The sequence below is a fragment of the Musa acuminata genome, chromosome BXJ2-11 (genome assembly GCF_036884655.1).
Source record: "Musa acuminata AAA Group cultivar baxijiao chromosome BXJ2-11, Cavendish_Baxijiao_AAA, whole genome shotgun sequence".
Classification (NCBI taxonomy): Eukaryota; Viridiplantae; Streptophyta; class Magnoliopsida; order Zingiberales; family Musaceae; genus Musa; species Musa acuminata.
This window is the reverse complement of record NC_088348.1, coordinates 10,388,058-10,460,146: the sequence shown is the minus strand read 5'-3', so window position 1 is coordinate 10,460,146 and position 72,089 is coordinate 10,388,058. Positions and strand designations below refer to the sequence as shown.

Below are 72,089 nucleotides of genomic sequence, written 5' to 3'. Positions count from 1 at the left end.
AGAACATTTACTAAGCTTCCCCTTTATGAAATCTACTATCATAGTCTTTATCACTAGTTTTCCAACTGAAATTAAATTCAGTCTAAAGTTAACCGCATGCCTCACATCCTTAAACACCAACTTATAGTCAAGGTTAGTCTTTATATGAATATCAATGACAATAATGTTTGTCGTGCCATAGTTGCCAATCTTGACAATACCAAAATTTTCAAACTTATAGGTAGCAAAAAACTCCCTCCATGGTGTAGCATGATAAGAAGCACTTGTGTCAATCACCCACTCAAGATCCTAACACACACAAGAAAAAATATTATCAAAAGGAGACAAAATCAAATAATCTTTGGACTCTATAAACTCTACTTCTTTTCCCTTTTTCTTAATCTTTTTATGTTACTTGTATTAGTTCTTGTAATGTTCTTTCTTACCACAGTTATAGTAAACAATATCTTTTCTTAATCTTGACTTGCTTTTACCCATGTGTGAATTGCTTCTTTCCTTGGACTTTGACCTTCCTCTGTTATTTGAGATAAGTGCCTGTGAATCATTCGGAGATGTTGTTAAATTTTTTCTTCTCAACTCCTCATTCAACAAACTGCTTGTTACTTGACTCATGGTGACAACACTATCTGGTGCAGAATTACTAAGGGAAATCACTAGTATCTCCCAACTCTCTAGTAATGAACTTAGAAGTAACAATCCTTGCAACTCAACATCAAAAGACATTTTCAAAGAGAATAACTAGTTAGTGATATTCTACATTTTATTCAAATGCTCAACAATAGAAGTACCCTCTTTGTATTTCAAGTTTACAAGTTTTCTAATCAAGAAAGCTTTGTTACTAGCTATTTTTCTTTCATAGAGACATTTCAACTTTTTTCAAAGAGAACATACAAAACTTTTAGTAGAAACATGGTGAAAGACACTATCATCGAGCCACTGTCGAATAAACCCAACTGTTTTTCGATCTAACCTTTTCCACTTATCATCTGTCATCATTGCGGGCTTTGCACTATCCCTCTGCAAAGGTCCATATAAATCTTTGCAATACAAGAGATATTTCATTCTTGGTTTTCATATCATCTAATTTTTTTCCATTCAAACTAATCTTGCAAGAAACACTATCGGCCTCCATGTTCAAACATAAAAATTAAATCACCAAAACTCTGCTCTGATACCAGTTGATGGGATATAAAGAAAAATAAATTATATATATATGAACAAATAGAAGCAGGTCGTAACATGTAGTGAAATTAAATTGAATCACAATAAAATAGAACATCATCAAGATTTACATAAAAACTCCTCTAATGTAAAGGGTAAAAATCATAGGGTAAATCAGAGATAATCCATTATAAGAATAATAAAAATATAAATCTCAGTCTTTTGCCCAAAACCCAAGCAACAATCTCAAGAGAATAATTGGAATATAAGGATTACGTCACTATGCACAATATCCCAATTCTCCTCAAGTAATCACAGCAAGAATCTACTATAGATCTGATCTAACCTAAGATCTTTGATCTATCATTTTCTTCTCTTTATGAATCACATTGTTGCTACAGTTTTCTCCCTGTATTTTCTTAGCCACTATACCCTTCTTATTAGATCTGGGGTTTGATTTGAAAAAGGGTACCCCTTATTAGATCTAGGATTTGAGTTGAAAAGGAAATGGGCTGTGAGCTGTTAAAGCTATTGAACTTGTGAGCTTGTCGGCCCAGAAGTATAGATAAAAACTCCAGATGAGACATCTGCAGAAGACTTGCTCCGCATCCTCTGATACCGGAACATGTTTTCTCTCTATTGTCGATCAAAGTCTTTGCTCTCCACCAACACACCAGCGTAGATCCTCTTGCAGTTGAGTTGCACAAATGATATATAACTTCAAGTGCTTCAGTTTAAGATGTTGTTATATATCTTAAACGAAATATAAAAACCTTATACTTTTTTTTTCCTTTTTGGAGTGGACTCAGTTTGGTTCATTAAAACTTTTATGTCATTGAACAACATTTATGCTTTTTTTTTTCTTTGAAAGAAATTATGTCTTCTTTAACTTTTATATTTTATATCCTACACTTCTTGAATTATCTTATTTTTCTAGGCTTCTTAATTAACACAATTTTAGATGGTAAAGATATTTATATGAAATGAATATGAAAATTATTAATCATATTTGTTTAAAATAGAAATAGATACTGATAAGAAATATAAAATTAGTTAACTATCATTCACCACATCAACACCGGCCAACACCCTTCTACCCATGTGGATAGAAGTCCAAATGGTAGCTTGGGTCAGTTGTTGAGCTGCCTCTCTTGTAGAATATTTGTAGGAATTCAAAAGACCAAAGAGCAGCTCGGGTTGGTTACGAACTACTTCCCATACAAAATATTCATAAGAATATTATTAAAAGTCTAAGGGGCAACTCTAATCGGTTACAAACTACATCCCCTATAAAATATTCATAAGAATATTCTTGAAAATCTAAGGGGCAACTCGGGTTAATTACAAATTATCATCCCTACAAAATCTTTATAAGATATTCCTTCTCCTCAAGGTGAATATAAAAACACACCCTTCACTCTAGATTGAAAAAAAGAAAAAAGGATCTCTATGTTGACTTAAGCATTAGAGGGATCAGTTCGGAAAGCCACCACGACCTTGGTCTTTGTGAAGGTAACTATTAAATCTCGAACTTTGATAATAAAATCAAATGATAAGTTTATAATCTAATATGCATTTTGAGTGATGTAGGACTAACTTCAATTAGAAAAAGCAAATCAATTAAAGCAGAATGAATCTGACGTTGGGCCGGAGGATCGATTAATGTATCAGCAAAAGGCTTTATGTCATAAGTTCGGGCATCAGGCCGAAGAATCGGATATTACACCAAGGAGATCGAAAGTTGCGAGAGTCAACATGCCGATTGGGTAATACACCGAAGGAGAGGATGATGCGCCGAAAGATCAGACAAAGCACCGGATGAACCATTGACATGCCGGATAACATAGGATTCATGCTTGTAATTGTGTGTCTAGATCAAGTTAGTTTAGGTCTAATTGAGTCGACATTGGGGTAAAACAATGTCAACTCAATTAAAGGCCAATTGGGCCTGAATCAAGACTGAATTGGGCATGTTGTTTGGCCCATTCATTGTCCTATAGCAGGGTCTAGTAGTGGTACCGCCTAAATACAGTCTTCAAGACTGTGTTAGGTGGTAGTACCGCCAGACTAGGTGGTGGTACCATCCAAACACAGTCTCCCAGACTGTGTGTCAAGTGGTGGTACCACCTAGTGTCAGTGTTGTAGGCGATAGTACAACCCAGCACAAGCGATGGTATCATCAAGACCTAGGAAACCCGAGATGAGATTTTTTTTTACTCAAATTTTAAAGCTATTGGGGGTCTATAAATACCCCAACTATTCCTGCATGGAGTAATAAGAAATTGAGTTGAAAAAGGAGGAAAGAATACTTGAGAAAAAGTTGGAAACTCTCTTAGGATTTAGAGTCTCTTCCTCTTAGAGTTAGAATTTTTCTAAAGGATGAGTGAGGTATAAAAGAGAGGTTGTAAATGTTCTTTTCTGAGCTAATCAAAAGGAGAAAGAGTGTAAAAGAGTAGTTGATCTTCGTCCATTGAAGGAAGATCGGTAGTAGAAGCTGGTGGCCTCGAGTGAAGAGGAATCGGGAGTGGATGTAGGTCACGATGACAGAACCACTATAAAATCTGGTTTGTATTTACTTTATACTTATCATTTATATTGCAAACTGATTACTTACTACTTTCACTATGCTTATTACGCTTTTGTACATGTTTTCAAGTTTGTTGAATCTCATATTTTGATAATGAAACCAATTGATAATTTTTATAATCTGATCTGTGTTTTGAGTGACGCAAGAAGCTTCGATGAGGGAGAGATAATTAAAAGCAGGAAGAATCATGTTGGGTCGGAGTGGAACATGTTAGAAGATTGGACGTTGAGCCAAAGGATCGGTCGACATATCGGTAGAAAACTTCGGGCCATGGGTTCGGGCATTGGGCCAAGAAAAGCAAAAATTATGCCAAGAAAATCAGAGTTGCAAAGGTCAATTGACCGATTGGGCAATAGGCCGCAAGAAAGGATGATGCGTTAAAGAATCGGACGAGACGTCGATGAACCAATGACATACCATATAACATTTGATTTAGCTTTATAATAATTGTCTAGATCGAAGTAGGTTTTAGGTGTAATTGTGTTGGAATTGGGGCAACTCAATTAGGGGCTAATTGGGCCCAAGTTTGGGCTATGTTGGGCCAAGTGAAAGGCCCATACAATGACCCAAACTGGTGGAATCATCGATGGCATAGTCTCCGAGACTGTGTCAGGTAATGGTATTACCAATCTGGGTAGGGGTATCGCCCAGACTCAATCTCTGAGAGACTGTCAAGTGGTGGTACTGCTCAGTGTCAGTGCTACAAGCGATGGTACCACCCAGCATAAGCGGTGTACCGTCAATACCCCAAAAACTAGGGATGAGACACTTTTAGGCTCTAAGTTTGAATGCACTTGAGGCCTATAAATACCCCTCTCATCCCTAATTAACAAATAGAGAGCAAAAAAACAGAAAACAATGTTGTAATCTTGTGAGAACTCCTCTAAAAGCTCTAAGTGTTACTGTAGTTTAAGAGAGGAGTAAGTGGGGTGTAAAGGTTCTCTCATGAATCTATCAAAAAAGAATCGGGTGTAAAAGGATAGTTGATCTTTGCCTATTGAAGGAAGATCGGTAGTGGAAGCCGGTGGCCTCGAGTGAAGAGGAATCAAGAGTGGATGTAGGTCACGATGACCGAACCCCTATAAAAATCTAGTTTGCATTTCTATTTTGCTCTTTACTTTAATTACAAACTGAATTATTATTTTCACTACCTTACAAATATGCTTTCAAGTTAACATCTTTCCGAAACGGTTTTTCATAGTACGAAGATTTTTGACTCGATGTAATTTATCTGCTGCACTAATTCACCCCCCCCCCCCCCTCCTTTTAGTGCTGACTCGATCCTAATAGTTGGTATTAGAGCTATATTTTTCTCATTTGGTTTAACAACTAAGAGAAATGACTCTTTTCGGCTTTCAAGGGGGTTACTCTATCATTCGTCCTCTTATGTTCAATGGGATGAACTACACATATTGAAAAACTCAAATGAGAGTTTTATTGCTTTTTTTTATTTAAATTTATAGAGTATTATTGAAAATGGCTTTCAAAAATCATCTAGACCAATAAACGAATGAATTGATCTAGAGAAGAGAATGTTTTCTTTAAATGTTAGAGCTATGAATGCTCTATTTTGCGCCTTAGATAAAAATGAATTCAATTGAGTTTCTATTTGCGAAATGACTTATGAATTTTGGCACACACTTCACACAAGAAGGCACTAATAGGGTTAAAGATTCGAAGATTAATCTTTTGATGCATGATTTTGAAATGTTTTGTATGAAGCCATGTGAAACTATTGTTGACATGTGCACCTGTTTTATGGATATCATCAATAGTTTAAAAGCTCTTGGCAATTATTTTTTGAATTTTGAATTTGTTAATAAAGTTTTATGATCACTTTCTAAAAATTAGGATTAAAAAATAATGACAATATAAGAATCAAAGAACTTGAATCATTTTCCACTCGAAGAACTTATTAAGTCTTTAATGATCTATGAAATGAGTTATATGACACATGATGAATACGAGAACTACATTCCAAAGAACAGGAAGGATTTGACACTTCAAACAATAGAATACCACTTGAGTGATGACTCAAGTGATGATGATGACGACCTTGAACTCCTCACAATAAAGCTTAAAAAATTCTTAAAATAAGAATAAAAGAATAAAAATGAACCTAAAAATAAGAAGCTACAAAAGAAGAAAACACTTAAGGTGGCTTGGGACAAATCATGTTTATCCGAAGATGAAGAATAAACCAATAAAGGCGAGGTGGCAAACTACGCCTTAACGGCTTTCGACGACGAGGTAACCAAAACCTCTTTGTTTTATTTTGAAATTACTTGATCTAGTTGTTTTTAAATTAGTTAGTAAAAAAATATTAAAAAAATAAAAAATATCATGGTTTTTTTTCTAGTGATTTAAAAAAAATTAGCATGAAAATTATATGTTAAACTCCTAGCACTAAGCATGAAAAGTTAGATTCATTTAAAAAAAAAACATTACAAACAAATTGATTTTGATTTTGATTGAAAATGCTTAATGTTTAATGAAATCATGTTTAATGATTTAATGATGTATGTTTTGATTTGGTGTAAAAACTTGGGCATGATTGTAAGAAATCAAACCACTTAAATCGAAACAACTAAAAAGAGAGAAAATGCATGTTTCTTGAAAAAATCTCTATCTTATCGAGTTTTCATCTTAGAGATCCTTAGTGATGAATCTATTTATATTTTGAATCTCTTGAATTATGAATGTGATTTTGATGATTATGAATTTGAATGAATTTTATCTATATCACGATATTGATTTCTCGGAATTGTTATTTGAATTTTTTTTAAAAATCAAGATCTTTGATCTCCTAAGAATTCTTTTCGTTATTTACTAAAAAAAATATTTGTCAAAGTGAATCATGTCTTTTGGTTTCCATGAATTGATTATAAAGTTTTATTATGAATTAAGATTTTTTCATAAATTGTCCTTCTATGATTCTTCTTGGTATTCACTACAAAGGGGTAATGCATTTAAATTAACCATGATATATCACTAGACTTCATGATGTTTATAATTTGAAGTTTATTATGTACAATTTCATTGTATTTATGATGTGTATATCTCATCACCCAATTAATTTTTCTTAATATTCTTCATGTGATGATATAAAATTATGCATGAAATACTCATGATATTATGTTGATACATATAATGAGAAGTTATGATCATTCGTGGTAGGATATAATATAATTTGATATTTTAATACCATCATGATTTAAAATATTTATGATTTGGAATGATACATGCAATACTATGATTTTCTAATGAAATGATGTAAAAGCCAACAATTATCATTTTATGAAATGATACCTTATGTCATTAAGAATGATACTTTATCTTTGTCATGATTTAGAAATTGATGTAAAGGGAAAAGAATTATAAAATTATATTCTTTCCTTCCTTTTGACAATGATAAAGGGGGGGGAAAAATTGCTAACTTATGCATCACAAAGAAAAGAAAAAATTTCTAGCTTACATGTTATAAATGATGTAAAATTTTGCTAGCTTATGCTTTGTAAAATAAGTAAAAATTGCTAGCTCGAACATTACAAAAGAAGCAAAAAAATTGCTAGCTTGGACTTCTCAAAAGAGAAGAAAGAACTCACTAGCTTGCATATTCTAAAGTGATGGGAAATTTACTAAATTCCTAAGCTTATATCTCTAGAATATTGATAGTTGCACTTCTCTTTTCTGTTGATGACAAAGGGAGAGAAGGTATGATGATGATCATGAATGGTATGATCATGCATGTAATGATAACTTTATATTTTGAAAATATACATGATGATTTGGTATTATGCAGGCAATACTTCAACTTATGATAATGATGCATGCAATGCAATGATATGCATATAATATATTGTAAATATTCATGATGAAATATTGCTTTGAATTAAAGTCAACTTGAATTTAAGGTTTTATCAATATGACATATTGATAGGGGGAGTTAAGATTAACTCCGTCATTATCAAAAAAGGGGAGATTATGTTTATGATCTGATCTATGTTTTGAGTGACGTAGAAAGCTTCGATGAGGAAAAGATAATTAAAAACAGGAAGAATCATGTTGAGCCAGAGTGGAACATGTCAAAAGATTGAACATCAAGCCGGAGGATCGGTCGACGTATCGGTAGAAGGCTTTGGGCCATGGGTACGAGCATCAGGCCAAGAAGAGTGGAAATTACATCAAGAAAATTGGAGTTGCGGAGGTCAACTAGCTGATTGGGTAATAGACCGTAAGAAAGGATGATATCGGGGGTTATGTAGAATGAGTGGGTGTAGAATAGATTTCGAAAGAAAACTAATGGCATAGTTTTTTCGGATAGAAAATGAACGAACTCATAAGAAAAGTCGACAGTACAATCGTATTTGCTAGAATGAGTTTTTCATACAGAAAAGGAGCGAACACATGAAGAAACGTCGACAGCACAATTGTATTTGCTGGAATGAGTTTTCTAAACAGAAAAGGAGCAAACTCACGAAGTAACTTTTCCATACAGAAAAGGAGCGAACACATGAAGAAACATCGACAGTATAATTATATTTATTAGAATGAGTTTTCCAAACAGAAAAGGAGCGAACTCACAAAACAACTTTGGGAAAAACAAAAAATAGCTCACTACCAAGTTTAAAATCACAAAGGGATACAGAAATATCACCACCCTAAGGATAATAAACAAGGATACAGAACTGAAAGTAAAAGACTCAGCTAGTAACTAACTTCTTTAATGCATTCCTTGGTAATGAAGAAAAGCACCTTGAGACAACTGTAACTTTGTGTAGGGAATATGCTCATGAGCTGTCATAATTGACTGTGCTAAGTTGAAAACTATGAGGCAACATTATAGGCTAAAAAAATATATCATATGATCAATAAGGTCCATATGAGCAGATTGTAGAAAATTAGACACTCTTATGTCAATCTCCCCGGGTTGAAAAAGACTTGCCCTCAAGTCCTTATTTGATTCGTCAACATGATTATGAAAAGGACTTAAATCAGCCACATTAAATGTTGGGGATACTCCATAATCTTCAAGTAGTTCGATCTTATAAGCATTTTTATCAATTATCTTAAGCACCTTAAATGGACCATTAGTCTTTGGTTTTAATTTTCCAAATTTTCTTAGTGGAAACCTCTAGATAAATCGAGACTAAATCACTTGCATTAAATGCCACATGTTTTCTATGTTTGTTGGCAGATTGCATGTACCTCTCATTTTGCTTCTCAATGGTTGCTTTAACACCTTCGTACAGCTTATTTATTTGCTTAGCTATTTCACCAACATCTCCACTAAATTGCTTTATTATAGAATAAGGGATTAAGTCCAAAGGACTAGTAGGACTAGCACTATAAACTATCTCAAAAAGACTCTTACCAATACTATGATGCATGGAACGATTGAAGGCAAACTCAATTTATAGAAGAATGAGATCCGATTGCTTAATGTTCTTGCTAACATAACTTCTAAGTAAGTTTCTCAAGCTTACCTTAGTTTGCCCATTGGTTTGTGGATGATGAGAGCTACTGAAATTCAAAGAAGTACCCAACTTCCTCTAAAGAGTTCTCCAAAAATGATTAAGAAATTTTAAATCTCGATCATACACCATAGTTCTTAGAATACTATGTAATTTAATAATCTCCTTAAAATATAAATCAACAATATGAGATACATCATTCGATTTATTACAGGGAACAAAGTGAGATATTTTTGAAAATCTGTCAACAACAACCATGAAAGAATCCTTGTTCCTTTGAGTTCTTGGAGTCCCAAAATGAAATCAAGACTCACATCTTACCATAGAGCATTTGGCACTAGCAATAGAGTGTACAAACCAGAATTTTGACTTCTTGTTTTTGCCAAATAACACACTCGGCTTTACTTCACATGTCTCTCCACATCTCTGAATATCTTAGGCTAATAGAAATTTGATTAAAGAAGATCTAGAGTCTTGTCCCTACCAAAATGTCCTCCCAAAACACTACCATGAGCTTCAGCTAGAATTACTTGTCTCAAATAATAAGATGGAACACACAAGACATTAGCTCGAAAAAGAAAATCATCTAGAAAATTATCGAAAGGAACCTAATTTACAATTCTGCCATATTGAGCCGAAATCTACATCATTCTCATATAGTCTTTGAACATCTCAAATCTAACCACTTTGACCTCCATTACTGATAATAAATAATTCTTTCTGCTCAATATAGCAACTACATTTTGAATACCAGATTTGTGCTTGATTATAAGTTATAAGATTGTAAGAACTCCACCCAAGTTGCATGCCTCTTGTTTAGCTTGTGCTGTTGATTAATAAAATTTAAAGCCTCATGATCATAATATAGAACAAATAGCTTTGCAAGAAGATACTAACTCCAATGAGATAAAGCTTGATAAATGACATAAAACTCATTATCATAAGTAGAATATTTCCTTCTTGTATCATTCAGCTTCTTACTAAAAAAGATAATAGGCTTTTCGTCTTGACTCAAAACAGTACCAATTCTTACATTAGAGGCGTCACATTCAACCTTGAACATATTGTCAAAATTTAGTAGAACTAAGATAGGAGCTTCAGTCACCTTTCTTTTTAAAAGCTCAAAAGCATCATTAGCCTCATTGGTCCATTTGAATTTATCATATTTCAAGCATTTGATGATTAGAGCGACAATAGAGTTGAAACCCTTAATGAATCTTTTGTAAAAGGAAGTTAAGCCATGGAAACTATTCACATCATGCAATGAAGCAGGTGTTGGCCAATTGAGAATAGCTTCTACCTTGATTTGATCCATCATGATTTTATTTTTTGAAATAACATACCCCAAAAACACCACACTATGAGTAAAAAAATCATACTTCTTCATATTAGCATAAAGCTTTTGCTATCTTAAAATAAAAAAGATTTCTTTAAAATGAGTCATATACTCTTCTTCAGTCTTGTTGTATACCAATATATCATCAAAGTAAACTATAACGAATATTCTAATACATGGCTTAAATATATGATTCATAAATCTCATGAAAGTACTAGGAGCATTAGATAGCCTAACTGGCATAACCAACCATTCATATAAGTCTTTCTAGTTTTAAATAATATTTTTCACTCATCTCTAGGCCCCAATTTATTTGGTGATAGCCACTCCTTAAATTAATTTTAGAGAAAAAAAAGCACCATATAATTTTATCAAGTAAATCATCTGACCTTGGAATGGAAAAATGATAATCCATTGTGATATTATTGATAGTGCGATTGTCCACACATATTCTCTAAGAACCATCCTTCTTAGGCATCAATAAGGCTGGAACAACACAATGACTCATGCTCTCACAAATTAATCCCTTTTTCACCAATTCATTAACTTATTTTTGAAGTTCTTCATGCTCCTTAGGACTCATTCTATATGCTGCCTTATTAGGTAGAATAGCCCCTGGAATAAGATCAATATGATGTTGGATGTCTCTCAAAGGTGGGAGGCCATGTGGAATCTCTTCTAGTATAACATCTTGAAATTCCTCTAGGATTGGTTTCATGATTGTCCATGTCTCCTTATGTCGTTCGTTCTCCTCTACTACTATTAGAGCCATAACATGACCACCCTTGTCTAATTCACCCTTACATTCACCATAGGACATGAAAGTACTAACTTTCTTCTTTGGTGCACTGATTTCAAAAGGTTGTAATAGAGCTAAAACAATCTTTTTTTCATTCACCTTAAAAAAATAAGTGTGTTTGTAACCATAATACAACACCCTTCTATCATAATGCTAAGATCTTCCCAATAGTAAATGACAAGCGTCCATAGGAGCAACATCACACCATACTTCATCTTTATAATACTTTCCTATAGAAAACAAAACTAAACATCTTTTAGTTACCTTGATGTCATTTCCTTTTTGCAACCAACATAATTGGTATAGATGTGGATGAGGGATTGTCTAACTTTAGCTTCGGCACCATCTCCAAAGATACCACATTCTTAAAGCTACCGTTATCGATGATCACCAAGCACACCTTGCCAAGAGAAGTGCACTAGGGGGGGTGGGGGGTGGTGTGAATTAGTATAGTGGTAAAATACGTCGGTTCCGATAACTTTTCGTATGGTAAAAGCCGATTTCAGAAACTTAACTTGAAACACGAAGTAAGAGCATATTAAAGGCAGTTTGCAGTTAATGTAAATTGCAAGAAGTAAATGCAAGCCAGATTTTTATAGTGGTTCGGTCGTCGTGACCTACATCCACTCCACAGATTCCTCTTCCGTCGAGGCCACCGGCATCCACTATCGATCTTACTTCAATAGGCGAAGACCAACCACCTTTTACACCCTTCTTTTCCTTTTCACAGGTTTAGGAGATAACCTTTACAAGCACACACACACTCCTCCTAAACAGAATTCTAGACTTAAACTGGAGGAGGAGATTTCTCAAGTGATTGTAATAGCATTTCTTCACTTTTAAACTCTTTGTGCTTCTGTGTATTAACCAGGGATGAGAGGGGTATTTATATGCCTCAAGTTGATTCAAACTTGAAGTCTAAAAATATCTCATCCCGGGTTTCCTGGGTTCGGGCGGTACCACCGCCATTGACACTGCACTAGGCAGTACCATTGCCTAGTCTGGCGGTACCATCACCTGGCACTAGGCCATTAGGCGGTACCATTGCCCAAACTAGCGATACCACCGCCTGGCACCTTGCCAGGGGCGATACTATCGCCTAAACTAGTGGTACCACCACCTGACATAGTCTCAAAGACTGTGCCATGACGGTGCCACTTCTTGGGTCACTATTTGGGCCTTTTATTGGGCCCAACACAGTCCTTACATGTGCCCAACTGGTCCCTAATTAGGTTGGCCCAAATCCAATCCCAATTACGTGCTAACTACGAATTCTAAGATATTTCCTAAGCTAAATAAGTCTGTAAGTCTAGTTTCTTCCGGTAAGCTTCCGGCGAACTTTTGACGATCTCTCGGCAATGTTCTAGCGGACTCCCGGCAAGCTCCTAAACTTCACGATGATCTTCTTGGTGAGTTTCAATAAGCTTCTTTGACAAGCTCTGAGACTTCTCGGCTGGTTCCTACAGAACTTTTGACGAACGTCCGAACTTTCGACAAACTCTCGAACTCCCAACAAAATCGCGTTCTTGACTCTGGGACTTTATTTTGCTTTATGCCTTGCTATCGTAGTTAATCCTGCACATGTAAAAACACACTTCGATCTAGACAATTATTACTAAGCTTGAATCATGTTGTCCGGCATGTCATTGGTCCATCGACGCTTCGTCTGATTCTTCTACGCATCGTCCTCTCTTGCGGCCTATTACCCAATCGGCCAATTGACTCTATAACTCCGATATCCTTGGCACAATATTCGCTCTTCTTGGCCCGATGCCCGAATCCATGGCCCAAAGCCTTCTATCGATACGTCGACCAATCCTTCAGCCCGATGTCCAATCTTTTGACATGTTTTCCTCCGACCCAACATGATTTTTCTTGCTTTAATTGTCTCTCCCTGATCGAAGCATCCTGTGTCACTCAAAACATAGATCAAATCATAAATACTATCAATTGGTTTCATCATCAAAATATGAGATTCAATAATCTCCTCCTTTTTTATGATGATAACCAATTGATGACGGAGTAAACCTTACCCTATCAATATGTCATATTGATAGAACTCTTAGATTTAAAAATTCAAGCAACATATTATCATAAACTTATGCATAACATCATACTTCTCCCCCTTTGTCATCAACAAAAAGGAGAAGTACAACTTTCAAATATTTGGACATACAAGTTTAAATTATTATATAATAAACATAATCTTCAGTTTTATCATCATGCAAGCTAGCAATAATTTTATAACATTTTAAAATATGCAAGCTAGCAATTTTGAGATGTTCAAGAAAGCAACTCTTGCTTCTTAAAATATATGTCTTTAAATTCTGCCTGATGTGCAAGTTAACATTTTTTGCTTCTTGAGATAGGCAAGGTAGCACTTCTTAGTGATGTTCAAGATACCAAGTTCTACATCATGCAAGCTAGTGAATCTTACAACATTTTAGAACATGCATAATTACCAAATCATCATAAATTTTAAAGATGTGCAAAATTATAAAATTTGCAAGTTTGCATTTGTGCATCTTGAGATTTGCAAGATAGCACTTCTTGCTTCTCTTTTGAGATGAGCAAGCTAGCAAGTTTGCTTCTTTTATAATGTGCAAGTTTCCAAATTTTACATCTTGAGCTAGCAATTTTTCTCCCCCTTTGTCATTGTCAAAATGAAGGGAAGAATACAATGTTGTAATTCTTTTCCCTTTATAATAATTTTCAAATCATGACAAAGGTAACAAATTCATTCTTATTTCAAAATGCCATAATTGAGATAAACCTTGAATTTAAATCAAAGCAATTTCAATCATCATATGCAATACATCACATACATTATCATAATAAAAAGCATGAGTATTACATGCATCATTCCAAATCATAAATATTTCATATCATGATGGTATCAATTTGTCAAATTATATCCTACTATGCATAATCATAACTTTTCTCCCTTTTATCATTGTAAACAAGAAAGAATAAGAGAAGAACATAATAGTGTAAAATATTTTAATCATTTCAAGGCATTCATATCATAAATACAAAGAAATCATGTCATCAAAGATAAGATCACTTAAATACCAAAAGACATGATTCATATAGTTAATCACTTCTTTAAATAAAATACCAAGAAGAATCATAGGAGAACGATTAATGAAAAATCTTGATTCATAATAAATCTTAATTTATAAATATCAAGGAATCAAGATCATGATTTAGATAAAAATTATTTAAATTTAAATTATCAAAATCATTTTCAAAGTCCAAGAGATTCGTAAAAATGATACAAATCGATTCATCAAAATCAATAAGATAGAGAAAAATAATTTTTAAGAAATTTTTTTTCTCTTTTTACTTGTTTCAATTCATATGATTTTATTTCATTTATGCCAAATAAAAACATGTATCATGTTTAAAACCGAAAGTGCAAGATTTATTACAACAAATATCAATAAGGCATAAATCACAAAAATCATCATGCATCATTTTTAAATCTCATGCATAGTATAAAACCACCGAGCATGGTACCAAAAATTTTAATATTTTCATTACATAATTACATCATTATGCATTATCAAAAATGATTTCATCAAACATAAAACATTTTCAATCAAGTTCATTTTGTTTGTTGTAGTCATGCATTTTTCTTTTTAGGTGAATCAAAATTTTCATGCTTAGTTTTCATATAAAAGCCATGCATCATTTTTAAAACCGAAAAAGCAACTTTCATTACGGTAAAAATCGATAATCCATAAATCACAAGAATCATCATGCATAATTTTGAAAGATAAACACGTTAAGCATTATTATCAAATCATTACTTCAAATCAAACATGATTTCATTAATCATAGAGCATCTTTAATCAAAATTATTTTATTTGTTTATCATAAAATATGTAATTTTCATGATTATTTTTAAAATAACTAGAAACGTAAGCATGATCCAATTTTATTTTTGTATTTTAATTAAACATGTAATTCTCAAGAAAAATAATTATTCTAAACTAAATTAAAAGTAACTCATGAAAAGTATCATGTAATTTCGAAATAAATTAAAGACATTTTGATTACCTCATCGTCGAATGCCATTAAGGCATAGTTTGCCACCTCGCCTTTGTTGGTTTGTATCTCGTCTTCAAAAGTACTCGTTTCGTCCTAAAGTTTTTTCTTCTTCTTCAATTTGTTTTTATTTTTTGATTCTTGCTTTAAGTACTTTTTAAGTTTTATTATGAGAAGTTCAAGTTCATCGTCACTTGAGTTTTCGCTCGAGTGGTCTTCAATTATTCTAAGTCCAAAATCCTTCCTGTTCTTTGAAAGGTGATTCTCAAGTTCTTCACATGCATTGCACGTCATTTCATAGGTTATCAAAGACCCTATAAGTTCTTCAATTGGTAAATAGTTCAAGTTTTTTTATTCTTAAACATCCATTACTTTTGAATCCTAAGTTTTAGAAAGTGAGCGTAAAACTTTATTCACAAGTTCAAGATTCGAAAAATATTTACCATGAGCTTTTAAACTATTGACGACATCCATAAATCGGGTGTACATGTCAATAATAGTTTTGCTCGGCTTTATTTGAAATAGCTCAAAATCATGCATTAAAAAATTAATCTTCGAATCTTTTACTCTATTCATGCCTTCATGTGTGATTTCAAGAGTGTGCCATATATCGAAAGCCGTTTCGCAAGTAGAAACCCGATTAAACTCAGTTTTATCTAAAGCGCAATATAAGGCATTCATAGCCTTTGCATTTAGAAAAAAAGTCTTCTTCTCCAAATCATTCCAATGGTTCATTGGAAGAGAAGACCTTCGAAATATGTTTTCGACCATATTCCATAAATTTAAATCAATAGAAAACAAGAAAACTCTCATTCGAGTTTTCCAATAAGTGTAGTCCGCCCTATTGAAAAATGGAGGATGAATGAAAGAAAGTCCCTCTTGAAAGCCGAAAAGAGTCATTTCTCTTGGGTGTTAAACCAAATGATAAATAACAAGGCTCTGATACCAATTCTTAGAAACAGAGTCGGCACTAAGAGGGAGGGGGGTGTGAATTAATGCAGCAGTAAAATACGTCGGTTTCGATAACTTTTTGTACGATAAAAGCTGATTATAGAAACTTAACTTGAAACACGAAGTAAGAGCGTGTTGAAGGCAGTTTACAGTTAATGTAAATTACAAGAAGTAAATGCAAACAAGATTTTTATAGTGGTTCGGTCGTCGTGACTATATCCACTCCACTAATTCCTCTTCCGTTGAGGCCACCGACATCCACTATCGGTCTTCCTTCAATAGGCAAAGACAAACCACCTTTTACACTCTTCTTCTTCTTTTCATAGATTTAGGAGATAATCTTTACAAGCACACACACTCCTCCTAAACAGAATTCTAGACTTAGACTAGAGGAGGGGATTTCTCAAGTGATTGCAATAGCATTTCTTCACTTTTAAACTCTATGTGCTTGTGTGTGTTAACCAGAGATAAGAGGGGTATTTATAGGCCTCAAGTTGATTCAAACTTGAAGCCTAAAAACATCTCATCCCGGTTTTCCTGGATTCGGGCGATATCACCGCTTGTACCGAGCGGTACCACCGCTTGTACCGAGCGGTACCACCGCTAGTGTCAGTCTGATACTAACACTGCACTAGGAGGTACCACCACCTAGCACTAGGCCATTGGATGGTACCATCGCCTGGCACCCTACCAAGGGCGGTACCACTGCCCAGACTAGCGGTACCACTGCCTAACATAGTCTCGAAGACTGTGCCATGACGGTGCCACTTCTTGGGTCATTGTTTGGGCCTTTCATTGGGCCCAACATAGTCCTTACATGGGCCCAACTGACTCCTAATTGGGTTGACCCAAATACAATTCCAATTAATGCTAACTACAAATTCTAAGACATTTCCTAAGCTAAACAAGTACGTAAGTCTAGTTTCTTCAGGCAAACTTCCGACGATCTCTCGGCAATGTTCCAGTAGACTCCCAGCAAGCTCCTAGACTTCACGACGATCTTCTTGGCGAGTTCCGACGAGCTTCTCTAGCAAGCTCCGAGACTTCTTGACTGGTTCCTGCAGAACTTCCGATGAATGTTCGGACTTCCGATGAACTCTCGAACTCCTAATAAAATCACGTTCTTGACTTCGGGACTTTATTTTGTTTTATGCCTTGCTATTGTAGTTAATCCTGCACATGTAAAAACACACTTTGATCTAGACAATGATTACTAAGCTTGAATCATGTTGTCCGGCATGTCACTAGTCCATCGACGCTTCATCCGATTCTTTGACGCATCATCTTCTCTTGCGGCCTATTGCCCAATCGGCCAGTTGACTCCGTAACTCCGATATCCTTGGCGCAATATCCACTCTTCTTGGCTCGATGCCCAAATCCATGGCCCGAAGCCTTCCGTCGATACATCGACCGATCCTCTGGCCTGACGTCCAATCTTCTGACATATTTTCCTCCGGCCCAACATGATTTTTCCTGCTTTAATTATCTCTCCCTGATCGAAGTATCCTATATCACACAAAACGTAGATCAAATCATAAGCACTATCAATTGGTTTCATCATCAAAATATGAGATTCAACACTTTCCGATATGGATTTCATTGAATGAAGTTTCAAAATCGACGCAAGTTTTACAAAAGCACTAATTCACCCTAAACGACTCGGTCCTAATAGTAACGAATTTGAAGAGGTTGTGCTTTACTCCAAACAACTCCTCGTAAACAAATTAGGACCATATTGTCCTGATGAAGGCATCAAGGATATTTTTTTCTAATATTATGACACTAAAAGGAGGGTCTGATATCATAAGAGCATCTGTAGGCTAACCCTATCTATGAACATGTGAGTGAGGCTCTACCTTTGACTCATAATACTTTCACTTAGAGAATGCAGTAGCCACCCTTTCCCTATATAGATATGTTCATCTCGTCGTGAGTACCAATGCAATACTACCATTTGCCCAACAACCCTAGACCCTCATCTCCGGGAGTGCTATATGTTAGGATCAATACAGCACTAAGAGGGGGCGGTGAATTAGTGCATTCATAAAAATTATGTCAAGTTGGAAATCTTCATATGATAAAACTATATCAAGGAGTATTTAACTTTGAAAACATTCGTAAGAGTGTGCAGTTAAAGTAATGAGGAAGTAAAGCAGTTTGCAATAAAGGTAAACAGCAAAATAGAAATGCAAACCGATTTATAGTGGTTCGATCGTCGTGACCTACGTCCACTCTCAATTCCTCTTCACTCGAGACCACCGGCTTCCACTATCGATCTTCTTTCCAATGGGCGAAGATCAACTACCCTTACACTCTTTCTCCTTTTCATAGGTTCAGGAGAGAACCTTTCACAAGTGTTCCATCATACACCTCTCTTAGGACTATCACTAAGCTCTTGGAGGAGGGATTCTATACTTAAAAGAGTTTTACAACCTTGGAATCATAGAATTTTTGCTCTCTTTTCATGTGTTTTCCAAGAAGGAATTTGTGCGGTATTTATAGACCTCAAATAACTTCAAAACTTAGAGTCAAAATTCAAATCCTCGAGTTTTCGGGGTACAAGTGGTACCACCGCCTACCGGTTTGACACTAGGTAGTACCATCGCCTGCTCTAGCGGTACCATCACTTGACATAGTCTTGCTTGCCCCCATTCAACCAGGAATTCAGGCCGCTAGGGTCTCCTTGGTGGCTAGGAAACCCTAGCTGCTAAGGGTGCCCCTTACAACTAGGAAACCTGGCTGTAGGGGCTGCCAATCCTATAGGTTGAGAGCATCTTTGTTGCTCTCAACCTTGCTAATTTTGGCCAGGTTGAGTGCAACAAGATATGCTCTTGGCCAAGGCTACAAGCAGCGTTCGACCAAATTGTAGGGCAGTAATAGTTACTACCCTTTCTCCCTTGTTCTATGATAATAATTTTGGTGATAAAATATTGATCTAAAACACCTTTTAGTAAGGAGAAGATGTGTAGTCCAGATCTCAAAACTATGATAAAAAATCATAGTAATCGTGCAAAAATAATTCTATGTGATTGAACACAATACACGTAGTTTCAATCTTTTGCACGAATACTTGGCTCTAATATTACTATTGGGAAATCTGAGGTGACATCACATATGCAGTGGAAGAACAAAAAATAAAATTCTAGATTTTCATAGAAAAATTAGTCTCTTATCGTCGTGCAAAGATTGGTGCACAAAAACCCACGAAACTGAAAAACTATGCATATAAGAAAATTATATTACTTAGAGAGATCGTATATCTCTGAATTCCTATAGATCTATGGGAGAGGATGAAGTAGGTCAACTGTCCTCCTCTCTAGTGGTGATCCACATGATAAGAGTTACGAAGATGCTCCTCAAATCACTACTCAAATCTCCTCGCTGCACGCACCATGCAATCTAGAAGGAGACCCTAGCCTAGACACAGTCTCCCAGACTATGTCAGGTGGTGATACCACCAAACTGGATGGTGGTACCACCCAGTGTCAGTGCTGCAGGCAGTAGTACCGCTTAGCACAAGCGGTGGTACTGCCAGGACCCGGGAAACCCGGGATGAGACTTTTTTTTGCTCCAATTTTAGAGCAATTTAGGGTCTATAAATACCCCAACTATTCCTACATGGAGATGCAAGAATTTGAGTAGAAAGGGGTTATTATTCTAAGTTAAAAAATTGCCGAGTGACCTCCTCCTCTTTAAGTTTCAGGCTTAGTCTAAGAGAGGTGTGAGGCTTGTAAGGGTTGTCTCCTAAACCCGTGAAAAGGAGAAAGGGTTGTAAGAGGATAGTTGGTCTTTGCTTATTGAAGAAAGACCGATAGTGGAAGCCAGTGGCCTCGAGTGAAGAGGAATCGAGAGTGGATGTAGGTCATAATGATTGAACCACTATAAAAATCTGGTTTGCATTTACTTTAAGCTTTTCGTTTTAATTACAAATTGATTTCTTACTTTTAATATACTTACGAACGTGTTTCAAGTTAACATCTTTCCAATATCGATTTTCATCAAATATATGAAGTTTCAAAACTGACATTTTTATTGTAAGCACTAATTCATCCCCCCTCCTAGTGTCGACTCGATCTTAACAGTTGGTATCAGAGTCACGTTTTTCTCATTTGGTTTAACACCTAAGAGAAATGACTTTTATTGAATTTCAAGAGGGTCACTCTATCATTCATCCTCCTCTATATTCAATGAGACAGACTACACATATTGGAAAACTAGGATGAGAGTTTTCTTGCTTTCTTTAAACTTTGATTTATGGAATATCGTTGAACTTGGTTTTCAAACCCTCTCTAAATCATCTATGAATGAATAGAATGACTTTGAGAAAAAATTATTTTCTTTAAATGTGAAAGCTATGAATACTTTATTTTACGCTTTGAATAAAAATAAGTTTAATCATATTTCGACTTGTGAAACTACACATGATATTTGACATACTCTTGAAATCACACACGAAGGCACTAGTAGAGTTAAAGATTCTAAGATAAATCTTTTGATATATGATTTTGAATTGTTTCACATGAAACTAAGCGAGACCATTGGAGACATGTACACCCGGCTTATGGATGTCATCAATAGTCTAAAAGCACTTGGTAAAAGTTTTTTGAATCGTGAACTTGTGAATAAAGTTTTACGTTCTCTTCCTAAAAATTGGGATCTTAAAGTAACTATATACAAGAAGCAAAAGACCATAATAACTTTTCTCTTGAAGAACTTATCGAGTCATTAATGAACCATCAAATGATGTACAAGGGACATGATGAACTTGATGAACATGAGAACAACCTTCCAAAGAACATGAAGGATTTAGCACTTAGAACAAAAGAAAACCACTCGAGAGAAAGCTCAAGTGATGATGGCATAAAACTCATCACAACTAAATTTATAAAATTTATAAAATATGAAACTAAGAATAAAAATAAACTTAAAGAGAAAAAGCTACCAAAGAATAAAAAAACACTCAATGTGACTTGGGATGAAACGAGTGCATCCGAAGACGAGGAGTAAACTGATGAAAACGAAGTTGTGAACTATACCTTGGTGGCTCTCGACGATGAGATAAATTACTCACCCAATGCTCCTTTACTTTATTTTGAAATTACTTAATACTTTTCATGAGTTATTTTTAATTTAGTTAGTAAAAAAAATTGTAAAAAAATCATGCTTCTCTTTCTAGTGATTTTGAAATAATAATAATTAAAATTTGAGCATGACAATTGCATGTTAACTCCTAGCACTAAGCATATAGAGTTAGATTCACATAAAAAGAAAATTATATTACTACAACAAATAAAATTATTTTGATTGAAAATGCCTTATGTTCAATGAAATCATGCTTGATGTTTTAATGATGTAATGATGTAATAAAAATGTTAAAAAGTTTGGTATCCTTAATGATTTTATATTATGCATGAGGATTTAAAGTAATGATGATTTGAAATCATATGTTTTGGAATTATGTGTTACACTTTTTGATCTTGATGATTTTTATAATAAATCTTGCACTTTCAGTTTTTAAAGATAATGTATGTTTTGTTTGGGATAAAAAAAGAAGGACATGCTTGTTTGAAATAAATCATATGAATTGAAACAACTAAAAAGGGAATGCACTTTGAAAATTTATCTATCTTATCAATTTTTCAATAAGAAAATGATAAATCTATTTATGTCATTTTGAATCTCTTGAAAGTGATTTTGATGATTTGACGATTTGAATTTGGATGAGTTTCATCTAATCATAATTTTTATCTTGATTTCTCCATATCTATAACTTGAGATTTATTCTATATGAATCGAGGTCTTTTATCCTCTATGTTTCCTTTTACTATCTACTATCCAAATAAATCATGATTGGTATCATTGCTATATTTCTTCTTATCATTTACTAAAGAGAAAAAATTTCGAAATAAATCATGATTTTTTAAAATTATAATTTTTTATGATTCATAATGAATTGAGATATATTATACATGAATCGAGATCCTTTATGTGTTCTCTCATGATTCTTTTTATTATAAAAATGTCTTTATCTATATCATGATCTTGAATTCTTGATATTCAATACTTAAGATTTTTTTTATGAATCAAGATCTTTGATCTCCTAAGGTTTCTTTTCGTTATTTACTAAAAGGGAGATTTGTCAAAATAAATCATATCTTTTAGTATTCATGACTTAATCTTTCATGATCTTTGATATTATATCTTTCATGACATGATTCTTTCGTATTTATGGCTTGTATGTCTTGTAATGATTGAGAAGTTTTGCACTATTGTATTCTTCCCTTCTTTTTGATAATACCAAAGAGGGAGAAAGTCTTGCTAATTGTAAAAAAAATAAAAATTGCTAACTTGCATATCGCAAAGAAAAGGAAAAGTTGCTAGCTTGCACATCATAAAGAGAAGCAAAAAGTTGCTATCTCAAGAGAAGCGAAAATTTGGTTAACTTCACATTCTCAAAAACTTGCTAGCCATTATACTTCAAAGAGAAGTAACACTTGCTAACTTATTAGCTTGCATGTTTTAAAATAATATAAAATTTGCTAGCATGCATGATGTAAAACTTGTTATAATTACTAGCTTATAATCTCTAAGAGAAGCAAAAGTGTTATCTTGCCCATCTCAAGAACTAAAGAATTGCTAAACTTGCACATCTTTAAAACTTGCTAGCTTGCATGTTCTAAAGTGATGAAAAACTTACTAAATTTTCTAGTTTACATATCACAAAAACTTGCAAGATGTACTTCTTTTTGCTAATGACAAAGGAAGAGAAAGAATTACTAGTATACACATCTCAAAAGAAAATTACTAGCTTGCATAGTGATGTTTCAAAAACTTGAGATTATGTTTATGATGTAATGATTTGAAATTATATCTCAAAAACTTATTTAAAATATTATGTTTTGGAATGATGCATGTAATGATGATTTTATATATGATGATTTGGTATTATGCATGCAATACTTCAACTTATGATAATGATGCATGCAATGATGAAATATTCATGATTAAATTTGTTTTAACTTGAATTCAAGATTCATCTCAATTATGCATATTGATAGGGGGAGTTTATGTTAAACTTCATCATCAATTGGTTGTCATCATAAAAAAGGGAGCGATTGTTGAATCTCATAATTTGATGACGAAACCAATTGATAGAATTTATAATATAATCTGTGTTTTGAGTGACGTAGGACTAACTTCGATCATAAAAGGTAAATCAATTAAAGTAAGAGGAATCAGAAGTTGGACTAGAGTAGAATATGTCAAGAGATTGGATGTCGGACTAGAGGATTGATCGATATATCAGCAAAAGGCTTCGTGCCATGAGTTCGGGCATCGGGCTGAAGGATCGAACATTGTACTAAAAAGATCGAAAGTTGCAGGAGTCAACATGTTGATTGGGCAATACACCGAAGGAGAGAACGATGCGCTGAAGGATCAGACTAAGTATCGGATGAACCAATGATATGTCGGACAACATAGGATTCATGCTTGTAATTATGTATCTAGATCATGTTAGTTTAGGTATAATCGAGTCAGTATTGGGGTGAAACAATACCAACTCAATTAGGGGCCAATTGGACCTGAATCAGAACTGAATTGGGCCTATTGTTTGGCTCATTCAGTGTCCTTTAGTAGGGTCTAGCGATGGTACCACCCGTAACCCTACACTATAAAAACCCTAGTTAGGGCTGGTGGTAAAATCGCCCCCAGCCTTCTCTACACTCCTCTAAACTGCTCTTCACCCCCTTTTCCTCTTATTCTTCCTCTAGAAACTCAAGAAAACCTATCACATCCCGAATTTATAAAAAGAATAATAAATCAGTAATTTATTATCCATAATTTACATAATAAACTTCCTCTTTTTCTTTTAATTCGTCTTTGAATTCAAATCATTGTTTTTACAGTAGAAAATATTCTTTTAGCTAGAAAATTGACATCTTCTTCACAAGGTCAAAGTCTCTTCCACCCAAGCTTCAAATCTATTACACAATAGTAGATTACTCTGAAAATAAATATAAAATAAAAACATATCAGCAACCACACATGCTGGTAGGAAACTCAAAAAAATCATAAAAATAATCTTCAATATTCATGAAATATAAATAAATATCAATAATTCAATATGAAAATATATCTATTCATCATAAAACTTATGCATCAGAAAAATGATGATAATTTCTTACATAATGAACAAAATCATGCATCAGCCACATGCAACACATACATAATAACAAAGGCGTATATCACCCAATGGTGCACTCTCCCAACAATGGATGGAGAGGCATATTCCACGGGATGGATTCCTCCCAACAGCGGATGGAGATAATCCATATCGCACTCCCAACAGCGGATGGAGTGGTATCCCTCACCCGCCCAAGTGGGGACACGTTCCTCCCAACAGCGGATGGAGGAACCGTCTAACCATCACGTCTAACGGCCTGCTAATCCCCGAAGGGAATCGCCATACCTGCCCTCGGCAGGGATACATAAACATCCATGATCATTCATTTACACTCATTCAATCACTCACGCATACATCAAGAAATCAATATGATTAAATATTATGAGAGACTATACTTGATGTAAATCTACTAGACTATATTCATTGGTGGCTTCGCACTATGATGGGCTCATAGCTACTTTCACAGGTTGCACTCCCAATGTGAACTACTAGTTTAGTCACATCTACTACATGATACTTATCATATCAATATCATAAACATAGAAAATCAATAATCATTTTCAAATGACATCTTCAGATAAAACCTTTAAATTCATCATATTATAAAAGCATTAAATATTAATATCTCAATAGTCCTCAATCAATCAAAACTCTAATTGGAATAGCTCAATTGACTTAAACCAAACTCAATTCGATTATGATCTAACGGAACCAATATTAAATCCTTATGGAACCGGTCTGGAATCACCCTAAACTAGTCAAATTAGATTTGATTGATCTCGATTAGGTCAAATAGGTTTGAACCAGTTAAGTTAGTTTGGAATCACCCTAAATCAGCTTTAACTGATCATACCTATTTGATTTCGTCAATTAATGAGCTCAAACCAATAGAAAAGGAGATTGGACTATGTCGTATGGTACTAACCCAAACCGAACCAATCCACCTGAGTCTTGGGCGGGTCAGATACATTGCATATACCTGTTCCAAATACTAGGTTGAGTTGAGGTACGACGGGCTATATAAAAGGAGCGACGATATGTCTAATATCAATCGCGTAGCTGGGCAGGCTTAACTTCATGGACTAGGCTAAGCCTCACTTATAAGTTGGACTGGGCCTTACCATTGAACTAGACCATGCTTGGCTCACGAATTGATCATAGACATATGAGTTGGGGTCGTATCTGACCACCTAGACTGAGTTGTACCTAGCCACATAAGCTGGCCCATGCTTAGCCACATGGTTGGGTCGTACCTTATCATATGAGTTGGGTTATATATGGCCACATGGACTGGATTGTATCTAGCCACATGAGCTGGTCCATGCCTAACCACATGGTTGGGTTGTACCTTACCGCATGGGCTGGGTCATACATGGCTATATGGATTAGATCGTACCTAGCCACATGGGTTGGGTCATGCCTGACCACATAGGCTAGGTTATACTTAGTCACATAAGCTAGGTTGTACATGATCACATGGTCTGAGTCGATTCGATCCGATAGATCAACTTGACTCAAGTCAGACCCCAATTAGACTCCTCTTATCAAATTAGATTTTTAATATTTAAAATTATTAAAGAATTACTCAAATACATTAATTAAATCTTTAAATTCATGATCTAAAATTTAAAACTAATTACATTACAGAAATTCACACATAATTCTTGAAACATAGATATAACTAATTAAATAAATTAGAACTATTATACTAAATAAGAATTTTAATAATTAAATCAATATTAAAATTCACTTAAGCTTAAAAGATCAATACAAATCAAATAATCAGTCTAACATCACAAATCAATTATTATTATTTAAAAACATAAAATTTTAAAATTAAAACATCATCATTCATTATAAAATTATAACAATCTCAATGTCAAGATTTTAAAACACAAATCAAAGCTAATTAAAAAGAAAGGATCCTACCTCTTTTCGATTAATCCTTCCTCGATATCATCTCCCCGGGAAGTCATCTCTTCAATTCTCCTATTGTTAGGCCTAGTAGAGAATGAGGGATGAATAGTCCCTTTATATAGGAGAAGATGAGATCTCCTCGAAAGGTAAGTAATAATTTAATTTTTATTTTTATATTTGCTTTCACATACAAAAAATAATAATATAATATTTATTTCTTATAGTTCACACACAAAAATGGAATGTAAACTATTTACTTCCTAAATATCAAATCACTCATTAGGAAATAAATCAATTAATAATTTAATTGATTAGTAGAATTCCTAACTTATTCATATGATTAAGGAAACCAAATTTAATCATTTCCTTAACTATACACAAATATAGAAGTTAATAATAAATCAATATATCATTTATAGTAATTAATTTATGTTAAGGGAGAAATTATCGGTGATTACAAAACCCCTCTCTTTTACAAAGCTAAGGATCAATCTCAACTCTTTTGGTAATCACAAGAAGCTTAACTACAAGGGTAACTCTTAAACCTTTCTCTAATTCTCAATTTATTGCTTGATCTTGCCTCTTATTATTGGTAATATATATAGTTCCTATGATACTTAGAATATCTTCAAGAGACAAAGGAAAGAGAAGATTAGATTAAACCTTTGATTCTATATTGTTTGACTCACATGAACATGATCTTAGATTCCCAAATTTTGAGTCCAGAAATGTGCATAAGAAAAAATTTGTAGATCTAGAAGAATTGAGTGATTTAGAAACAATTTAATGATTTACTAACTTAGATGTCCTTCTAATTCTTCAAGTTAGTGAACCTATCTATTCTAGACTTGTTCGAGTTTTATAATAACTTGCACATAGATAAATATGATAAGTTATCTACTTATCTTTTGGGACATCATATACCTATTATGAATAGCATAATTTATAATCTTATAGGAATTCCTAAAAAAAGAAAAGGTTGATATTTTAGAGGACAATGGGACACTGAATCAGTTGGGGTTACATATTCTGAAGCATCAAGTACTATCTTTAAAAATCTTAATCTGTCTATTGCTCCTAAAAGTTGTGAGCATATGCTACCATTCAACACAAAACTACTTCATCATATCATGATTAGTATTCTACTTCCTAAACAATACCATCATGATGAAGTTAGTTAAATGAAAATAGGTACAATGTATTGGATTATGATAGGATGTGATAACTGTTTTGGATATTTGATACATCAAAATATGATTGAGTTATTAATAAAAGACATGATGCTTCTATATAGTAGCTTGATTACTAGATTGATACATGCACATGACATAGTCATTCCACCAAATGAAGAAACTATGAAACTAGACAGATTCAACATTATCAATAGAAACTTATTAAGAAGATTAAGATGCATAGTAATGAACCATGTTTGGACTAGATTACATAAGAGAACTAATCCTCACCCACTTGAGTCAGAACTAGAAATACCTATACATAGGGGAGGTCAATCTCTTCCTACTAGTCCTTTTGAGGCAACACCTTTGATAGATCTAGCACCCTCCTCATCTATTGATTCCATAGCAACTCGACTGGATCGAATTGAACTTCGTCAGAATCAAATTTTAACTAAGATACAATACATTCATGCTAAGTTTGATACTTTATTTAGGCCTCTTAGATTACCACCACCCGAGTAGCTTATATATTCATCTTTTTTGTTGATAACAAAGGGAGAGAAGTTGATAGTTTCTTGATATGTTCCTTGTCTTGCACTCTTGATGTTGTAATGTACTTTTTAATGTTTTAAACTCTTTGATATTATAATGCACTTTTTGATGATATTATAATGATATACATATAATACTTTTGATATTATGTTGATGCAATGTATATAAAGTATGAAATGATGAACTTTGTAAAGAAAATGATTAAAATTATTTTGACTTAATTCTAAAGTTATCATTTTCTAAAATTTAAAGTTTCTTTCAATATAGCATATAGACAGAGAGAGTTTAGTTTAAACTACATCATCAATTGGTTATCATCATAAAAAAGGAAAGATTTTTTAATCCCAGATTTTGATAATGAAATCAATTGATGAGTTTACGATCTAATGTGCTATTTGAGAAAAGTGATGTAGGACTAACTTGGATCATGAAAAGGTAAAATAATTAAAGCAAAAAATCAAAAGCCGAAGTCAAAGATTGGGCATCGGGCTAAAAGATCGGACGTTGTGGGAATCAACATGCTGATAGATCAAACAATATGCCAAAGGTTTGGATGATGCATCAGAAGTTCGTCGGAAGTTTGATGGGAGTTCAAATGAACAAATGATGCGCCGGATAACTTAGCTTATTATTTTATAATTGTTTAAGTCTTAATGGTCATATTAGGTCTAAATTTGAGTTAGATTTAGGTGTAACCCTACTAACTCAATTAGAGGCCAATTGAGCTTGAATTAGGCTGAATTGGATTTGTTGTTTGGCCCATTCAATGACTTGGAGCCACGTCAAGCGGTGGCACTACTAGGGCTGGCAATGGAACTGCCTAAGGCTCGACTTCCTAGAACTTTCCTAGGCAGTGGTACCATCAACAATTAATATTATCAAGCGATGGTATTATCTTGCAAGCGATGGTACTACCAGAACTCAGTCTCCAAGGCTTTGTCAGGCGATCATACCACTCAAACTAGTGATAGTACTACTAGTTGTCAAGAGAGCAGGTTGTGGTACCGCCCAATACTGGCAGTTGTATCGCCAGTACCCTAGAAACCCAAGATGAGATTTTTTTGGCTTCATTTTTGAAGCCATTTGGGGCTTATAAATACCCCACATTTTCTTGCTTAATAGAGCACGAAAAATGTACAAAAGTCTTGAGATTCTGAGTTATAAAAGCCTTGAAAAAGTACTAGGTGTCCTCCTCTTCTTCCTTAAGATTTATGATCATTCTAAGAGAGGTGTTGACTTGTAAAGATTATCTCTTAAACCTATGAAAAGGAGAAAGAGTTGTAAGAGGGTAGTTGATCTTCACTTGTTGAAAGAAGATCGATAGTAGAAGCTGGTGGCCTCGATGGAGAAGGAATCAAGAGTGGATATAGGTCATAACAACCAAACCACTATAACTTCAGTGTGCTCTGTTCTTTTGTTGTTTACCTTCATTGTCTTTTTATTTAACTGTCTACTACTTTTGCATGCACTCTTATGAATATTTTCAAGTTTAAACGTATTTTCGTTAGGGGCCTTATCAAAGGTAATTTTTTAAAATCATCGAAAGTTTACAATAGCACTAATTCACCCCATCTCTTAGTACCATTCACGATCCTAACAATAATGCCATCATAGGTCAATCTACATCGAATAGAATGCAGACAATAGTATCGACCTACCACATAATGATAAAGTTCTCAACCATCATTAACATTGACGAATTAAGGAATAACCTGAGGGAGTCCCGATAGTGCTACCTTATAATGATCTCCTTTCCTAAGAAGGTCTAACCTAAGGTACCACCTATGGACCTTAGAGATTTTGCCAAGTACTTCTCACATCCGGAACCAATGAAACCATTGATTGAAATACCCTTAGACAAGGCTCACCCCGATCAAGTCGTTAAGATGGGCACAATATTACACAACTTATCAGCTTCTTTAAAAAGAACGCTGAGGTGTTCACATGGTAACTAAGGGATATGCTGGGAATCGATCCGAATGTGGTCCAACATCGTTTGAACATCTCTCCCGGAGCTCAACCAGTCAAGCAAAGGCCCCACAAATTTGCCCCCAAGCACCAGCATACTATTAGCAACAAAATTGATAAGTTATAAGGAGCATGGTTCATTATCAAGGTGTAATACCCATAGTAGCTTGCTAACATTGTACTTATCAAAAAGTCAAATGGAAACTGAAGGATGTGTGTTGGTTATATCAATTTCAATGAGGCATGTCCAAAGGATAATTATCCGCTCTCTCGGGTATAGATCAATTGGTCAATGCTACCTCCGGTTATGAGCTCTTCACCTTCATAGATGCACTTTCGAGATATAACTAGATAAGAATGATTCTAAATGATCGGGAATGCATATCATTCATTACCGATTGGAGCACATATTACTATCAAGTCATGTCACTTGGGCCGAAGAACACAGGGGCAATGTAGCAAAGGATGGTAAATAAAATCTTCAAGCACCAGATTGGGAGGAATGTCGAGAGATATATATACGACATAGTAGTCAAAAGTAGAATGATTAACTCACACTTGATAGACCTAGCTGAAACTTTCATATCATGGTCCCTTCCTATTGTCCTTGGGACAACATCGATTTATAATAGTTGGGATTGACTACTTCACAAATTGGGGAAGAGGTTGAACTTTCATGTCTGTTACAGAGAGGTAGGTCGAAAGATGAAAGATTGTCACATCCCATATTTATAAAAAAATAAATCATTATTTTATTATTCATAATTTACAAAACTCTTTTTATCTTTGAATTCAAAATCCCTATCTTTATAATACTAAATTTTTATAATTAAAAAAAGAATCACATCTTCTTTATAAGGTCATAAATGATGAAAAAATCTCTTCTACCCAAACCTCATATCTATTACAAAATCATAGGTTATTTTAAAAATAAATATAGGATAAAAATATATTAGTAACCACACATATTGATAAGAACCTTTGAAATATCATCAAAATAATCGTTAGTGCTCATGAAATATATATAAATATTCATAATTTAATATAACATGATAATATATTAGTTTATGTATAAAAATAATAATAATTCTTATGTTGTAAGCAAAATCATACATCAATCATATGTAATATATCTCAATGATATACATAACAATCAAATAAGATATACATCATACCTAATAATATACTCTTATAATAGCGGATAGAAATACATACTCTATGAGATGGATTCCTTTCAACGACTAATGAAGAGAACTTATATCATACTCTCAATAGTAAATAGAGCGGTATCCCTCACTCGCCCAAGTAGAGACACATTCCTCCTAAAAGCAAATAAAAGAATTATCTAACCGTCACATCTAATAGCTCGTTAATCCCCAAAGGGAATCATCCCATCTACCTTTAGTAGAGATACATAAACAATCATAATCATTCATTTAGGTCATGATAGAGTAATGCATAGATTGATACAATGGTAGCATTACTATGGAGGTGATTGCTTAAAGGCGATGAAGGCAACCCAATGGGGTGGAAGGTGATTAAGCGAGATATACGCCAGGGGTAAAGCAATAAAAATGACTAGGAAGGGATATTATATGGGAATAAAACAAAAGAAAAACATTTTGCAAGAAATAATGGAAACTTGAAACATTTTTAACAAATTTATCATATATATATATATATACATAAAATAGTGAATAAAAATTTTCAAGTTTTGATTATTTTTATATTCATGAAAATAAATCTAATTTTTTAATGTACAAGAATAATAGAATTTTTTTTTATTTATCTAGAGCTTAAACTCGAAACCAACCATACATCATATGATGATAAACGCTGAAGATTTTTGTTGAAGATTTTTTCCTCAACCTCTGTAGATCTATTAGTGAAAAATCAAAAAGTGTATTCAAAGTAATTCCTTTTGTAACTTAAATACCAAAATCTTAAAATATATTGTATTTATATAGCAACTAACCCTTAATTGTCAAGGGTTTTTTCTTCTTCAAGCAAAAACTTTTTTCGTGAGGCTTCAAGTAACTTATCCTCCAAACAACATATTTTTAATTAAAAATATTTATCAACCCCATTAATTTATTATAACATATGTGATATGAAGAATAAAACAGAACTTTTAGGCGGAAAAAAAAAAGGAAAAATCGCTTCAACTAAGTATGATTCTTAAGCTTGTGTATGCACAAAGAAGTGAGTTAAAATAATGTTAAATCATGGTAAAATGTGTTGTCGCTTGATGACTGTTATTATGTCTTATTTGTTTTCAACAATACTTGATCTATTGTGATGCGATTAAATATTGTAAAGTTACTGCCCCATGACACCATGTCTTATCTTTATTGAATTGGTTGTGTGCATGGCCATTACAGTTTTTTACAATCAAAACAATTGCATGGCTAAGCCTCCAACACTACACAAATTCAATCAAATCAGGAGTTAATTGCAGAAACTGCTTTGGTTTTTGTCTAGCAAAAAACTATGAATGATTCTTTTTAATGAGAAAGTGAGAACGCGCATGCTAGGAGGAATGCTATAAAACTAATACAAATATATAATTTTATGAGAAAGATCACCTCCATCTTTTTAATCCAAAGCTTGACAAAGAGGTTATAAGTTAAATATATTGTTTTTTTTTTATTTTCGACAACATATTAAAACTACGATTTCATCTTTTGGTTGCTTCACCAAAATGATGTCCGACCCGTTGTGATAAGAACAGTTGTTACTTGTGTTGACGATTCAAAGCCGCCACATTGGGCTACGTACGTATCAGCTCCCAGCACCACATCATTGGGGGTTATTCCCAACCACAGAAACCGTGCAATCTGTCCTATTCTGGCGGGTCCCAAAGAAATGTTCACACGCGTCGGTGAGCGAATTGTCGAAATCCACCAAAAGAATCCCGGTAACCGCAGCCATCACGGCCAATTCCTGTAATTCCCGCACCGTGAATTGGGAGTCTCCTGCTCGAGTAGAAGCAGGCGATCCGAGCACGGACGGCAGCGACTCATCGCGTCCGTTAAAATAGGCTTTCAGGATTTCCCAGCAGCCGTCGGGATCGAATCCAACGACCAATGTCGCTTCCTAATCCAATCGTCCCCTCTTCGCGCATCATGTGACAGCCTCCGTTGGAAACAGCCTACGAGGGACGTGAGGAGGAGATGGAGGAAGGGGAGGAGAAGGCCTTCCGATAATGGCGTCGCTCCGCAGTCCCTCGTTCCGATCGGAACCCTAATTTGATCTTCTTCCTGCTGTTCGATCCTTCTCGCTCCGGTTGAGTCCTTGCGAGGAGCTCCTTGGTTCTGGCTCTCGAGCCCATGCGACGCTGGATCTCCGCTACGCCCCTCCCGAGAGAGGAAATCCAAGTTCTCGGTTGGTGCCCCTGCCTCTATCGATCCGTCTTCGGCACGAATTCCCTCGATGGCGACCGAGACCCATAGCCTTACGACCAGAGGACTCCTCTGCCACGCCGCCGCCGGCGCTTCCGCTGGTACTCCCAAATCTTTAATTTCCCCATCTTATTATGCGAACATAAGTTTTTATTGGATTATTTGCTATGGTCATGGTGGAGTTTGGAATTTTCGGATAGGTGCCATTGCGGCTACTTTTGTTTGCCCATTGGATGTGATCAAGACCAGGTTGCAGGTCCATGGATTGCCAAAAATAGATAGCAATGGTGCTAAAGGTATGGATTTTAGCTGTTTGGATCATTTTGATTCCATTTTTGCTGACATATATTTTTCTGTATTTTTTTAGGTGCTCTTTTGGTTTTTGTACCTCATAGACATGCCTTCTTTATGGTGGATAATTTAGATGTCTCTGTTGTCAATTAATGCATATTCTGGAATGTGTTGACACGAGGATCTTAATATGCATTGAATAATTTGAAGTAATTTAAAAAATAAATCATCAATCTTGCGGTCTTTTGTATAAAAAAGCTTGAATAATTAAGCTGCCCAAGTTGTTCTCCGCATTAATTTTTTTAGTTCTTACTAAAAATTTTGTGATCTTATGGTCTATGTACACAGTATACAAATACATAGACTTCCCAATTGGTTCCCCATCTTGGTTTTTCTTTTTTAAATTAAGGTTTAAAAAAAATTTTGAAGAGTGAGCTTTATAACTTTGAGAAAGAAACCAAGATTTAGGTGACTCAAACTGCCACAATTAAGTATGCTCTCTTTGCTTCTAATCCTCTCTTTCGAGATACAATTTTTCAACACTCAAGTAGGCTCTATTTGTTTGTGTTCTGTTTGTGCAATTTTGCTTTGGAAGTATTCTACGATCTTGGCATCAAAAGTTCCTATAATAAAAGTCTCTAAGATTAATGGCTGCTAGTGTCAGAATGATACCAAAATGAATACGGGAAACAAGAGAAAAGGATGACAGAAGATCCAACTAAAAGGATGTGTACAATTAGAAAACAAGACAAAATAGAGAAAAAACTTTTACAATTAGAAAACAAGACAAAATATAGAAAGAATATAATAGAACAAAGGGGCTTGGTAAAGCATGAAGAAATGTGGGACATGGACAAATAGGGAGAAAATGCTTGGAAATAATGTTGTTGTCAATGGAATGAGAGGCAAATATGAAAGGGGAAAAGGCGAAAGTCGGTGTTTGAAAATTCTAAAGTGTAGAAATATATTTTAAAGAAATCCAATTCATAAGCGATGGATGGGACAACATTCCTAGATTAGACTTGCTATTTCACAGTTAATTCATATGATCAATGGCCTTTCCACTTATACATTGTTATTTTTCACCTCAAACTGCATACCACTTTTAAATGCTTTCCTTGGACAACATCTAAGCATTTCTACAATGTTTGTCAGACTTGAAATTTGTATATACTAAAATAATAATTTCAACACTCAGTTTTGGTATAAATCTATAAATAGATAGTTTGAGTGATGTAAAATGAAACTGTGTGCTGTACCTCTCTGGTTTGAAACTTAGACAATATATGTATCTAACTTTTGTCTGCAGCAGAAATGTCATAAGAAAAGCCTGAATAACATAACAGGGAATTTCTATTTAAGTCATGTCATAAATTTAATGCCATAAACTAACTTTCCTATTAAAATTATTCTCTCTTGATTCAAAGTCAATTTGTTACAGAACATTATGTATATTTGGCCTCAATTATGTGAATATTTTGTTAAATGGGTAATTGAGCCTTCAAAGTGATGCCAGAGCATAGATATTGGTGCTACATCAACTAGAGTGCTAAATCTCATGTATTTACATCATATGGTGATAATTGAAGTATACTATCTCTGCCGTTTGTAGTGGTTAGTCTGTTTTAGAATGTGATTCTTGGACATATGACTTGAATTAGAATCTGATAGCCTCTGTAGTTGGATGTGATTGAATCACTAAATATCATCTCTAGTGTGAATGTGCCTATCGCATCTCCAAATTTATAAAATGTAATAAATCATCATTTTATTATTATTATTATTCATAATTTACAAAATACACACACCCCACCCCCCCCCCCCCTCGTTTTTCTTCATCTTTGAATTTAAATCCTTGTCTTTACAATAGTAAATATTCTATTAACTAAAAAAAGGATCACATCTACTTGGTAGGGTCACAAGTCTCTTCCACCTAAACTTCATATCTATTACAAAGTTATAGATTACTCTGAAAATAAATATAAGGTAAAAACATATCAGCACCCACACATGCTAGTAGGAACCTCGGAAAAATCATGAAAATAATCTTTAATATTTATGAAACAAATGTCAATAATTTAATAAAAATAATAATATATCGATTCATCATAAAACTTACGCATAAAAAAAACGATGATAGTTTCTTATATAATAAATAAAATCATGCATTAGCCACGTGCAACACATACATAATAACTAGATAACAAAAGTATATATTACACTCGATGGTGTACTCTCCCAACAGTGGATGGAGAGGCAAACTCTACGGGATGAATTCCGCCTAACAACGGATAGAGATAATCCATATCGCACTCCCAACAGTGGATGAAGTAGTATTCATCACCCGCCTAAGTGGGGACACGTTCCTTCCAACAACGAATGAAGGAACCATCTAACTATCAGTCTATTGGCCCGCTAATTCTCGAAAGGAATCGTCATTCCTGCCCTTGGTAAGGATACATAAACATTCATGATCATTCATTTATATTCATCTATTCACTCACATATGCATTAAGAAATCAATATGATCAAATATTATGAAAGATCATGCTTGATGTATGATCTATTAGATAATCTTCATTGGTGGCTCCATATTATGATGGGCTCACAGCTCCTTTCATTGGTTGCACTTCCAATATGAACCACTAGCCGAGTCACATCGACTACATGGTAACAATCATATCAATATCATAAACTTAGGAAAAGTAAAAAATCAATAATTATTTTCAAATGACATATTTAGATAAAACCTTTAAGTTCATCAAATTATAAAGACATGAAACATCAATCTCTTAATAGTCTCAATCAGCTAAAACCCTAATTGGAATAGCTTAATTGACTTCAACCAAACTCAATTCGTTTATAACCTAATGGAATCGACCTCAAATTCTTATAGAATCGATCTGGAATCACCCTAGATTGGTCTAATTTAGATTTGATTGATTTTGATTAGGTCAAATAGGTTTAAACTAGTTAAGTTAGTATGGAATCATCTTAAACCGACTTTAACCGATCAAACCTGTCTGTTTTAGTCAATTAACGATCTTAAACCAATAAAGGAAGAGGAAATTGGACTGTCATATGGTGTTATCCCAAACCGAACCAACCCACTTGAGTCTTGGACGGGTCACATGCGCTGCATATATCTGTTCTAAGAAATAGGTTAAGTTGAGGTACAATGGCTACATAGAGGAGCGACGATGTGTCTAATGTCAATCGCTTAGCTAGACGAGCTTAACTTCATGGACTAGGCTAAGCCTCACTCATAAGTTGGGCTGAGCCTTACCACCAAATTGGGTCATACTTGGCTCGTGAGTTGGTTGTACCTAGACACATGAGTTGAGGTCATATCTGACCCACGTGAACTAGGTCGTACCTAGTGTTAGGAACGAGTCGGCACTAAGAGGGGGGGTTGAATTAGTGCAGCGGTAAAAACGTCAGCTTGAAAAATATTTCGTTTGATGAAAATCGATATCATAAAGATACTTAACTTGAAAGTATATGGAAGCGTAATGAATAAGTAAAGCAAATTGCAGTATGTAAATGGCAATAATAGAAATGCAAACCAGAGAAGAACACGTCAATTTTATAGTGGTTCGGTCGTCCGACCTACATCCACTCCCGATACCTCCTCCAATGAGTTCACCGGCTTCCACTATTGATCTTTCTTGAAGGGCAAAGATCAATCACCTCTTTACAGAACTTTCACAAGTGGCTCAATCTCCTTTTACAAACTTTTACACTTAGAAATGATGGAGGTGAACTCTCAACTTTTGCAAGCTATTTCACTCAAGGTATACAATACCGTATCGTACCGATGTTTCGAGGTTGGCTCGGTACGGTACGGTACGGTATCGTGTACCGCTCGGTACACCAGGGCGTACCGAGTGGTTTTAAATAGTTCTTCCTCTTACTGTAGCAGTGCTACAGTATAGCACTGTAGCATGTTTCGTCCGATAGCGGACGGTTCGCATACCGGTATGCCGTCGGATCGGTACGTATCGCTCGTACTGAGCGATACTATTCGAAACTATATACCATGATTCCACTATAGTATGGGATCAATTCTTATCACTGTTCTTTCTTTACCGGTTGAGAAGTAAGGGGTATTTATAGCCCTCAATTGGCTTTAAAATTGGAGCCAAAAAATATCTCATCCCGGATTTCCCGTGTCCTAGAGGTACCACCGCTTGTGCCGGGCAGTACCACCGCCTGCAGCACTGATATTGGGCGTGAACAATCACCCAAACTGGCGGTACTACCGCTTGGGAGACTATGTCTGGGCGGTATCACTGCCTGACACTGACACTGGGCGGTACCACTACCCAGACTGGTGGTACCATCGCTTGACAGTCTGACACAATCTCGGAGACTGTGCCATGACGGTGCCACCTGTTAGGTTACTGTTTGGGCCTTTCATTAGGCCCAACACAGTTTATACATGGGCCCAACTAGCCCCTAATTGGGTTGGCCTAATGCCAATCCCAATTATGTGCTAACTATAAAATTTAAGACATACACTAAGCAAATCCGGTCCGGTTAGTCTAGGTTTCTTCCGACGAGCTTCCAACGATCTTCCGACGAACTTCCGATAATCTCTCGACAATGTTCCAGCAGACTCCCGGCAAGCTCCTGGACTTCACGACGATCTTCTTGGCGAGTTCCGACGAGCTTCTTCGGCAAGCTCCTGGACTTCTCGGTCAATTCCGGTAGAACTTCCGACAAACGTCCAGACTTTCGACGAACTCTCGAACTCCCAACGAAATCTCGTTCTTGACTCTGGGACTTCATTTTGCTTTATTCCTTAATCGCTATCGTAGTTAATCCTGCACAAATAAAACCTAATTCGATCTAGACAATTATTACAAAGCTTGAATCATATTGTCCGGTATGTCTTTGGTCCCCAACGCTTCTTCCGATTCTTCGGCGCATCATTCTCTCTTACGGCCTATTGTCGAATCAATCAGTTGTCCTCCGCAACTCCGATTTCCTCGACATAATTTTCGCTCTTCTTGGCCCGATGCCCGAACTCATAGCCCGAAGCCTTCTGTCGATACGTCGACCGATCCTTCGGTTCGACGTCTAATCTTCTAACATCTTTTTCTCCGGCCTAACATGATTCTTCCTGCTTTAATTGTCTCTCCCTGATCGAAGCTACCTGCATCACTCAAAACGCATATCAAATCATAAACACTAACAATTGGTTTCATCATCAAAATCCGAGATTCAACAATCTCCCCTTTTTTTATGATGACAACCAATTGATGACGGAGTTAACTTTAACTCCCCCTATCAATATGCTATATTAATAGAACTCTTGGATTTAAAAATCCAAGCAACATGTATCATGATAAAATCCCTTTATCATCAACAAAAAGGAGAAGTGCAACTATCAAGTGTTTAAGATATAATGTCAAATCATTGCATAATTTCAAGTTTTTGAAACATCATATATCATCGTATAATTTTAGGTTTTTGAAACATCATTGCACATATCATTATGCAAGCTAGTAAGATAGCGAGTATTGAATATACAAGCTAGCAAGTTTTAGAGATATGTAGAGTTTAGCATATTTGCTTTTCTTTGTAATGTTTAAGCTAGTAAGTTTTCGAAAAGGAATACAAGATAGCATTTTTGCCTTTTGTTGAAGTGTGCAAGCTTGCAATTCTTGCTTCCTTTTGCAAGTTGCAAGTTTTTCTCCTTACAATTTGTAAGCTAGCAAATTTAGCAAGTGATACATCATATTAGAAACTGTAAGCTAGTGATATTTGATATGTTCAAGAAAGCAAGTTCTTTCTTCTCTTTTGAGATGAGCAAACTAGTAAGTTTTGCTGCCCATTTGTCATTGTAAAAAAGAAGGGATGGTTGCAAAACTTTTCCCATTACATCATTTTTCAAATCATCACATGAAATATATCAAGAAAAATTAACTTGGTGATGAGATATATAATTCATGAAGACAAATTATGAATATCAAAAGATAAATTATGATTCTTTTGGATAACTCAAATAGCGAAAAGTAGACTCATAGTAAATGATCTTAATTCATAAAAAATCTCATATTATAATTCCAAGAATTCATAAGAAAAAATCATGATTCATTTGATGAAAAGATTATTGATTCATGCATTTGAATAAATATTTTTAAACTATTATCATTTCAACTCATCAATTTGTCAAATCAACAAAGTCACTTTCAAGAGATTCAAATGAAATAAAGAGATTTATCAATCTCTTGAAATGTCAGTGATTTCCTTTCTCCCCTTTATCATTGTAAACAAGAAAGAAGGGAAGAACATAATGGTGTAAAATATTTCAATAATTACACGGCATACAAGCCATAAATACGAAGAAATCATGTCATGAAAGATAAGATCATGTGACTACCAAAAGACATGATTCATATAGTAAATCTCCTCTTTAAAAAAATACTAAGAAAAAATCGTAGGAGTACAAAAAAGAGATCTTGATTCAAAAAAAAAAATCTCAAGTAATTCCAAGAAATCAAGATCATGATTTGGATAAAACTCATTTAAATTCAAATCATCAAAATCATTTTCATAGTCTAAGAGATTCATAAAAATGATACAAATAGATTCATCAATCTCTCTTTTTGAAAAATCGATAAGATAGAGAAAAAAAAATTTGCAAGAAAAATATTTTTCTCTTTTTAGTTGTTTTAATTTAAGTGATTGATTTCATGAATGCATGCCCTTGTCCTTTTCGTCAAATCAAAATATATATCATCGTTTAAAACCGAAAGAGCAAATCTCATTATGGAAATCATCAAGATCAATAAACCATAAATTACCTAAAAATCATCATTACTTTAAATCATCATGCATAATTAAATATAAAATCGTCAAGTATGATAGTTACATTATTTCATATAAACATGCTTTTTTCATTTATGCCAAATCAAAACATGCATCATTTTTAAAATCGAAAAAACAACTTTCATTATGGTAAAAATCGATAAACCATAAATTACAAGAATCATCATGCATAATTTTGAAATATAAACTCATTAAGCATGATCATTATGCATTATTAAATCATCAAGCATGATTTCATTAAACATGAAGCATTTTTAATCACATTCAAAAATCATCAATTTAGAACACATTATTTTTTCTTAAAAACATACATAGGATTAATCATTAAATTTACATTTTATTGTATTTTCATGAAACATGCAATTATCATTATCATTTTCAAAATTAGCTAAAAAAAGAAAAGCATGATCACCTTTTATTTATATTTTTATTTATTTCTAAATTTAAAGATAACTCATGAAAAGCATCATGTAATTTCGAAATAAAGTAAAGGGTTTTTAGTTACCTCGTCATCGGAAGTCGTGAAGGAGTAGTTCGCCACCTCGCATTTGTTGGTTTACTCCTCGTCTTCGGAGGTACTCGTTTCATCCCAAAGTGCTTTCTTCTTCTTCTTTGGCAACCTCTTCTTTTTTAGTTCATTTTTAATTTTCGATTCTTATTTTATGAACTTTTTAAATTTTAATATTAAGAGTTTAAGATCATCATTATCACCATCACTTGAGTTTTCTCTCAAGTAGTCTTCTTTTGTTCTAACTGTCAAATCCTTCTTGTTATTTGGAAGGTTGTTCTCAAGTTCGTCATGTGCCACATTGGTCATTTCGTAGGTCATCAAAGACCCGATAAGTTCTTCGATCAGAAAATAGTTTAAGTTCTTTGATTCTTGTATTGTCATTATTTTCGAATCCCAATTTTTAGAAAGTGATCGTAAAACTTTATTCACAAGTTCAATATTCGAAAAACTTTTACCAAGAGATTTTAGACTATTGATAACATTCGTAAAACGGGTGTACAGGTTTCCAATAGTCTCGCTTAGCTTCATCCGAAAAAGTTCAAAATCATGTATCAAAAGATTTATCTTAGAATCTTTTATTCTACTAGTGCCTTTGTGTGTGATTTCAAAGTATGCCAAATATCAAAAGTCGTTTCACATATAGAAACCCGATTGAATTCGTTTTTGTCTAAGGCGCAAAATAAAGCATTCATAGCTCTAGCATTTAAAGAAAAAGTATTATTCTCCAAATCATTCCAATCGTTCATTGGAAGAGAAGACCTTTGAAATCTGTTTTCGACCATATTCCATAAATTTAAATCAATAAAAAGTAAGAAAACTCTTATTCGAGTTTTCCAATATGTGTAGTTCGTCCCATTGAACATGGGAGGACGAAAGATAGACAAGTCCTCTTGAAAGCCGAAAAGAGTCATTTCTCTTGGGTGTTAAACCAAATGAGAAATAACGTGGCTCTAATACCAACTGTTAGGAACGAGTCAGCACTAAGAAGGAGGGTGAATTAGTGCAGTGGTAAAAACGTTGGCTTTAAAAATATTTTGTTTGATGAAAACCGATATCATAAAGATACTTAACTGGAAAGCGTAATGAATAAGTAAGTAAAGCAATTTGCAGTATGTAAATGACAACAATATAAATGTAAACCAGAGAATAACACGCCAATTTTATAGTGGTTCGGTCGTCCGACCTATATCCACTCTCGATACCTCCTCCAATAAGGTCACCGGCTTCCACTATTGATCTTTCTTGAAGGGCAAAGATCAATCACCCATTTATAGAACTTTCACAAGTGGCTCACTCTCATTTTACAAACTTTCACACTTAGAAATGATAAAGGTGAACTCTCAACTTTTGCAAGCTATTTCACTATAGTATGGGATCAGTTCTTATCACTTCTCTTTCTTTACCAGTTGAGAAGTAAGGGGTATTTATAGCCCTCAATTGGCTTCAAAATTGGAGCCAAAAAAGGTCTCATCCCGAGTTTCCCGGGTCCTGGCGGTACCATCGCCTGCAGCACTGACATTAGGTGGTACCACCGTCCAGTCTGGCGGTACTACCACCTGGGAGACTGTGTTTGGGCGGTACTACTGCTCAGACTAGTGGTACCACCGCTTGACACAATCTCGAAGATTGTGCCATAACGGTGCCACCTGTTGGGTCACTGTTTGGGCCTTTCATTGGGCCCAGCACAATCCATACATAGGCCCAACTGACCCCTAATTGGGTTGGCCCAATGCCAATCCCAAGTATATGCTAACTACGAAATTTAAGATATACACTAAGCAAATCCGGTCCGGTTAGTCTAGGTTTCTTCCGGCGAGCTTCCGGCGAACTTCCAATGATCTCTCGGCAATGTTCCAGCGGACTCCCGTCAAGCTCCTGGACTTCACGACGATCTTGTTGGCGAGTCCGACGAGCTTCTTCGGCAAGGTCCTGAACTTCTCAGTGAATTCTAGCAAAACTTTCGATGAACGTCCGGACTTCCGACGAACTCTCGAACTCCCAACAAAATCTCGTTCTTGACTCTAGGACTTCATTTTGCTTTATGCCTTGATCAGTATCATAGTTAATCCTGCACAAATAAAATCTACTTCGATCTAGACAATTATTACAAAGCTTGAATCATATTGTCCGGTATATCATTAGTCCCCGACGCTTCGTCCGATTCTTCGGTGCATCGTCCTCTCATGCGGCCTATTGCTCAATCGACCAGTTGTCCTTCGCAACTCCGATTTCCTTGGCGTAATTTTTGCTCTTTTTGGCTTGATGTCCGAACTCATGGCCCGAAGCCTTTTGTCGATATATCGACCGATCTTTCGGTTCAACGTCCAATCTTCTGACATGTTTTTCTCCGGCCCAACATGATTCTTCCCGCTTTAATTGTCTCTCCCTGATTGAAGCTACCTGCGTCACTCAAAACGCATATCAAATCATAAACACTAACAATTTGTTTCATCATCAAAATCCGAGATTCAACACCAAGCCGTATGAGTTGGCTCATATCTTGCCATATGATTGGGTTGTACCTTGCCACATGTGTTGGGTCATGCTTGGCCATATGAGATGGGTCGTACCTTACCACATGGGCTGATACGTACGTGGTCACATGGACTGGGTCATGCTTGGCCACATGGGTTGGGTCATACCTTGCTACATGGGTTGGCTTCTACTTGGTCACATGGGTTGGGTCATGCCTAGTCACATGAGCTAGGTCGTACCTGACTACATGGGCTAGGTCGTACATGACCACATAGGCTAAGTCGATCCGGTCTGACAAATCAACCTAACTCAAGTCAGACCCCAATTAGACTCCTCTTATTAAATTAGATTTCAATATTTAAAATTATTAAAGAATAAATCAAATTCATGAATTAAAAAATTTAAATTCATTATCTTAAATTTAAAACTTATTATATCATAGAAATTCACACATAATTCTTGAAACATAGATATATCTAATTAAATAAATTAGAACTATTATGTTAATTTAAAAATAAGGATTTTAATAATTAAATAAATATTAAAATTTACTTAAGCTTAAGAGATCAATATAAATCAAATAATCATTCTAACATTACAAATCAATTATCATTATTTACTAATCATGAAATTTCAAAATTAAAACATTATTGTGCATTATAAATATATAACAATCTCAACATCAAGATTTCAAAACATAAATCAAAGCTAATTAAAAAAAAAAAGGATCCTACCTCTTCTCGACGATCCTTTTCTCGGGATCATCTCCTTGAGAAATCCTCTCCTTAATCCTCCCATTGTATTTAGTGAGAAATGAGGAAAAAGGAGCCCCCTTATATGGGAGAAGATAAAGATCTCCCTGAAAGGTAAGTAAATATTTAATTTTTATTTTAAATTTATTTATATTTTGCTTTCACACATAAAGATAGAAATATAATATTCATTTATTATGGTTTACACATAAAAATGGAATGTATACTATTTATTTCTAAAAATCACATCACTTATTAGGAAATAAATCAATTAATAATTTAATTGACTAGTAAAATTCCTAACTTATCCACATGATTAAGGAAATCAAATTTAATCATTTCCTTAACTATAATATACAAATATGGAAGTTAATAATAAAGAAATACATTATTTTTAGTAATTGATATAAGTTAAGAGAGAAATTATTAGTGATTATAGTGTCGGTCAATGCTGCTACATTGTGAAACTCATAAAAGCTTGCAGTTGTTAGTTTGTTGTTTTCATGATATTTAGCCGATACATCCAAGAGGCAGAAATTGTTTATCCTAATTGATTCATTATTCTCCAGAAATAATTCTTGTATTTATTTTTTTATTAGGTAGCATCATAATTAGAAGTCTTGAGCAAATAGTCAAAAGGGAAGGTGTTCTTGGCATGTATCGAGGATTGTCACCAACTGTTTTGGCGTTGCTCCCTAACTGGGCTGTAAGTCATTGTCTTATTCAGCAAGATGAAAATTTATGTTTGATCTATTTATAGAAGCTACATCAGGTAGGTTCTGTCATGGTCTTTTATCTAAGTTTCTTGGTGGACAGAATATTTTTGTAATTAGTTGGTCACTTATGTAAATTAACTGCAAGAGATTTGTATGGTGTATTGTGTTTAGTTGGTTAACATTCTTTTGCAGAAATATGATTGTTAGGTGGATATTCTGAGTTAAAATTAAAAAAAATTCGGGATTGACTTTTTGCAAAATTATTGTTGGGATAGAGATACAAACCGAGATTGATTTGTTGGTCACTTCCAATTCAGGAACCATGGTTATGTCTTGAACATTCTTTTCTTTTTTTCTGAATGCTTTCCTTCCGGAACTGACTTGAACATTACAAGATCAATGACATGAACATTGACTCAACCAGGAACTTGCATTGGCAGGAGCCTTGTGCGTTGGATTGCCCAATTTTTTTAAATTTATTTTTAACATTTCCCTTCTAATTTGTGATTTTCTACCTTTCCAGGTTTACTTTACAGTCTATGAACAATCAAAAAGCTTACTTTCTTCAAATGGTTAGTATATGTATATGACATATTCATATGAAGTTTGTGTCCTTTCACTGACTAGTTTCAGTTTGCTCTCTTATTGTACTTTATGAAATTCAATACTTGGATAGATGGAAACCATCAACTATCTATAGGTGCCAATATGTTTGCTGCATCCGGTGCTGGAGTTGCTACTACTATTGTGACAAATCCACTCTGGGTTGTCAAGACAAGATTCCAAGTATGTCAGATATGTCCAGCAATATATTTTAATAGGAGAATATGTTAATACTGAGCACCTTGTTTGGTAGCAATTACCATTCATTCTGAAGCAAATTTTGAATTATATTATAGACGATGGATTCTTTTTTTTTACATGATGAATTACTTGTATAATGGATTCAGGATGCACTTTGGATCTCTTTTTGTTCTATTTCTTTTTCTTAAAGTTCTTTTGTTATCAGATAGTGGATAAAAGATGCACAAATTTTAGTTCTAGTTCTGCCACATTCTGTCATTTTCAAAGAATTGATCAGGGTTTTTCTTCTACTTGGACAGCTCCATTGAGAACTTTTATCATTGTGGATATTGTGTTTGTTCACAGGGCAATTTTTATACTCAATTCTGCAGAGTCTTGTCATAGTCTTGCATATTGCCAAGGATGTTTCCTGAATGGGGGCTATTCACATCCATGCATGTAGAGCAAACTTAAAGTTTGACGTTCATGCATTTGTCTCATCAGAAATTTGAAATTAAAGTTTCTGATCTTTACTTGATAACTGTGCTATGTCCATACATAAGTTGTTTCAGCTTGAAACTTCTTTTTCCCGTTAATTATTGTGCAAAATGAAGTGCTATAGAAGCAAGAATGTTGTTGTGTAGGCCAAAAACCATTAATTTTTCCTATTTCACTTTCCAGCTTCTGTAGATTCTCATTGCTCACTTATAGCATTCCTAATATCCTATTCTGCCTTCATCTTAGAAGATATTGAATGTCTTTAATCAGCCTTAGACTCAAATACACTTTTTAAATGATGATTTTAGGTTCTAGGTGAAGCTTACCTGCATTTATTTTCTCTTTTTTTTTATGCACAATTTTACATGGACTTCGATTTCTTGATTTTGTTAAATAAAATTTTACCTGATATTGTTATTTCATAGAGTTAAATGCTAAGACACTGCTAGGATTTTTGTGAATGTATCATTACTGTGAAATCTTAGAGGTCATTGGATCATATTCTAGTATCTCATCTAATTTCCTGACGTGTATATTCTTCACTGATCATCACAATTATCATATAATGACAGACTTTAAGGATGCCAAAATAAACTCCTCCAACTGAGTTATTCTAGAAAGCCATTTATTGAACTTATCTAGTATTATTTCCCAATCCACAATTTCAGTCTTAGCAAATTCACAATTTTATGAGGTACATTGAAGTATAATCAGGATGTTAGAAAAATAATTACTAGAGTTACCATTTTAAAAAGTTGGCACCTTTTTTCCCTGTAAACAAATCATCTAAATTCATGTGGTCAGTATGCATGATCCTTTAACAGCTAGTGCATAATGGTCATTCTTTTACAAGCTCAAGGTTTACTGGGTTGCACTCACATGTAAGAAAAAACATGAAGGACACCAATTGGCAGCAATTAAACCAGTGTGATTATATTTTTGATTTCATGATCCATGGATCTTTAGTTCTTTAAGGCATGCATGGAGAGTAAAAGTTACTTGTTGTCTGAATTATTGAGTTGTTATAACCTTAACCATTTAATGCACTATGTGCAGGCTCAAGAACTTAGGGTGGGCATGGTTCCTTATCAGGGTACACTAAATTCATTGAGGAGAATAGCCCATGAAGAAGGTATCCGAGGGCTTTACAGGTGAGGCCTTTTTGAAGAACTGTAATATGACATTATTGTAAATTCAACTTGAATATCATATTAATTGAATGTGCTGATATTATGTCTTGCACAGTGGTCTAGTGCCTGCTTTGGCAGGGATAAGCCATGTTGCCATACAGTTCCCTGCATATGAGAAGATTAAATGTTGCCTGGCTGAACGAGGTATTATCTATCATTAATCTGAAACTATATAGTTAAGTTATTATAAATCTATTAATTTCTTCTTTGCATTAATATATGCTCTTATGTTAGATAATACTACAGTTGATTCGCTTACTGCTTGTGATGTAGCTGTTGCTTCATCTATCTCAAAGATAGTTGCATCGACATTGACCTACCCTCATGAGGTAACTTCCTCTAGCCAAGGATATTAAAGTCATTCACCATGCCAAACAAATTTACCATAGACAGCATTAAGTTTGTCTCCATTTTCCATAATTATCTTCTTATGATAGGTGGTACGGTCAAAGCTTCAAGAACAAGGTTTTCGTGCTGAGATGCAGTATAAAGGTGTCATTGACTGCATAAAAAAAGTCTTTCGGAAAGATGGTATTTCTGGATTTTACCATGGTTGCGCAACAAATTTGCTTCGAACAACTCCAGCTGCTGTAATTACATTTACCAGCTTCGAGATGATTCACAGATTCCTAACCAATTTATTCCCACCCGAATCGAATCCACATGTGCTGTAATCAGGGATGATGCTCTGTCTACAAAATGTTGTCCTTGATGAACCAGCCAACACATACATTCTGTGCCATGCTGCAATTCTTTTACCTGAAGGCTGCCTTCTGGTACTGACCTTATGACTTCAACTACAATCATGAGCTATGACAAACTTCCGGTGATGAAAAAGGAAGTAGGAAATTTTGGATCTATAGAAGAACATGTCGTATTTGGAAGCATAAAGCAATTGGATGACCACTGAAATTATTATTAGTGAGCTTTTGAGTTCTTTTGGTGTTTCATTTGTTGTTACGCAAGATTTTGCATTCTATAAGAACTAAAAAAATTCATGCTATTTTAGGGATGAGATGCTGAGACAAAATTGTCACTAGTGAACTACGATTTTATTTGGAGCTCATTTTTTTGGGATAGTTATTGGTAAATCAGAATTGTAAAACTGATGTTGATCCATTGTTCATAGTCATTTAATATGTTATAGAAGACAGCAAAATTAGTGTGCGGGTCCTACACAACAGATATGGCTACCAAATTTTTGGTCACTATGAATTGTCTCAAATCTCTGTGCTTCTCTTCTACCAAAGCTCACAAGTAGTTCCTTGTCATCCATATCTAATTATCTTTTTTTTATTTCTCTGTTGCAGCCATATATTTTTTTTCTCAGACTAGAATGAGATGCATAAAATCTGCACTTGGGTTCGAATTTACGAAGGAGAAATCATGTGGTATATATATATAATTTGACATGCAAGGATTTTAGATAAACTTGATACTGATGCCAAAGATGCCTTTGTGGTGTAACTCCATTTGGTAGCTTCTTAAAAAGCTTTATTTTTTACTGGTGAGATTATTACAAATTATGCAGCATTTAAAGCTGACCTACTATAATGATCTGTGGACTATTGTAATGATCTTCTCATCGCATCTAATATTGTTTATTTCTCATAAGAAATATTTTATAATTATATGTCTTCTTATTGGTATCACTTGTATAATATGATTAACATTTCTATACCTAATAGCGGTCATTTCATAAAAGCATGGAAATTTTGATTTCTCAAGACAATGACGTGAACAATTTTTATTCTCTGAATCTACTTTAACTATTTTAAAGATATCTGCACCTATAATTTGATTTTAGTATCCAAGGATTTAAATTTTAAATTATACCATAATTATAATTTGATTTGAATACGAGAAAATACATTATAGTATTCAATGATTTAAATTTCAAATTGTATCACTTGTATCGAGCAGTACATACTAGTCCTCCAGTAGATCGATATACAGACCACCTATTATCGGACGATTCACTTGAAATAGCCTTATATCAAATGATACGGTGTTGTATCAGATGGTAACAATCGAAATTTTAATCGTACCGCCCTGTAACAATATTCCAACAGTCAATTTAATCATTGAAATCTTTTCTCATAAGCTTTTAAACCCATCATCTCACCTATTATACTCCATTTCACTCTCACACTCTTTTAGCAATGAGTAGCAAAAGTAGAAGCTCTAATATTCACCAATACATGCTTTAGGAGCTGTTTTGGACATATGTGATTCATAATGATTAACCTACGATCTATAAGGAAATCTAGGGGCGTCATCACGTGCATAGTGGAAGAATAGAAAACAAAATCCCCAAATTTCTCATAAATTATGTTCGTCGTAGTGCGAAGATTAGTGCGCAAAATCCGTAAAATCAAAAACTATGTATATGAAAGATTATGTTTTACCTAGGGAGATTGTATATCCCTGAATCTTTGTAGATTTATAGGATAGGATGAAAGAAGTCAAGCACCCTCCTCTCTAGTGATGATCCACACAATAGGGCTGCAATGACGCTCCTCAAATCTCCAAGTCTGCTATTTGAGGAGAAGAGGAGAGGAGATAGGAGATGACAACCAAGATAAGCTCTAGTCTATGAACCTTTGGTTCTCTCCAATTTATAGAGGCCCTTGTCAACTTAACCATAATGGATCCTACCCTATTGGATATTGGATTTCCATCCAACTATCTAAGCTTCTTAAATTAGTGGATCTCTATCCAATAATCTTTCATTGGCTCTTATTGGATCTCATCTATAGAATTCAATAATTCAGGAGCTAATTGGATATCCAATAAGATGGGGACTCTAACGGATATCTTACATCCGAACCTCTACTCGTCACAATGCTTACCATATGTGTGACCCTCTATGCTTAATATTGAGCTGGCCATGAGTCATACCTATCAAAACTCCTTCTAGCTCAGTGAATTATTAGACCTAATATCCTAGAGACCTACTAGGCTACTACGCCATAATCCCCAAACGATATAGGAGAATCCAATCCATTAGACCTATCTGTCCTCAATTACTGTGTATCTATAGTTTCTCATCCATCTAATATCCCAAAGACTGTATACTGGACATAGTACCATCAGGCCCATATAGTTTCTACTTGAATCTCCCTCAAATCGGATTCTCCCGGAGAACTCTTTCTCTCTCAATCCGAATGACCCTAGCTAGGGATTTGTTTGAGCAAAAACACATAGGATATTCTTTTCATGACACCAAGAGTGGATGATCCTCTATCAACACTCAATAGTATTGAAAAATCTTGGGGGTGACATCACATGCGCAGCGGAAGAATAGAAAAAATAAAATCCCCAATTTCTAAAAAAGATGTTCATCGTCGTGCGAAGATTAATGCATAAAAATCCGTAAAACTTAAAAATTGCGTATAGAATAGATTGTGTTACATATAGAGATTATATATCCATGAATCCTTGTAGGTCTTTAGGAGAGTGTGTCGGAGGTCAAGCGCCCTCCTCTCTAGTGATGACCCACACAGAAGGGTTGCGATGACGCTCCTCAAAACTCTAGACCTACTCTGAGGTAGAGAGGGGGAGGAAAATAGGAGAGGCAAACAAAGACTCTAGTCTATGAACCACTGAATCTATTTTTAGAGGTCCCCTATCAACTTAACCATAATGGATCCTCCTATATTGGGTATTGGATCACCATCCAACTACCCAAGCCTCTCAGATTAGTGGATCTTTATTCAATAATCTCTCAAGGCTCTTATTGGATCTCATCCATAGGATCCAATAATTCAGGGGCTTATTGAATATCCAATAAGATATGGGCTCCAACAGATATCTCATATCCGAACCTCTACTGATCGTAATGCCTACCATATGTTTGTGACCCTCTAGGCCCAATATCGAGCTGGCCGTGAGTCATATCTATCAAAACTCATTCTGGCTCAGTGAATTATTATCTCCATAATAATTCACTCGACTTATCGATTACGGACGTACTATGCCACTACGCCGTAGTCCCCAAACAATACAGAGGAATCCAATCCATTGGACTTGTCTATCCTCAGTTATTATGTACCTATAGTCCCTCATCCATCTAATATCTCAAAGACCGTATACCGGGCATGGTATTGTTAGACCGTATACCGGGCATGGTATTGTTAGACCGTATACTGGGCTCTAATCGGATTCTCCGGAGAACTTTTTCTCTCTCAATCCGAATGACCTTAGTTAGGGATTTGTCTGAGCAAGAACACATGGGACATTCCTCTCATGACACCGAGAGTAGATGATCCTCTATCGGCACTCAATAGCCCTCGTAAGGTTGACTACCACTCTTGAAGATCGGCTATGCTAGATCTGGGATATCCAAACCTATAAGTCTGGTATCAAAGAGTGGAGCACTCATATAAGACATCCTTGATGTCTCAAGTCTGAGGACCAGATACATCACTGGGATCACAAAATCGCTGTCTGACAATAAGGCATTATCAACCATCTAGCATTTCGTAAGCGGATCAATCAGTGAACTCATTCTCCATTGAGCACCTGTACTGTATCCCTAGTGTCCCTACACAAGCAGCTATGAGACCAGCTATATCAATCATATGGATGGGTATATAGCATACCGGTCTTTCTGGTTATCTCGAGTAACCTATGATTGAGATTATTTAGGATTTGTATTTAAAGGCGGATCGATTTCATTATCATGATCTCATCACGATTCGATTTTGATTACACGGATCTAAGGACATCACTATATATATATATATATATATATATATATATATATATATATATATATATATATATATATATATATATATATATATATATATATATATATATATATATATATATATGCAATAAGTAATATAAAATGATAAAATATCAAATAATATAATGAGCAAAAATAATGTGTATCATGTCATATATGTCATCACTCACGTGATTGGTTTGTAGGACACCTATAACTAGCACGATCATCACCACATTAATGTATCAATGATAAACATTGTATCAATGCATTATTTCGTGGGATCAATTGTATCAATGCATTATTTCGTGGGATCAATTTCATGATTGAGTCTAACAAATATATCATATTGGTATGTAGATACATAGGATCGAGGATCTTGATCCACCACCTATAGAGGGCTGTCGTTCATTTTGGTGACAGAATTAGCAATCAGGTATATATATATATATATGTGTGATTATTTAATTTATTAGAATCTTAAAGTTTATATTATAACAAAACAATCTAATAATTCAAATAATTTTTCTATAGATAATTCAATATTAATAGAACGACAATTCGTTTCGAATAAAAATTGCATAAGACTATTCCTTAAAACCTAATATAGATATATGATACTATTCTTACTTAATTTATATTGATTTTGCTAAACCATATGTATTTATTTTCTAACTTAAAAGTTATATTCTAATTATTCTTCGAAAATAAATAAAATATTTATTTATTTTCAAAGAATTTTACACCTAAATTAGGCGTATTGCTCGGTACATCGTATCGTACTATACCGAATAGAGCTCGGTACATCGGTGTGGTACAATATTATTATTATTTAAACATGAGTCTTATGGTCATGAATATTTAACTACCTTAGATAATAGAATTATATCTGACAAAGCAAAATAATCATAAACTTCATTAAGTACAATCTTTCATGGAAGATAAATATTTAGTATATTAACTCTAAATTTTCTTTTTAATACCGACCGTAGAGCATAATTAATATTTACCATTATTACTTCTTAAACACATATAGCATGATTTCATAAGACATTTTTAATCAAAATCATTTTTTTATTAAACATATAATTTTTATTATCATTTTTGAAATTACTAGCATGATCTTAATTTTTGTATTTTTCATTACATTATTAAACATTTAATTTTAAAAAAAAATTATATAATTTTTTAAATAAAATTAAAAATAACTCATGAAGAACATCAAGTAATTTCAAAGTAAACTAAGGGAGTTTCATTTGAGTTGTTTACCTCATTGTAAAAAACTGTTAAGGCATAGTTTGTCACCTCTTCTTGCGTTTATAGCAAGTAGTTGCGTTCTTTTTGTGCTTTAATTTTTGTTTCATGAACTTTTTAAATTTCATGAGTAGTTCAAGTTCACCATCAAGCTTATGCTCAAGTAATCTTCAATTGTTCTAAGTACCAAATCCTTCCTGTTCTTTGGAAGGTGATTTTGTTCATCATGTTCATTATGTGCATTATGCACCATTTCATATGTTATCAATGAACCGATAAGTTCTTTAAGTAAAAAAATATTTAAATCTTTTGTTTCTTGTATTGCCGTTACTTTCGATTCCCAAGTTTTAGAAAGTGATCTTAAGATCTTATTAATAAGTTCAAAATTCAAAAAACTTTTACCAAGTACTTTTAAACCATTGACGATATCCGTAAAATGGGTGTACATGTCAACAATGGTTTCACTTGCTTTATTCAAAAAAGTTCAAAATCATGCATTAAAAAATTAATTTTTGAATCTTTTAATCTACTTGTGCCTTCGTGAGTAATTTTAAGAATATGCCAAATGTCGAAAGCCATTTCGTAAGTAGAAACCCGATTAAACTCGTTTTTGTTTAAGGCGCAAAATAGAGCGTTCATAGCTCTAGTATTTAAAAAAAACGTCTTCTTCTCCAAATCATTTTAATCTTTTATTAGAAGAGAAGACCTTTTAAAATCGGATTCAACAATGTTTCATAAGTTCAAATCCAAAGAAAGCAAAAAACCTCTTATTTGAGTTTTCCAATATATGTAGTCCATCCCATTGAAAATGGGAGGACAAATGAGAGAGTGACCCTCTTGAAAGCTGAAAAGAGTCATTTCTCTTAGATGTTAAACCAACTGAGAAATCACGAGGCTCTAATACTAATTGTTAGGATCAAGAGGTTGGTCGGCACTAAGAGGGGGTGGGTGAATTAGTGCAGCGATAAAATAACGTCGGTTTAAAAACTTTATTGTGATAAAATTGGTTTCGTAAAGATGTTAACTTGAAAGCATGTTCGTAAAAGAATAGTGGATGTAAAGAGCAAGTAAGGAGGTTTGCAGTTAAAATAAATTACATAAATAAAATGTAAACCAGATTTTAGAGTGGTTCAGTCGTTGTGACCTACATCCACTTTGTCGATTCCTCTTCCATCGAGGCCATTGACATCCACTATTAGTCTTCTTCAATAAGCGAAGACCAACCACCTTTTATACCCCTCTTCTCCTTTTCTCGGGTTTAGGAGACAACCCTTACAAGCACTCACTCATCTCTTACAGAATTCTAAACTTAAGAGTGGAGGAGGGAATTTCTAAAGAGATTGCAGCAGCATTTCTTCACTTTTAAAATCTCTACGCTTGTGTCTTTTAACTAGGGATAAGAGGGGTATTTATAGGCTTTAAGTTGATTCAAACTTGGAGCCTAAAAACATCTTATCCTGGGTTTCCCGGGCATGAGCGGTACCACCGCCTGCGTTGGGCGGTACCACCGCCTGCGTTGGGCGGTACCACCGCCTACGTTGGGCGGTACCACCGCTAGTGTCAGTCTGATACTGACACTACACTCGGTAATACCACCGCCTGACATAGTCTTGAAGATTATGCCACAACGGTGTCACTTCTTTGGGCATTGTTTAGGCCTTTTCATTAGGCCCAACACAATTCTTACATGGGCCTAACTAGCCCCTAATTGGGTTGTCCTAAATCCAAATCTAATTAAGTACTAACTACGATTCCTAAGACTTTTGCTAAGCTAAATAAGTCCCTATGTCTTGGTTTCTTCCGGTAAGCTTTTGGCGATCTTCCAGCGAACTTCCGATAATCTCTCGGGAATGTTCCGACAGACTCCCGGCAAGCTCCTGGACTTCACGACGATCTTCTTGGGGAGTTCCAATGAGCTTCTCTAGTAAGCTCTAAAACATCTCGGTTGGTTCCACCAGAACTTCCGACAAACGTCCGGACTTTCGACGAACTCTCGAACTCCCAACGAAATCGCATCCTTGACTCTGGGACTTCATTTTGCTTCATGCCTTGCTATCGTAGTTAATCCTGCACATGTAAAACACACTTCAATCTAGACAATTAATACTAAGCATTAATCATGTTGTCCTGCATGACATTGGTCCCTCGACACTTCGTCCGATTCTTCGGCGCATCGTCCTCTCTTGCGACCTATTTCCCAATCGGCCAGTTGACTCCGTAACTCCGATATCCTTGGCGCAATATCTGCTCTTCTTGGCCTGATGCCTGAATCCATGGCCTGAAGCGATACGTCGACTAATCCTCCGGCCCGACGTCTAATCTTCTGACATGTTTTCCTCCGGCCCAATATAAAGCATCCTACGTCACTCAAAACACAGATTAAAATATAAACACTTATCAATTGGTTTCATCATCAAAATCCGAGATTCAACAGATTTTGCTAAACCATGTATATTTATTCCTAACTTAAAAATCATATCCTAATTATTCTTCAAAAATAAATAAAATATTTATTTATTTTCAAATAATTTTACACCTAAATTAGGCATATTGCTCGGTACATCGTACCGTACCATACCGAATAGAGCTCGGTACATCGGTGTGGTACAATATTATTATTATTTGAACATGAGTCTTATGATCATGAATATTTAACTACCTTAGATAATAGAATTATATCAGTATGACAAATCAAAATAATCATAAACTTCATTAAGTATAATCTTTCATGGAAGATAAACATTTAGTATAATAACTCTAAATTTTCTTTTTAATACGGACCGTAGAGCATAATTAATATTTACCATAATTTGATTCTATTTTTTTTAATGAAAGAACTACTATATCCCTTATGATTCCTATATAATCTTGATAAATTACATTAATGCACTTTATGAACTTGATATTTCTGATACTTTCAGTCTTCCCACGAGCTACTTTCATCCACAATTGAAAACTATGTATTGGACATATATCTTATAGCTTCTTGTTGCAACATATTTGATCTTAAAGTTTTATCAAATCACATATTCTTTCAAGGCTCATAGAATTTCTTTCCGGTCTCAAAATACCTATAGAAAGATATTTATTGGATTAGAAATTAATATATAAAAATATATAATAAATTAAATTTAATGTCATTCAAATATCACACTTGACCAAAAAAAAGATCAATATAGAGGACTTCATCATCTTGCATGAAGAACTATCATTTAACAAAACACTATCATCTTGGCTATCACCATACTCAACAAGTATTTGTTCAATGCTATGATACGTACCCTCATTTAAAACAACTCACTCACTAATGACATTAAATGTATCATAACCTTTAACTTATTCTTGTAATTTTTTCTTCAGCTAATTTATTTTCAAAGACATCACAATTATTATCATCTTCATGATAATAAAATAGACTATTCAAATATATGCTACGATTGACAAAATCTGAGCAATTTGGTATTTAGCTTTTACCTACACATGGTGTATGACTATCAATACTATTAAAAACTAAAAATACTTCTTCGGGAAGAGGATTATCCCTATAATGAGATCATTACAAAAATAAACATACAAGCTAAAAATTAAAAAAAAATTACATGTAAATTAATATTCTAATAGGAGAAAAATTAGCACAATTTTGACCTTTCTGTCATGGACTTAGCTGGTTTTGCCTAAACCGTACGGCACCCTTACGTATCCGTCCGCAAAGGTCAGCTCCCCGAAGCCTCCCATGGTCTCTTAGGACCCGCAAAAGAGAAAACGGGTTAGAGAAAATGCCTCGCTCGGGATCCACAAGCAAACATTCCAAGAAACACTTTATAGACAATGCAAATTATAAACATACTTTATAATCTATGAATATTTGCACAACAAATGGTCAAAATAATCCATTACAGATCGAAAATCTCTCACAAGTGTCCACATTACACAACCCTTATTTACATGCTTAAAGCGGCCACCAAACCCAACTAAAATGAGACTATTAAGCCTTCAGTTGTCCCTCCAAATGCTAGGTAAAGTATAAAAATACCAAAAGACAGGGACATACATAAGCATTAAATCAAACATCCTATTTAGAAGTTTGTCCGTGGCATTTCAGGATTGATTTAAGTGAAAATGCCCTACTAAGGTCTCATGAAAGTTTGAAAGTTTTTTTTTAGATAAAACATGAAAGAAAAATAATATATTTTAAAAAATATATATATTTTTTTTTTAGAAGGAAGCAAACAATAGTATAACAAAAACAGTGGAACTGAATATTCTTCAAAATTTATGCAGAACATCTATGAAACACATGGACTTGTGAAAATTATTTCTAAATTCTACTTATTTTGGCAAATTATAGAAATATATGAACCAATATAACGATAAAATGAGTTATAGACGATAAAGGTTTTACAAAGGAGAAAAACAATGAACCATATCATAAGCTAACATAATATTAAAAAGAGTGTTTAGGTCAAATAAGAGATTTAAATAGCATTGTCTTTATAAAAACCCAGAAAGATTTTAACCTCTAAACAATTATGAAATGATCAACAACTAACTAAAACAATAATATACTTAGTGAAGGGTTTTTATCTTTTTGATTCAATGCTCTAACACAAAAACCCAACTCTTTAAAGACACCATAACAAAGGACAAAAGAGAAGGAAGGAAAATAAGAATAAAATAATAGATAAATATAATAGAAGAAGAAGGATAAGAAGAAAAGTGAGAATAAGATAGAGGAGATGGAGGTCTTTATTGAGCTCAGCACCAGCCACCTCCCGTGGAGAGTAACCCATATCTTTCCTCAATTAGGTTAAACCCCTCGCGGATCATATCGGATGGAGTAAATAAAGTTGAACAGGCGATTCAAAAGATATGGTTTTGGGCTTAAAAAAGAGATATTTGTTGTTCAGGGTGTAAAACAGTCAATATATTTATTTACAAAAATAAATGGAAAAGAAAAAGGCTAATTGAAAAAAAAAGAAGAAAAAAAAAAGTTTGCATATATAAGTTGGTTTGTGATTTTGAAGATAATAAGTTTCAGTCTCAGCATATTGCCTCTTTAACTAACCCCTTCCAAACTTGATTGGATTATAATTCCCAGTACAATGTAAACCAAAATGATACTTAGCCCTGACATTACCTAAGTAATTAATTTCCTGTTTTTGGATAAAATCCACACAAAAAAAAAAATAATTAAAAAAAAATTGGATCAATGACAGCTTTGCCAATTGAACCAACACAAAAATGATTTCCCCTGGTAACCTAATTGTAGGAGGCTTTAACTAATATTGAACAATGACAGATTTGCCAATTAAACCAATATTCTATTGCTGGTACAAGGAACTAGCTCATGCATTGTGAGGAATGAAATGAGGGATGCATGCATAAAGCCAACGGTGATCTTGCCGTATTCTGCAGAAACTTTGGTACTCGACAGTTTATATACGGATCACTAGGTCGAGGACTAAGACATCTGGTTACGCTACAATGGCCTTCAACGCCAATCTTCTCCTCGTCACGGCATTCCTGTGTCTTCTGAGCGTCCACCATGGACGCGCCTGCTTCCCGGCCATCTTCAGCTTCGGCGACTCGCTGCAGGACACCGGAAACTTCATCAACACCTTTGCCAACACCACCATCAGCAAGCATCCATGGGGCATCACCTACTTTCATAAGGCGACGGGCCGCTACAGCGATGGCCGTCTGATCATCGACTTCATCGGTCTGTGGTCGCTTCCTGAAGAAACTCGACGCACTCCTCTCTTTGTTCTTGTTCCTGACATGGTCTAGGATGCCGGTGGCGATACTTGCAGCACAAGCGCTGGGGCTGCCGCTGGTGCCGCCGTATCGTGGAGGAGGAACTTTCTCACGTGGAGCCAACTTCGCCTTCGGAGGGGCCACGGCGCAGGACCGGAAAGACTTGGCCGGTCTTGGACTTAATGTTACTAGCTTTATGGACAGGTCCTTGTTCGTCCAGATTGGCTGGTTCAAGGATCTGCTTAAATCCGTGCCATCCCTTGCGGGTAAGATTTCACCGACTGAAAGTGTCATCTATCTTAGCTTCCGATGAGAGAGAGAGAGAGAGAGAGAGAGATTAACAGTCGTCGATTCTTGGATTGCCAGATCGCACGTTCTTGGGCAACTCGCTGTTCATGATGGGAGAGATCGGAGGCAATGACTTCAACGCGGCGTTGTCCCAGAACAAGCCGATAGAGAACATAAAAAATGCATTTGTTCCCGGTGTGGTCCGAACGATCAGCTCCGGTATCACTGTAAGTGTAATAACACGGTGAACGCTTGTTGTTGAGGAAGCTTTAATTTCTTCCATCTTTTTCACTTCATGTTTTGAACGCAAGACTTTAATCGAGCTCGGCGCCAAGAACTTCATCGTTCCCGGAAACCTACCGATTGGCTGCATTCCGGCGTGGCTGTCAAAGTATAAGAGATCAGATCCTGGGTACTACGATGCAAACGGATGCATCAAATGGTTGAACGACTTCTCGCACTATTACGGCAGCAAGCTGCAGGATGAGCTGAACAAGCTCAAGAGAGCTCATCCGGAAGCGAACATCTACTATGCTGATTACCATGGCGCCGGAATGAGGTTGTTCTCCAATCCAAAACAATTCGGTGAGCTTCCTCATCTTCCATGAACGCAACCTATGTTGTTCCTCTGCGGCTCGAGTGATAGCCACCCTCTTCGGTGATCTCTTTCTCTTCTCCTTCCTCTATTTCCACTTCAATTTCTAGAGTTAAATCTTTGAAGAAAGGTCTAGAAAAGAACAAGTTTGCTGGGATTTCGAGGTAGGAGTCCTCGTGAACGACTACACGGGAGGAAGACCACAATCCAAACTGCAGTTGGACAAAACACACTGCAATTCTACTCAGCATATTTAGATTTCCTCTTTGGTAGGCATAGAAGACCACTCTTCTAGGAAATCTAAATATTGACAAGAAGCAATATCATCATCTCCTCTTTTTTTTATCCTTGCTCAACAGAATGTCTTGTCACGGAAATGGTATTCTTTCCATCTTCACTGAGTAATTACTCTAAACCAATATAGCTAACATCTAACCAAAAAAAATAACATCTTACTTTCCTCTTTTAAGGACAATTCGTTGTAAAAAAGGCAAAAAAAAAAGTGATTCAGCTTCATGCAATGATTAACTAATTAAGTTGAAATCATTAATTCAAAATATTTAAGCTCATGTTCGTGACAGTATACATATAAAGCTAAGTCAATTTAGGTCCTTACTCACTTTCATGTATGACTAAATCAGACTTTTTTTTCCTACTATACATACCTCAACCATCACTCTGTTGCATTCGACTCATTGACTTCAGATACGTAAACTCAAATTCTTATAATAATAACATAGGTACCAAATTCTTATAATCCAATTTAAATCACTCCCCATGTTAGATTAAACTATCCTCCATCAGAACTCCTTATATTGTCGTTTATCTAAATATATAATTAATTAACGTGGATTTATTTGTGTTGTTGCAGGTATTGCAGAACGATTCGTTGCTTGCTGTGGAGGCAATGGTCATGGGTGCGATGAGACTGGACCTGTTTGCAGCAATCCATCAACCTTTGCCTCTTGGGAAGGATTCCACCCAACCGAGGCATTTTATCATGCCGTTTATGATGGACTCATCAGCGGGCCATTTGCTATTCCTTTGTTGAAGCAAACCTGCTCAAAGCATGCTCAAAAGAGAGCTTACACGTTGCATTATTAGCCATGACACATGATAAGTAGACCAAAAGATGCAAAGGCTGCAGTTCGCTGAGAGAATAAGAAGCTCAGAAACCATTGTTGAGGCTGCAGACATATTTCAAATAAAGCTTCATGCTTGTTTAATGATTGGTACATCCAAGTTCTCTTTCTCTCTCTTTTTTTTCGGTCTTTGCTCTGTGTGTGTTCACAAGTGAAGACCACATTTGATTCAGCTATGCTTTATTCACCATGGATCAATTAAGAGCAGCCATTCCACCACTAAAATCTTCCTAGGAACCAAATGTTGACCTCGGACACAATCAAGGGTAATCGAAATCATGTGGTGGAATGACCAAGAAAATTATTACATGCGAAACCTAGATGCATGAATATATACATATATATATATATATATATATATATATATATATATATATATATATATATATACATATATATAGTGGTGGTTTTCGTTTTTCATCATCATAGATAAAAATATTGAAAATAGAACTTTTGAAATTTGAGAAAATGTGATGAATAAATGATAGAATGATTTCATTTGCTATTTCGGGCTTATACTTAAAATATTGTCAGTGATTTCTGTAGTAATTTATAGGATTGTTATTTTTTGTTAGCCTGAGTTGGATTAGGATATTTATAGTTGTAACTTTCTCAATATATTGTCTCTCACCAAAAGAGATTATGGTAGTCATTAAGGTGTCTAGGTAAACTTTGATGTCAAGTAATTCATGTTGAAACGACTCAAACCTTTTATTGGGACTGCGTAAAAGTTAATATCTTTATCTATCAATCAAAAGATGCTTACAAAGCTGATCACTTCTAGTAGACATGGTAGAGATACCAAATAATCAACCCTAAAGCAATGCTTAACATGATGGGAGAATTGGTAGGATGGATAAAAAATAAAAAGATAGCAAAGACATAAATAGAAAAAGTGAGAAAAACTTGATTTTGTAGAAATGTTAATTTAGCCAATAAATAATAAATGTTGGAGCTCAACACGTACCTCGATGGTTAAGGAGGAGCACTTTGAACATCTAATTGAACAGAAGAGAAGAAAAGAAGATAAGAGATTATGATATGATGTTTAGCAATCGATCAAAGGGTCTTTGTTACAAGTTGGTTGAGGAGAGGACATGAGAAGAAAGGATGGTAAGAGATAATCTTAGACTTGCTTCAAGTCTTCTGACTCAAAAAAATTGTAGTCTCATAATTGACCTCTTTATATAGTTCACAAACATAAGAGAAAAAAGAAAGTAACTAATAAGAAAGAAACAAAAATCATCTTTTAATCTTGTAAAATAATCTTCCTTCAATGCACATGATGTCCTTCCTTTCTTGTAAGATGATGATTCTTATAATATTCTCTTTTATTTATTTATTTTATTGTTAATGTAGGAAATAAGATCTTAACTGCCTAGTAGGATGTTGTCAAGTGGCAATCTTAAAACGTTAATTAAACTCGAATCCAAGTTTATCATCAATCCAAAATGATTCGAGTCAGCATTTTTTTTCTTTTCACATCTGTGAAATGTAGCATGATTTCCTTAAAAGATTTAACGTAAAGGAAAAGAGTACAGTGTAACATTTAGAAACCATTGTCACTAATCCACTAAAATTATTTTGAAAACAACAAAATGAGTTGGAATGACTTAAATATTGAATAAATATATAACCCTTTTTCACAATCAAAGTGGTCATTTTCAATCACCAAAATATCACCACTCGAATACTTAGAAGTTTCTTTGACAGCAAGAACATCCATCCACATGTGGTGCTAAGTTAATGATTCTTGTCACGTACAAGTGCTCTCTACAAACTCGTGTGGCTTCATGCGGTGGGCACACCTCTATCGTATCAAACACTTGCAAGTTGTTTCAAATCACTCTCGATGTAAGAATAAATTGTTAAGAGTGTTAGTAGATTTCCCAAAGCATCTGAGTTGGCTTATAGGATAGTAACGGATTCATTCTGATGCCAAAGCATCATTCATTCTGAGATATTCTAAAGCAGCCTCACTGAAGACAGAATAATGCTGGATTTCTCTAGTGCTACATGTAGCTCTCCTACAGGTGATTCAAACTGCTCAAGCCACTAGAATGCAGATTGGAACATTAATGCACATCCATCCCCATCATCGCATTTGATTGTTTGTCATACGGCAATGATTTGTACAAATCCACTGTTCACCATGAGCTCCACCTATTCTTTGTTTGTACTTGTTTAGCAAGAAAAAATTCCTCTTGTAATAATGTTGGAAAAGCATCAGATGCCAACAGGAATTTTTGCCTATATGTCCTCCAATGTCACAACTCCTCTATAACAGTGTACAGCTTTTCTATATTTTTGCAAAGGTAAACAAGAATTTTATTTAGGTATCCACAAGTATATATCTATATTTTTGCAAAGGTAAATAAGAATTTTATTTAGGTATCCACAAGTATATATCTATATTTTTGCAAAGGTAAATAAGAATTTTATTTAGGTATCAACAAGTATATATCTATATTTTTGCAAAGATAAATAAGAATTTTATTTAGGTATCCACAAGTATATAGTGGTGGTATCACACAGAAGCCTCCACTGCAAATATACCATTCAGAAACAGAAAATTATGCAGGAATGAAATTGGTAAAAGAACACCCTATTTCAGATATACAATAAATTATATTCTGAACTTTTATCTTCTCCTTGCTCTCACTTTCAGCAAATGCATCTTTGCTGTTGTTGTTGTTGTCTTTATAAATTCTACAAATCACTGGAAAACTAAATGGACTGTCTTGGACATTGTAGCTCTAGTTATTTTGTATTGGTCTTCCTAATTGTCCTTGTGGTATATTTTATTGAATGAGATTGCAGTTCTCATTTGATAAATCTATTTATGACAAACTAGTGTTTTAATAACATATAGTATTTTACTCTTCAAGCATTAAACCCTAGTTTTTTCCCCATAAACTTCTGGTTTCATTGGTAAGTTAAGGTATTTTATATACCTTCTTGATTAGATATAAGTCAAACTTGAGTTATTTATATTGGTTATAGAAATCATAAGTAGAAGTGAGAGAGAGAGAGAGAGAGTATATTATCTATTTTGTTTAGGTTTCATCTTTGTTATATGCTGCCTTCCTTTTCAGTTCATCCTTTATTTTAATTTCTTCTTCCTCATTTTATTTATTTGATCAAATTTGGGATACATGTTTTACTCTTCGTCTGCTGTTGCACACAACCCAATCGGCCAACTTTTCTTCTCACCTTCGAAGCATGCGCTTATTGCGTTAGTGCTCCATTCAAAAAGTTGGATATGGTAAATACATTCTTAACCAGTCTTTAGACCGAACTGGATCTAAAGAACAAGAATAAATCTACATAAAAGTTACTTCAAACCTTTTCTAGTAAATTTACTTCACTACATCAATTAAAATAATCATATGGCTAAAATGTGAGTGGATATCTACCAGTCCTACCAAGCTCCATGGTTTGTCTTCTTCCTTGTTAGATTTGAGAATAGCATTAGATGCCAATACTTCCCACATGCCGTCTTTATTATTTTTCCTTCTCAAAAGAGAACAGGGAAGATATTAAGCCAGATTCCTATATCATTGACTTGAGTCAACAAAGGGCACAAGACTCTATAAAAGCTGAAGGGCAGCACAGCAAGTTCAGCAGCAGCAGCAGCAGCAACCCAGCACACCTCCTTGAGACCTCCACTTCCTCATGGCGCCACAAGTTCAGCAGCAGCAACCCAGCAAGTCGACTGTCCTTGACAAGGTGGGCAGGGAAGCATTTGACATGATAGAGGTGTCCTCGGGCAGGAAAGGAAGGCCGCTACTACCTCGCAGCTTTCACCACCACAACACTCCTCAAAAGAAAGAGCCAATGCTCGACAGCATCCAAGCTGCAAAGCAGTTTAATGGAGTTTTGTTTGTGGAGTCTGCTGGCCTCAAGCAGCGACACGAAGAAACTTTTCGTGGGCTTACCTAAATCACCTCTTGTTTGGCACATAGTTTCTTCTATAGCTACTGTGTCTCTCCTGCGACATAGCTAGCCGAGGAGATCCATGAGATCTGCATCTATATATTTAGTGGTGTGCTAGAAACAGTGTGCTGCTCTTGTAATTTCAATAAAGATCTTGATGTAGAAAAGCAGTGTGAAAAAGGTCTATAAAGGTCATCATCTTTTTTGTGAATGCTTAGATGTTTATTCTACATGAAACAAGCCTTTTGACAGTCCATGGAATCCAAATTACAGCAGAAGAATCTGTATAACCTAGGGTGCAGGAAAAGCCTGTGGAGTCACTTGCGTAAGTTTCTTTAATGAACAGGAAATATTTAGAGCTAAAACTAGTATTTTTATTGCACGAGGATGTGCGACCAAATGATATAGCATACCTTCATTCACGGGAAATAGTTATGCAACAAGGAAAGATTGTTGTGGTTGATATCATTGTCCTCAACTAATGTATTCAATATCGAAGCTCACAGATAACAAAAAAGTTGGGGAAGAGTTGAATGATAAATGGATTGGAACAGAGAAGGGGGGACGGTTAACTGTCAAGTTGCAAGTCAAGGCTATATCATACATGGTGGTGATCGAAAATGATCACTACTTCTTAGTCACTCTCCATCTTTTTTTCATATATAAATATTTTCGGCAGCTCTAGTTTTCACCTTACTCATCTTTCCTTACATTCTTAAGATTTATTTGCGTCCACTTCTTCTTATGGGATAATTTTGGGTCGTACTTCTTGGATGATAGATAATAGGTGAATTATGTTAAAATAACATGAGGATGATTTTTGGTTCACATGGAATGTTGTACTCTCTGCTCATTTTTCACCGCCCACAGAAGCCTTGTTAGCTACTATCACAAAGACAAAACTTCAATCAAGATTAGGATATTCTTCCTGATAGATAGATAGATCATGAACTATAAATACATTATTCGAGCCTAAGTTTAAGCTGAAAGTGCAGATGGGGCCAAGATATACATGCCGTGTAGACGATCCTAAATAAGATAGACAAGCCAAAGATCCGGAGTATAGTACAGGCATCAGATTAGAGGGAAGCACTCACGTAGTCATCCAGATTTGAACAAGAGGACAGCCTTCGAATCCACATAAAAGTAAAGGAAGTGGTTGGTCTCATGCGTTACATATGATCCTGCACAGCCAGAAGCCAAATTAAAAAGAATTGCTCTACATAGTTGAGAATCTTGTGGTGAGAATGCAGGAAAAGATGAATGGAAAATCATAACAGGAATTGCCAGATTGATACATCTTATATGGACTTCACACTTCCAGATAAAATTCATTAACCTAAAATAGTTTGCACAAATACCTCATCAAACACCGATGAAAGGTATAACATAACCTACAAGAAGTTGAAACAATGTTAAAAGAGTGACGACTCAAGTCGTCCTTTGTCTATGGTGGAGAGTACAACAGCGGGACAAATCTGAAGGCATGATTCTCTGACAAAGTCATCAAAAGCTTTTCAACTTTCACTTTTGGAAAGCAACAAAGTAACAAGAATTTAGGACGAAGAATAACTGATAGGAAGCCAGCTTAAGATATACGAATGTACCGGACAAGAAACATAATTATGAAGCATGTATATCGATATGGAATAGCAACACAACACAAGACAAATAGCACAGTACAGCAAATCTTGGGAAGAAAAAAGGATTTGCCGTGGAACCAGTCCAACCATGGACCAGCACTGACCAGTAATAGCCAGCATTTTTTTGTGACACCAGAAAATTTGAGTCAGTAAACTGGCCAGTTTACCATTAATAAACCAGTCCGATAGAATACTGAAACAGGTAACAAACTGAGATTTAAATCCTTTGTTTTCTCTTCAAAACAATAAATTCTGAGTGACACCGAAAAATACCATCCAAAAGATAGACAAAGTGTTCTGCCATAGAAAGTGATAATTATAACAAAACTTAAAAACAATTACTATTGTGAGAATAGTGTGGTTTAAAAATCACATATGTATATCTAACTTAAGCAACCAAATGTATATCTAACTTAAGCAACCAAATGGCAGAAACAAGAGCCAAGAGAAATTCTATTTAGAAACTTTTGGCCATAGATTTTTCCACATTAACGATAAAATAATAGAATACAAGGCACCAATTAATTTCTTTTTTAAACTTCTCAACATTAACAAGATTATAGATCAAAAGACAATACATGACAAGAATTCAAAAACTGTTCTAGCATTTTTATTTCAAACCAAATTTTGTGAAAGTGTAGTATTTCTTTATCAAGAAATAGAAAATGGCAAGGCATAAGCCCAAATTGCTATATGCAAAATCTAATCGTATAATTCCAAAGTATTGTGTGTGCATTTCGGGTGAATAACATTATATTAGATTCTATAAAACCTAGAATGTAAAACATTCTCTATCATGGTTCAATTGCAGAGATATGGTGTTAGCTTTGTGCACTTTCTAGTGTGACAAGAGAAGGATTAGTCAGTTCACCATTTAGGGATTACAATTTAATTATGAAGAACTGAATGATTAACATATGGATCTATAACTCCACAAATCAGATGCATAGTCATAAGAGGAAGACTTCACAACTAGAGAATATAAAAAGTTGGCTACCTAGAAATGGAAAGAAAATTTTCAAAGTCCTATCCAACAAAAAAGAGCAACCAAAAGATTATTATTGCAAACACTCCTTGATCAATCTTAAATTAAGAGTCTCACCATCTTGCTAACCTCTTAAAAATTTCTGAATGACTATTCCCATTGACTATAGGGCAACATTCCAAGGACAGCAAATCCCACAATCCATCACTCATTCATTTAGTACTTTGCTATACATGCACTAGATATTGTTCTCTTTTTTGACTGTGACCATGAAGGTTTAAGATTCCTTTTGGCACTAGCTGATCACTAACCAAATTGGCCTGATCACCTTAGAATCTTAATTATTTAAAAAAAAACCTAAATCTTTGAAAAATCAGCATAATTTTATGTTTTTTAAATCTGTTTGTTTGATTTTCAAATTATTCTTCCACGAACTTCCATCAACCAATCTGACTTAGCTATCCTTGTTCATAAATCAATGTACCATTATAATATGGTGTCCAAAACATGCAACATCTGAACAATGATGTCATGCAGCACCAGTATATTGCAATTAGCAAATTGAACAGAAACAGCAGCAAAAATGTCTATGGCTATGCAGCATCAAGTTTTCTACGGCCTCACATCCTAGAGACAAAAAACCTTCAGCTAATATTTTGCATCAACTGTTTCAACTGAATATATTCCCTTCAAATAAATGAAACACATCAAATGTGGCACGAGATGGAAAAAGTTTGCTGTAGTGCAACAAAGTGATCAAGAAATGCAGTAGACAGAAGACAATGGATGGAAGCAACGTTGATAATTCCCTCCATTTGTAATATAAACATAGGAAATAAGTATAGCATGAAAAGTATTATTAGAGGAATAAATGAGCTGAGCTGCAAACAATTACTATCATGAAAATGTGTATGAATTCTTAAGTACCCTTCATTAGAATGAAATTACCTGTATGGTCATATGTTCAGTGCAACACTAATAGGATGGGTAATCCAGGACTCCAATAATACACTCAACAACTCATAGTCACACAACCAAGAGATACATATCACAGGTAAACAGGTCAGGATAGTCCCACTTCATGTCATCTTATGCAGGTGAAAATGATGTTACACTGAAAAGTTTTGGGGCTTATGGGGTGGGGAGGAGGCATTAGGCTACTAAACATTAATTACAATTAATACCCTAAGTTTAGATGTAATCCAGAAGCATTTATCAAAGATAGCACATTTGTGATTAATCACTACGATTACAATGGCGACCTAGGTGACTAATGCTCAAATCAAGAAAGAAGTTTTTCTAGGCTAGCAATCTTTCTACTTACAAGTATAATAAGGCTATTCTTATTGACTCTCTCTAGACACCATATATGCAAGAGCATCATGCATCCCACCACCTTTATTTTTTTGCTTGACTTCCAGTTGCTATGAATTTTTTATTACAGCCACAGATATAACCTCTCTGCAAGGCTGTGTACCCCTCCCAAAATCCCACATTGGAGGAAACTTCATGAACCGAGTATACTCTTTTTAAAGTAAAAAATGAAGGTCGCCAATTAACTAAGCAAATCAGGACAGGGAGATTAAAAAAAGGTGTGATTTTTCCCCATGACCTATAATAAATCTCCTATATACTTAGCACAATAGTTCGAATATGTAATCAAAGTATGTAAACAAAAAGGATATCCCTTTACACTTATCAGCTAACCATCCGAGTCTCCTTGATGACACAGCAAAAAAACTCATACATGAGACTGACTGAGACTATAATAAAAGGACTCAATAGAGTATATAAACAAAGAGGTCCACAAAGGAAGAATATTAAACTCAAGTTTTAGAGCTAATAAATTATTGTAATGAAATAAACTGGAGTAAAACATGCAGAAGCCTACTTATTAGGGTTCAGTTAGAGGATAGACCCAAATTGTAATATTGGAAGGATGAACTTTGGTGCAAGATAATCAATTCAAGAGAACGAACCCTGGATTCCATGACTACCTAAGATAGACTTTATCTATAGATGCAGGGCCACAAAATAATAAGTATTATAATGAGAAATAACACAAAGCATGTGATTTGGAGGGGCAATGCACCAACTCTCTTTTTCCTCTGTAAAATGTAGAGGTACAGGGGGTTTGCTCTTGGCTTGCTTCCACATATCAGAAGACCTATAGTGATATGCTGGTCAGCTGGAAGATTTCAAGTTCAAAACATTCGCTGCTGCCAACTAGAAATAACCAAGCTCACTACTACAAAAGTAAAAACTGACTTGGAAAATTATTACCAGTATGCAATCAAACCATTTGGTAACTGTGCTCCGATACTCATAATCAGCAAAACTTGTGTACAACTGATAAGAGATGAGTAAAAATGAACATATATTGAAGAACCAACATGGAAACTAGCGACATGTCAAAAGGTGAGGCAAGCTTGCAGTCAAAAATATTCTAGCAAACTTGCAACCAGACACGTTCTGGAATAACTGTAAGCAAGAATCAGCACTAAATTGCTTAACCCCATTTCTTAATATTAGGATAGAGATCTTAAAAGTTCTGCAATCTGAAGCTTCGTGTGCTTATCTATAAGTTCAATTATGCTCAGAATGGCGCAATATCCAAAGGCAAAAACCACATCGTATTCTAACTAACATCGTTATAATGCTTCAATAACTCTCCGATTATTAATGTTCATCCTCACAACCAATGCAGCTAAATCAGTATCTCTGACATCACTCTGAGGCCACAATCTACAGCTAAGTACAATCTGAGGAAGAAATCAGCATTATCGCATGTTTATCATCAAAGTTCTCCAATGTCCGTAACTAAAACTGCTTGCAATTTGGCCTGACCAATCGATCAGTTATCACTCCAATATTCTACGGGTTTATCTCTACGAAATAAAGCAAAATGTGAACTAAAAGATGAACAGAAATTTCGAGAAAATGATTCTAAGTTTCAGAAGGTAAGAATGAAGACGAAATACGAAGGGAAAAAGGAAAGGATGGGTACCAAAGTTGCGACCAACAATGCAATGCCACGTTGCCCCGTACTTCTTATCGAATTCCTTCTTGATGTACTCAGCGATGTCCTTCTCCAACCGGTGCTTCTCGAACGCCTGATCGCAACAACAAGATCACGAAGAAACGAATCAAAGGAGAAATCAATATTCCGCGAGCAAAGTTGTCCTCCGACCGACGAAGCGGAACGAAGGAGGCAAGATCAAAGGAGGCGTACGGCGCGGGCGCAGTCGATCGCGTCGTTCCGCATCTTCTCGCTCATGTCGATGCTCTTCAGCACGATCTTCGGCGACGCAGGCGCTGCCGCCACCAGCGCTGACCCTCCCCCGCCGCTCTTGCTCTCCTCCGCCATCGCTCTGTCCTTCTCTTCGTGGAAATGTCGGAACAAACGAGGAGAGATCAGAAAGAGGGAGGGAGCAGACCGAAGAAGCTTCAGGCCGAGGAGGATAGCAGAGGACAGGTCGGGGTGTCGTCACCACCATGTGAAGCTAGGATGACTCACCGCGTAGGGTGGCCCAGCGCCGCATTGGGCGGTGACCAGACACAGGAAGAGGACCTCCCATTGGTTGCGGAACGCGGCGGGTCCACTTCGAGAATCTTCTCCTGTGTTTGGCGGCGCGGTTGAAACACGTGATCCGCTACCAACGTGGCGCTGACGTAGGTGAATCGATCGGGTGGGACCCATTTTTGAAAATGACGATTATATATATTTTTTAAAAATATATATAAATTATAAATTCTCAAAACACTACTTTCTAACCTTGTGTATCAATGCTTGCTATGGGAAAATACATGAGAAGAAAAGGGAAACAATGAGAAAGAGAGCAGATGCAATCTTGCCTCTTTGGTGTGCTTTGTCTGGGTGTATATACATTAAAAAATAATTAAAAAATAATGAAGCATTATATTCAAGAAGAGAATCAGGATTAACTATTAACTATTCTTGATTAATCAGACATCTATCGAGTCGAGTCATTATTTTTCCTATTAACAGCACCTTGATTATTCTACGAAAGTCAATTACTTATAAATTTTATATCAATGCAGCAGTATTTATGTAATTATTAAAACTTTGAAGCTAACTTTCTGAAAGTTGTCTACTCTCCACTTTTTTATTTATGTACCAATAGTATTAA

General features: G+C 35.0%; 2 protein-coding genes across 5 annotated transcripts; one reads left to right on the top strand and one right to left on the bottom strand.

Annotated features, from left to right (window-relative positions):
• Positions 1 to 33,197: 33,197 nt before the first annotated feature.
• On the top strand, positions 33,198 to 48,820 carry LOC103971277 (nicotinamide adenine dinucleotide transporter 1, chloroplastic). 4 transcript variants are annotated; one of them, XM_018820219.2, is made up of 9 exons: positions 33,198 to 33,657; positions 33,739 to 33,852; positions 45,022 to 45,128; positions 45,662 to 45,710; positions 45,815 to 45,924; positions 47,476 to 47,570; positions 47,665 to 47,753; positions 47,856 to 47,938; positions 48,047 to 48,820. In XM_018820219.2, exons 1-9 carry the CDS (start codon positions 33,588 to 33,590, stop codon positions 48,281 to 48,283), a joined length of 954 nt encoding a protein of 317 aa, XP_018675764.2. In that variant the 5' UTR covers positions 33,198 to 33,587; the 3' UTR covers positions 48,284 to 48,820. The 4 variants fall into 4 exon arrangements, with proteins under 4 accessions (XP_018675764.2, XP_018675765.2, XP_018675763.2 ...); XM_018820220.2 differs by having other exon boundaries at positions 33,203 to 33,657; positions 47,883 to 47,938; XM_018820218.2 differs by having other exon boundaries at positions 33,205 to 33,657; positions 47,844 to 47,938.
• A 17,393-nt stretch (positions 48,821 to 66,213) lies between these two features.
• Positions 66,214 to 71,424, bottom strand: LOC135627345 (uncharacterized). The gene is made up of 3 exons (XM_065133412.1): positions 71,171 to 71,424; positions 70,946 to 71,051; positions 66,214 to 66,494 (listed from the first exon to the last, which is right to left on the bottom strand). Exons 1-3 carry the CDS (start codon positions 71,303 to 71,305, stop codon positions 66,412 to 66,414), a joined length of 324 nt encoding a protein of 107 aa, XP_064989484.1. The 5' UTR covers positions 71,306 to 71,424; the 3' UTR covers positions 66,214 to 66,411.
• Between the last annotated feature and the right edge of the window lie 665 nt (positions 71,425 to 72,089).

Excerpts from the sequence above, each read along its gene's own strand:
- LOC103971277 (XM_018820218.2), top strand. The coding sequence starts at position 33,588 with ATGGCGACCGAGACCCATAGCCTTACGACCAGAGGACTCCTCTGCCAC. Across the intron at positions 45,711-45,814 it reads AAGCTTACTTTCTTCAAATG|ATGGAAACCATCAACTATCT; the intron begins GTTAGTATATGT and ends ATACTTGGATAG. Across the intron at positions 47,571-47,664 it reads GGTATCCGAGGGCTTTACAG|TGGTCTAGTGCCTGCTTTGG; the intron begins GTGAGGCCTTTT and ends TGTCTTGCACAG.
- LOC135627345 (XM_065133412.1), bottom strand. The coding sequence starts at position 71,305 with ATGGCGGAGGAGAGCAAGAGCGGCGGGGGAGGGTCAGCGCTGGTGGCG. Across the intron at positions 71,052-71,170 it reads CGATCGACTGCGCCCGCGCC|GCGTTCGAGAAGCACCGGTT; the intron begins GTACGCCTCCTT and ends TGTTGCGATCAG. Across the intron at positions 66,495-70,945 it reads CATTGTTGGTCGCAACTTTG|GATCATATGTAACGCATGAG; the intron begins GTACCCATCCTT and ends CTGGCTGTGCAG.